Source organism: Lactuca sativa, chromosome 1 (genome assembly GCF_002870075.4).
Source record: "Lactuca sativa cultivar Salinas chromosome 1, Lsat_Salinas_v11, whole genome shotgun sequence".
In the NCBI taxonomy this organism is placed as follows: domain Eukaryota; kingdom Viridiplantae; phylum Streptophyta; class Magnoliopsida; order Asterales; family Asteraceae; genus Lactuca; species Lactuca sativa.
In genome coordinates, this window is record NC_056623.2 from 10,411,543 (window position 1) to 10,477,750 (window position 66,208).

Genomic DNA, 66,208 nt, shown 5'->3' on the forward strand with positions numbered 1-66,208 from the left:
TAATAAAAACATAAAAAGAAACTAAAGAGGGAATTGGAACAAACTCCCCTGGGATAGCAGTGGATAGGTTAGTCACTTTCATTTTCAGCTCCAACTTCAATTGACTTTAGACATGGTAACATCTCATCCATGCCTTGGGTGTCTCGTCTCGTGTGGGTCGCTCCAAATACGCGGAAAACAGTGTAAGATCTTCAGGAATTAATATGGAAAGAATAGATAGTCAAGTGGTACTCTAATCAGCATCAAATCAGCAGCCCCTTCGACATGAAACCAAACGACTCGTCGAGTATATACCAGACTCGTCGAGTTACTTCGGGAAATCTTCGGATTTTTTAGAATTAAGGGCGACTCGTCGAGTCAGTTTAGTGCACTCGACGAGTTGGTCACTAAATGAAAATAATAGCATTCTGCATCTGATCCAGCTTCCAATAAACTCTCTATACTTTCTATTCACTTCTAGACTCCCTTGCCAACATCTCTAAGGACCGGACTCAATACTTTAACTCTAACGCTCCTTTTTCTTGACTTTCTTTCTCACTTTGATTCTATAACTCTAAACCCTTTTTGAAGCTAGCACTCCTAATTCAATTCTGAAAAATTGTCAAAGCATCAAACATCAATTAAACATCAAAAGCAAGTTTTAAAAACATCAAACAAACCCAACAAACACAAAAATAAAAAGAAATTAAAAATTGTTCAATAAAAATGCATAGAAATCAATCCTCCTCCTCATCATCATCTAGCCCTGCTCCACTTCCTCCAGCACCACTTCGTCTTGCACTTATCACCTCTTCCCATGATGGAATATATGGAAAGTTACCACCATCTATGTGTGGAATGTTAAAGTGGTCAAAAAGTCGGATATGAGATTGGTTGCTAAAATTCAAGCCCCGTGCCATTTGATCCTGTAGTCGCCTCATCTCCACATTGTACCAATCCATTGGTACTTCGTCATTCTCAACCGGAATCACCGGCGGCTCATCCTCAACATCCCACTCTCTCCTCGAACGAACCCTCCTCCCCGGTGCTTCGGGACCAACAACTGGATCATCATTCGGGATGGCATAATGGCCACCACCATAATCTTCAATAATTCTCGCTCTCCGGAAAAGAATTGGATTGAACGGAGGTGTAGGGATCATCGTCATGAAATTCCACGCACCGCGGTTCATCAACCCGAATGAATTGGCTAACCGGGTGACAAACATCCCACCATTAATCCTAGAAGTTTTGCGATCCTTGACCGCACCCTCTGAGAGATATGAAGCTAGACACCAAGGAATGTTGCAAAAAACGCCGGGTGTAATGATGCTCCATAAATAGAAGACGTCAAGGTTGGAAACCTTGTCATCATCCTTTCGTTGATTGATGGTGGATGAAATGAGGCGGTGTGTTGGGGATCGAATGCTCCCTTCCTGTGCCGACTTTGGAATATAGACCTTGTTACCAATTGTATTCCACCAGCCCGTACTCGTAACTCCTTCGGGAAACACCATATGGGTTTGTGCCAAAAAGGCCCGAAAGATGGGTGTTGAGACCAAGGGCTAATCATAAACCCCTAATCGACAGGCAAGATCTGATGGGTTTTGGTCATAAGACATCCTATGTGCTCATACAAACCCTAAAGCTTGGATCTAGGTTTCTCTATTGTACATACTTTGAATCCAAGACTATAAACCCTAATTCTAGCATACAAGTAATCATATTAGATATTAGAATAAGTTTATAATGTTACCTTGATTGTTATGTAACAATAACAATCCCAATTCCTCCTTGAATTGACTTTGGAAAGCTGAGAGTCACAAGTGTCACTCCTCTAATGGCTTACAAACACTATAAGCAAGTGGAGAAGGTATAAAGAGAGAGGAGGGAGGTTAGAATTCGTCCTTAGATCCTCTTGGGAAGAAGTACACAAATTCTAAGGCCTTAGGGGTCTTTATATAGGGTTGGGATTAGGTTTTCAGTCCTTATCCTTATCTAGTTGCTTGTCCACCAAGCAACCATAAGATAACTCTTAGAAACCCTTATCCTAGTCGAATTCTAAGTGATTATCACCTCAAATTCGTTCACCATATATATAATATAATCCTTACCTTATTTTGTAACTATCACATAATTACAATTTAGCCCCTCTAGTTTAATTAATTACACTTGATCACAAAATTAATTCTTAATTAATTATTGAACAATATTAATTAAACAAATATGATTTCTCCTTTAATACATTATTCTTATAACATATTAATAAATCATAATAACCTCTCTCTCTATATTTATTTCTCCAATCAAGTTGCTTTGGTGAAGGAAACCCAAAAGGACCATGCACCATCGGGTCAAGTACATACCAAAATAGTTATGGACTTAGACACTAATCCAACAGTCTCCCACTTGGATAAGTCTAACAACTATTATGCGTATGACTTCGGATCCCGATCTGCAATCGTAGCTTTCCAAATCCGCTGTCAACTCTGATCATATCAAATATGCGTGTCCTTAGATAAGGGATCATATATTCCTCCATTCTAGATATCGTATGAGATATGATTTCAAATCATTCTCTTTGTACTACTTCTCGATTTCTGATTTATGACGACTGACCAATTGAACAAATCAAATTAGCCCTAGCCCGGCCGAGCATTTATGTTTGTCATCACTAAACCATCGAGGGGCCCAAAGATATCGCTTTTATCCTACTTTGGATAAAAGGAATGGATAAACTCTAATACAATGCTTGCTTGTACTCACGCACCGAATCACACACAACAATATGTTTTATAATACCAGGTTACTGGTGCGTTTACATATTATCAATGTGCAACCGATTTGCAAGATACAACTCACACATCTCGGTTTCAAGAATATAAGATGTTATCGTCTCACCAATCACTCGTGATACAATCCATGGAGTGATCCAAGTGAGCATGGGTCTAATCCAATGCTCAAATCACATTCATAAGCACTCATGAACGTTGCAGCAAACATTTGCTTATGTCTAATACTCTTTTAGACAATCCACACACCAATTCACAACAGTCTTCATTCATATCTACTTCCAACATATGAATGACTGTGGCCCGTTTGAATAATTCGATTATTCTTAATAAACTCAATTATTCTGGAAGTCAAAACATGCAAATGTGAAACACAAGAATAATACTAATCCCATATGGCCTCAACCCTTTGAGCATAAATAAAACACCTTTTATTTATCACCATATTGATTACTCATTATTTGTAGTTCCGGGTAATCAACTTCTTACTTGAATTACAACACTTGTCCCATGCTCCTAGCATGCACACAATGTTTACCTATGGTTCTTACTTTGTGAAATAGATCATATTGAACACATTTCCAATCATTCTCATTTCTCAACTCCAAATCCTTTTTCCATAAGTTAAAGAATATCAAATTCTTGCTACTTATAGAATATGCTAGATTCTAACATTCTATGCAACTTATCCTTTCGTAATGTCACTGCACCAAAGTCACAAAGACTATTGCCAATGATATTACAAAGTCCTCTATTGGAGATTATTACAAGACAATTCCATAGACGTGATGTCTCTCACTCAAAGTACATTCTTTGAACATCCTTTTGCATAGAAGTTTCTAATCTAATCATAGATTTCTCAATATTCAATTCCCAATATGGACACACTTCCATATGTTCCATATGACAACTCATTCTTAATAGAATCTTATCTATTCGTAATGATGTCGATATGGTCCATCCAATATGGAAACATTTCCATATTTTCCAATACTATACTTCCAACTACTCACAAGCGACCAATCCTCGTCGAACTTGGATTGTCCTTTGATAGTTGTTTAATTATTTTAGTCAAAACCAATTCTAGTCCCTTTTCCCTCTAAATGCGCTAGACATTTGGAAAAATTTAGAATGGTCAAACATTAAAGCATTCGCAATCGATCCTATACCCGAAGCGTATGGGACACGACGCATAATGTTTTATTTGCTATGTTCTCAAAATTCGAATTGTGAAGAGGAATGTCGTAATCATAATCGAAATTTTAAGAACACACTTTGTACCTTTGACTAAATTTTATTAACATTTCTCAACCTAAACCTTTAGATTTGAAATGAAGCATAATATTCTCTCCCTTAATTATAGCAAAACAACTCTTCAACTATTGCGACTTTGCAAAGTATGACTCATGTTTTCTATAATTAATATTGCTAACCTTGCAATACTTTCCTTAATAATCATACAATCATAACATTTATGCTCCCACTATCATGATGATTATTATAAAACATAACACTTATGCTCCCACTAGCTTCGACATGTATTCATAAACATCTTAACTTTCAGAAAACAATACTTATTGAATTTCTTAAGTTCATGTTTTTAATACTTAGTGCTTTGATAATCTTTTATCAAGGTTTCTTGAACTTATACACATTTTCCTTCGATAGTTCATATGTGTGTCTAAACAATTAAGACTAATTGCCAAACCTCACAATTCAAATTGTGGAAAAGGATACCGTAACCATAATCGAATTCGAGAATGCAATTTTACAATCACTATCTTCTTAAATCTTTCTTAGTGAAAGCATTTCCTCACAATCATTTTCATGAAGGAGGAAATCTTATGACACTTAGATTTGAGCGGTGTATGTGTTCCTATCCATGTGAATTTGTTAAAACTAAAGTTTACGACAAATTCAAACTCATATGGACCGAGCTTTCTTAATATTGATTTCTTGCCTTATGGTAGCATAGCTGTCCACCATGTCTTCCAAGTAGTTAAGCAGCTCACCTTTTCATATCAATGTACCTTTCATTGATTAAGGTGCTTTGCCTTTTATACGTTCAAAATGAGAACTCATAGAACTTACATGCATAATTAACTTAATTGGAACAACACGGAATCAAAATATTGTCAACACGATAGGTTGTAAACCTCAACTCGTGTGCTAGTGATGATCGTTAAGGTTTATTTGATTTGTTCTTGAACCTTTCAAGACCATTAAGGCTCCCACTGACTCCTTGACATATAAGATTCTTTTGTCAATAAACATTTCTTGACAAACAAATATTCAAGAGTTAGTGTAGCTTTTATCAAAACCACTTCATAAATTGGTCCTAGTCGGTCTTTGTCTTATTCAAGACATCACAACTTTCCACATTTGATGAATGTTGTAAACCTTTAATACTTTTCACTCATTGTCACAATCTTAACTTTAAGACTTGTTATTGAAACGAAGTATGATTGACTTATTGATTTAACCATTTCTTCAATTCTTGATTCCTTTTCTTAGACATACAATTGTACTAAGACTCACTTAGAGGATCAATTGAGATATGGTTCTTAATCATTAAGACCTATCATAAAGCATAAAAGGTACTCTCCCTTCTTCTTAGAATGGAGAAACTTTTATCTTTCTGCCTACTTGATTCTTCTTATTCGTTCTGCTATTGATCTAAACCCTTTAATCAATTCAGAATTACACTTAATCTTGTAAGTATAATCATATTTACTAAGCCTTTAGTAAATCATGACGAATATCTTTGTTACTCTTATGGTAGACTTGATCAATACGCAACTTTGTGTACTCGATCTCCTAGTCCTTCACTTGACTCTTTGTCAACGAATTAGTCTAATTTCCAAATACGAAATTTCTCATACATCATGCAAACAAGTTGCATGATTCCAAATTTCTATCCAATTGAAACTTTGGCGATGAGAAACTCTCCCTATTTGGTAAATTCTCGACTTTCCATAAATAAGAACCAAATCCATTATTGCTAATAATAGAAACATTTTAACATCAATTTTTCATACACGCCATTGCAAGTATAAATAAATAAAATTTAAAATCAAAATTTATTTTATTGCGGAAAAATTTGTCCTTACAATGCAATTCATTGAAAAACTATGCTAATACATCTTTCTTAGCAATCTAATTCTAACTCTAAGTAGTAGCTCAAGAATCTAATCTTTGAGAAATGCGATCGAAATCCATTCCTTCACGGTTAGATTCTGCTCACTTCTTCCTTTAAGCTTCCTTTCTTTTCTTCGATCCTATAAAACATCAATTGTAATCTTATCACATTATGTATTAAGAATCTAGAATAGAAGCTTAAAAGAGTTAGTTAATGGATTTTACCTAGATTAGAGCCATGCGTTTCGACTCTCCCATCTCTTAGATCTCTTAGGTAAATGGGGCTGCTTCGTCTCCAATGCCCCTTCTCTTGGCAATAAAAAAACAAATTGACTCTTTTGGAACAACACATGGAACTACTTCATACATTGCCTTTCTCATATGATCAAACTTTTCGATCATAACATGTCTTTCGTTGCCATTGTCTATATCCATAGAGGTCTCGAAGGCAGATTCACCAATCAACTTTGCTTTTCTATTGCGCCAAATCATTGCAGATTCAGCAGCAATAAGCATATAGGTGAGATCTATAAGGGTCACGTCGTAGTTCATCATATAGTACTCTCTTACAAACTCACTATATGAGTTGGGAAGTGACTGAAGAACCCAATCAACAGCCATTTCCTCACAAACAACGGATCCCAACATTCTTAACCTATCAATGTGTGACTTCATCCCTAGGATGTGTGCACACACCGGCTTTCCTTCTTTATGTTTACTTCCCAAAAGGGTTTGAGTGATCTTGAACTTTTCAAGCCTTTGAACTTGTGGGTTAGGGAGAATAATTGGAGGAGGAGGAGGAAGTGAAGCATGATCTCTTGTTCCTCGATCGAATCGTGGAATATCATCTTCATGTGGAAAGCTTGTTCCACGAGATTTGGGAAGACCATAGTTGTCGAACTTTGACATCTACAAAACGGGAGAAAAATGAATTTAAGTTATTTGGCAGATTGAGTCCTTAGTAAATCACCCAAATGAGATACTAAGGCTAGGACCCAACACAATATTCTACAACTCGGGAGAGGGATGCCGTAACCCTAATTGCAGAACATTTGAAGGTAAGTGAATGACGATTCACTAATTTCCACCACGAAAAACGAAAAAGAAATTTAAGTTTTAAATCTATGAAAACTCCTAGATCCTTTAAGATTCATTGAACTTCCAATGGCATGGTTAAATCTTGATATGCCCCTCTTGTTTGTGACTGGGATGTCGAGGATCACAAAGCGGGTGTGAATAACCATGCAAACTTACATGGTGCCCTCACATGTTACAGTCACCTATTCGATGTGCCGGTAAACCACACACGCTCCACCGAACTATGACAAACATTGAGTCACCCTTTTCTACCTTTGCTTAGACCCATTTAGTGTGCCGGTAAACCACACACGCTCCACTAACGTCTTCGCAAGGGCACAAAGTGTAATTTCATGGAATTGCATCAATTCACTTTTGCCTAAGTAACTAAGATTGGGAATTTTATGAAAACATTTAGTTACTTTATATTTCATTATACTTATAATGGAAGGTTTCGTCCTATCCTACCCGTTCGACTAACGACCCTCCACTAGTCAAGAGTGCGGTGGGTAAGAGTGGATACCCATTCAATCGCCATTTTATAGGCAATTTCCTTAAACACCCCTTATAGACCAGCTTCGTGAATGAGGCCTACTAACGGTAAGACTAACTTTTACTCATACATATATATAATGTTAGACTTTTAATGTTATATATATAGTATAGGGTGTATTTTAACACTTTTAAAATACTATATGGTTAAATTTAATAGTTATACTTTTAATTCAATTAAATTTTAAACCAAAAACTTTTATGGATTTATTAAACTTCTTTTAATTATACACCTTAATTAATTAACAAAACCATAAGGGTGTGATTTGAACTTTTTCAAAACTATACTAGGTTTTTAGAATTTAACATTCCTAATCAACTTTTAAATTCCAAAACTTGAGGGCAAGTTTTGAAACATTTCAAACCATAAGGGTTTAGAATTTAAATATGCATCAAAATTAAACCATTTAATCAAAATTTAAATTCCAAAACTTGAGGGAAAGTTTTGAAACCTTTTTCAAAACATTAGGGTTTCAACTATTTAAATTTCAAAACAACAAAACTTTTGGGGTTCAAATTTAAACTATAAAACCTAAAGGGCCAAATATGAAACTTTTCACAACAACAAGGATCAAATAACAAATAATTCAAATTAACATTTAATCACATAATTATCCATATTTGATGATTTCTTGCAAAATAATTTATCAATTTACTTAAAATAATTAATCAATTATCTTATAAGGAAACAATTATCTTATTAATTGATAAATATCTTCAATTAGATTAAAAATATAGTCAAATATATCATATAATCGGATTAATATTAATCTAACATGATTAGGTAATTATCCCAATGCAAAAACAGCAAGAAATCCCGAGATAAGCACTGTCTGACGCACCAACTCGCTGAGTCACCCTCTGGAACTCGCCGAGTAGGGCTGACTCGCCGAGTCCAAGAGTGACTCGCCGAGTCAGGTCGAACAGTGAGGCCAAAACACGATTTTCAGTACATCAAGCATCAATACAATAGAAACCAATCATGGCTCTGATACCACTGATGGGTTTTGGTCATAAGACATCCTATGTGCTCATACAAACCCTAAAGCTTGGATCTAGGTTTCTTTATTGTACATACTTTGAATCCAAGACTATAAACCCTAATTCTAGCATACAATTAATCATATTAGATATTAGAATAAGTTTATAATGTTACCTTGATTGTTATGTAACAATAACAATCCCAATTCCTCCTTGAATTGACTTTGGAAAGCTGAGAGTCACAAGTGTCACTCCTCTAATGGCTTACAAACACCATAAGCAAGTGGAGAAGGTATAAAGAGAGAGGACGGAGGTTAGAATTCGTCCTTAGATCCTCTAGGGAAGAAGTACACGAATTCTAAGGCCTTAGGGGTCTTTATATAGGGTTGGGATTAGGTTTTCAGTCCTTATCCTTATCTAGTTGCTTGTCCACCAAGCAACCATAAGATAACTCTTAGAAACCCTTATTGTAACAACACGGAATCTCAGGTATGGTTAAAATTATGTTTTTGGGGTGTTTTAAGATGGGACTCGGCGAGTTGGAGCCTAGACTCGCCGAGTAGGACCGCAGACCTTGTCGCGGGTTCGCGACTGGACTCGACGAGTCCAGATATGGACTCGGCGAGTCTGCGCTGTTTAGCGAAAACCCTAACCGTTCAGGTTTGGGACGTATAAAAGGGACTTATTGGCCGTCATTGTTCACTTTAGCCTTCTGAGAGAAACCCTAAATCGATTGTGTGCATCTGGAGCAAGGTTAAAGGCCATTGGTGATTTTGAAGGAGTTGTTGTGCAAGGAAGAGAAGGGCTTGGCTAAAGGAACTGCAAGAGAGTCACGTTCTGAGGATTGGGGACACAGAGAGTACATCATCCAGGTAAGAATTCGAGTATACTCTGCTATGGTGATGTGTTTAGAGGATTAGGGTTTATGGAACCCTTTTGTGGATAGATTGAATGTTACCCTAGTCCCCCAAACGATTGTAACCCTGTATTGGGACCTTTGGAGGTCCAGAATGTCCCATGCCTGTGCATTTCGGGAATTGATGAAGGTTTTGGATTGGAATCCTTATGCCTTAGGTCAATATGTAAATTATAAGTCTTGGGGTGTATCATGAGCACCGAAATGAGGACCTTACGTGATGGACCAGTCTAGGAAGGCCAGACCTATGAATGGTCGAAGCAGTTCTGACCTTAGGAAACAGTTTGAGCGGTTGCATGGCATGGACTCGCCGAGTCCGATGAACAGACTCGGCGAGTAGCTTGAAGAATAACTGGGACTCGTCGAGTTGTTCTTCAGACTCGGAGAGTTGAATCAGGGTGGCCCCGCGATTCTTCCAGGAGTAACTCGTCGGGTCAAGGAGAATACTCGACAAGTAGAAGGGGAATCTTAGAGGGTTGGAGGACGTCTAGACTCGCCGAGTCGCCATGGCACTCGCCGAGTCCGGTCGAGTTGACCGTTGACCGTTGACCAGAGTTGACCTATGTGTGACTTCTTAGGGTCAGTTAACTTAGAAGATAAAAGTGTTAATAAGAGATATATGATGTTATAGGGAGTTTGTAGCTCGACGGATCGAGCACGAGTGATTTCAGGATTTGCTAGCTTTCAGTATTCACGAGGTGAGTCTTCTCACTATACTATACCCGGAAGGGTTTGACTGTGTGACCGGAAGGTCGGATATGATATGTGATATACGTGCTATATGTGGTAAGTTAATTGTTATGCGTGCTATGTATGTTTATATGGGCCGGAAGGCAATATGTTATGGGCCGGAAGGCGATTATGTTATGGGCCGGAAGGCGTTGTGTTGTGGACCGGAAGGTCAGGGCCTGGAAAGGCGTATATGCGTAAGTTGTATATTGGGGAACTCACTAAGAATTTATGCTTACAGTTGTTACGTATGTTTTTCAGGTACTAGCGAGGACCGTGGGAAGGCGCCGGCGTGATGTGTACACACTGATTGATGTTTTGAGATCTTGGGAATTCTATGAATTGTATTTTGACATAACACTTGGAATAATTATGCTTTGTTTGAATGAAAATACTTTATTTTTGAAATGAAAATTTTGTTTGAAAATTTGCGTTGTTACAATTGGTATCAGAGCCTTGGTTTGAGGGATTCGGGTGCACCTTCGGGCGTAACTGAACTCAAACCGAGGATTTGAGGAAAACTTTTACAAATAAAGACATAAACTTTTATGAATGATTTTGTGGTAAACAAGAAAGAAGCAGTGTGTACGATCAGTCAGCGCCCGAACGGTAAAGATCCCCAAAATACCTTACAATATTATATGATATGAATTGTTATGCATGCTAGAAGACTAGGTATTCATGATAGGACTAGAGTGGCCTGAATTGTGATACCTTAGTCTAGGGAAGATTGCCGATATGAGATGCTTTGCTAGTGTACGAGTAGATAGTGCATAACAGAAGTAGAGTACTCACTATCCGGGGTTTGGGGAGGAAGACTTGGGATGAATGCTGATGCGGTGTGGTCGGTAGTATTGGGCCCGTACTACCGAAGACACCGGGTCAGTGGGAGACCCAAGTAAGAATCCCTGAATATCGGAGACTGAGTGGGGTTGCGTTATCGAGTGCGATTATACTCGATGGAGTCTCTGATAGTTTTATGTTGTATTTCAGAGACATCATGGTTAGGCCACGCCACGGAGCGAGTTCGAGCGGTGTGAGTGACGAGGAGATTCGACAGATGATTCACGAGGAGGTAGCTGCGGCGATCCGGGCTGAGATCCCGGAGATGTTTGGGTCTATTAAGACCACCCTTATGGAGACGTTTGAGGAGCGGTACGCCGCATTGACTGAAGCTGCAGCCGCTGCAGCTACCGCAGCTGTGGCCGCCGCCAGGCCACAGGGGGGTGACTCGTTGCTGTTCCGGGAGTTCAGCAACACGAAGCCACCTGAGTTCGATGGGACGCAGGATCCGATTGCTGCGATGAGGTGGATCGCGGATATAGAGGGGTGCTTCTACACTAGTTCATGCCCGGAGCACCTGAGGGTACGGTTCGCTTTGAACCAGCTCCGTCTGGGAGCGAAGAATTGGTGGAAGTTCGTGACGGCGAACTTCACTTTGGCAGAGATTACAGCAGTTACATGGGAGGGGTTTACTGCTATGTTCAGGGACGAGTACGTTCCCCCGGTGGAGAGGGAACGATTGGTTCAGGAGTTCTTAACCCTCAAGCAGGGTACTGATTCGGTTGCGGTGATCACGCGGAGGTTTCATGAGAGGGCGATGTTCTGCCCCGAGCTGGTGCCCACAGAGCAGGCTCGGATGAGCCGGTACTTGGGTGTTTTGAGGAGGGATATCCGGGAGTTTGTGTCGAACTCCACCTACCATACTTTTGTTGAGCTTCAGGCGAATGCCAGGAAGCGCGAGATCGAGTTGGAGACCCAGGCCAGGGAGGAGGCCGAGTCTCAGCGGGTGGACCGGCGACCGGCTCAGTCCCAGCCGGCAGCCAAGCGGATAAAGTCCGCCGATTCGAGGATAGGAGGTTCGAAGGGCCGCACTTCCGGAAAGTGTGGCAAGGGTCACGATGGGGCGTGTCGAGCTGGTGCTTGCTACAAGTGTGGCAAGGAGGGGCACATTGCTAGGGAGTGCCCCAAGGGGTTTATGGTCTGCTTTCATTGCAACCAGACAGGCCATCGGAAGGCCGAGTGCCCTCAGCTTCGTCAGGGATCTGCACCTACTGCCAGGGCTACTGAGACTCGACCGGTGAAGGTCGAGGCCCCGAGGGCTCGTGGGAGAGCCTTTCAGCTGACTGCGGAGGAGGTCCGCGCTGCGCCCGATATTGTGGCAGGTATGCTGTAATTCAGGTATTTATTTTAAAGTCGAGATGTTATGCTTATGTTATTATATGTGTAGGTACTTTCCTTGTGAACTCTGTGCCTGCTCTAGTGTTATTTGACTCGGGTGAGAGTAGGTCCTTTGTATCCTTAGCTTTTAGTCAGCATATCAGCGTTAGTCGTGAGTCGTTGAGCCGGCCTCTAAGAGTTTCTATAGCTGACGAGAGAGTGATTTGTGCCACGGAGGTTCTCCGGGGATGCGTGCTAGAGATTTTCGGGGTTGAGTTCCCAATTGACCTGATTCCTATTGCGATGGGTGATGTCTGTGTCATCGTGGGCATGGACTGGTTGAGCCGATTCGGCGCTGTCATCAACTGTGAGCGTCAGCTGGTGACTATACGAGACCGTAGTGGGGGAGTTCTTTCGGTGTACGACGAGGGTACCCGTTCGGGATCAGCTTTTTGTTCGGCCGCTAGGGCGAGGCAGTGTCTACAGCAGGGCAGTAAGGGTTTTGTGGCATATGTGATGGATACGCGGAAGGTTTCCGAGAGACCGAGGTCAGTGGAGGAGGTCCCAGTGGTGCGCGAGTTTCCATATGTTTTCCCCGAGGAGCTGCCGGGAGTACCTCCTGTGAGGCAAGCAAAGTTTGGTATCGATCTGGTTCCGGGGGCCGCGCCTATTGCTAAGGTGCCTTATCGTCTTGCAGCTCCAGAGATGCAAGAGTTGTCCTCGCAGCTCCAGGAGTTGCTGGGGAAGGGATTCATTCGGCCGAGCAGCTCGCCGTGGGGAGCACCTATTCTGTTCGTCAAGAAGAATGATGGTTCACACCGGATGTGCATTGATTACCGGGAGTTGAACAAGTTGACGGTCAAGAACCGTTACCCGTTGCCGAGGATCGATGATTTATTCGATCAGTTGCAGGGAGCATCTTGGTTTTCCAAGATTGATCTGAGGTCAGGGTACTATCAGGTGAGAGTACGGGATGAGGACGTCCAAAAGACAGCGTTTAGGACGCGATATGGGCATTATGAGTTCGTGGTGATGCCTTTCGGGCTCACCAATGCCCCGGCTGTGTTCATGGATCTCATGAACAGGGTATGCAGGCCGATGTTGGATCGGTCAGTGATTGTATTTATCGACGACATCCTAGTGTATTCGAGATCTAGAGAGCAGCATGAGGAGCATTTGAGGGAGGTCCTTGAGGTATTGAGGTCGGAGAAGCTTTATGCAAAATTCTCCAAATGTGACTTCTGGTTGCGGGAGGTCCAATTTCTAGGACATGTTGTTAATCAGGAAGGGATATTGGTCGATCCGGCCAAGGTTGAGGCTGTGATGAGTTGGGAGGTGCCGAAGTCACCCTCTGAGATCAGGAGTTTCCTTGGGTTGGCAGGGTACTATCGGAGATTTATTAAGGATTTCTCCTAGATCGCAATGCCGCTCACCAGATTAACCCGGAAGGGTGTTGTATTCTCATGGGGACCCGAGCAGCAGACTTCCTTTGAGACACTTCGCCAGAGGTTGTGTGAAGCCCCGGTATTAGCTCTCCCGGAAGGGATGGAAGATTTTGTAGTATATTGCGACGCATCGATTTCGGGACTGGGTGCAGTGTTGATGCAGAGGGGTCATGTGATAGCTTATGCGTCGAGGCAGCTGAAGCCTCATGAGGCGAGATATCCCACGCATGATTTAGAGTTGGGGGCAGTAGTGTTCGCTCTCAATATTTGGCGTCACTACCTGTATGGGGTTCGATGTACGATATACACGGACCATAAGAGCTTGAAGTATTTGATGGATCAGCCCAACCTAAATATGCGTCAGAGGAGGTGGTTGGATGTGGTCAAGGATTATGATTGTGAGATCCTGTACCACCCAGGCAAGGCTAATGTGGTAGCCGATGCATTGAGCCGCAGGGCGGAGAGCACTCCATTGCGAGATGTATGTTTGAGACTGACTGTGATGACTCCAGTATTGGATGCTATTCGTGAAGCACAGGCCGAGGCTGTGAGACCAGAGATGCAAAAGAAAGAGCGGGTCGTTATGTTAATTTCAGAGTTCGTTAAGGATGGACGAGGGCTTCTGACGTTTCAGGGTCGGATTTGGGTACCGTTCGCGGGCGATACGCGTATTACTTTGATAGAAGAGGCTCATAGATTGAAATTCTCGATCCATCCCGGTGCTACGAAGATGTATTTGGATTTGAGGAAAGAGTATTGGTGGCCCTGTATGAAGAGGGACGTGGCATGGTTCGTTGAGAGGTGCTTGACCTGCCGTAGGGTTAAGGCCGAGCACCAGAGAACGCATGGAAAGTTACAGCCATTGGAGATTCCTGAGTGGAAGTGGGAACAGATCACTATGGATTTCATCACCAAATTGCCGAGAACTGCCAGGGGGTTGATGCAATTTGGGTGATTGTGGATAGGTTGACGAAGAGTGCACACTTCCTTGCCATCAGCGAGAGTTCTTCAGCGGAGAAGTTGGCGAAGATATATGTGAGAGAAGTAGTATCTCGGCATGGAGTACCGACCTCGATTGTTTCAGACCGTGATGTGCGTTTCACTTCCAGGTTCTGGAAGAAATTCCATGAGGAGCTGGGTACTAAATTGCATTTTAGTACCGCATACCATCCCCAGACAGACGGTCAGAGCGAGCGGACGATTCAGACGCTGGAGGACATGCTTCGAGCATGTGCGTTAGACTTCGGGGGTAGCTGGGATGCGTATTTACCCTTGGCAGAGTTTTCCTACAACAACAGCCATCATTCGAGCATTGGTATGCCACCTTTTGAGCTGTTGTATGGTAGGAGGTGTCGGACCCCCATTTGCTGGGGAGAGGTGGGACAGAGAGTGATGGGCAGCACAGAGATCGTGCTTCAGACGACAGAGCAGATTCAGCAAGTTAGACAGAGGTTATTAACCACCCAGAGCCGACAGAAGAGTTATGCAGATAGGCGCCGATCCGAGCTTGAGTTTCAAGTCGACGACTTCGTTCTCCTGAAGGTCTCTCCTTGGAAAGGAGTGATTCGATTTAGGAAGAGGGGCAAGTTGGGGCCCCGGTATATTGGGCCATTTCGTGTGATTGCAAGGATAGGCCGGGTAGCCTATCGTTTGGAGTTGCCAGCGGAGTTGGGACAGATCCACGACACTTTTCATGTGTCACAATTGAGGAAGTGCATAGCCGATGAGTCGGCAGTGGTTCCATTAGAGGATATTCAGGTGGATGCGAGCCTGAATTATGCCGAGAGACCAGTGGCCATCAGGGATCGGAAGATCAAGGTTCTGAGGAGCAAGGAGGTACCTCTGGTGTTGGTTCAGTGGCAACACCGGAAAGGATCGGAAATGACTTGGGAGCCGGAACGTGAGATGCGGGAGCAGCATCTGGAACTATTTTCCGAGTGAGACTTCGAGGGCAAAGTCTAATCCTAGTGGGGGAGAATTGTAACAGCCAGGAATCTCAGGTATGGTTAAAATTATGTTTTTGGGGTGTTTTAAGAGGGGACTCGGCGAGTTGGAGCCTAGACTCGCCGAGTAGGACCGCAGACCTGGTCGCGGGTTCGCGACTGGACTCGACGAGTCCAGATATGGACTCGGCGAGTCTGCGCTGTTTAGCGAAAACCCTAACCGTTTAGGTTTGGGACGTATAAAAGGGACTTATTGGCCGTCATTGTTCACTTTAGCCTTCTGAGAGAAACCCTAAATCGATTGTGTGCATCTGGAGCAAGGTTAAAGGCATTGGTGATTTTGAAGGAGTTGTTGTGCAAGGAAGAGAAGGGCTTGGCTAAAGGAACTGCAAGAGAGTCACGTTCTGAGAATTGGGGACACAGAGAGTACATCATCCAGGTAAGAATTCGAGTATACTCTGCTATGGTGATGTGTTTAGAGGATTAGGGCTTATGGAACCCTTTTGTGGATAGATTGAATGTTACCCTAGTCCCCCAAACGATTGTAACCCTGTATTGGGACCTTTGGAGGTCCAGAATGTCCCATGCCTGTGCATTTCGGGAATTGATGAAGGTTTTGGATTGGAATCCTTATGCCTTAGGTCAATATGTAAATCATAAGTTTTGGGGTGTATCATGAGCACCGAAATGAGGACCTTACGTGATGGACCAGTCTAGGAAGGCCAGACCTATGAATGGTCGAAGCAGTTCTGACCTTAGGAAGCAATTTGAGCGGTTGCATGGCATGGACTCGCCGAGTCCGATGAACAGACTCGGCGAGTAGCTTGAAGAATAACTGGGACTCGTCGAGTTGTTCTTCAGACTCGGCGAGTTGAGTCGGGGTGGCCCCGCGATTCTTCCAGGAGTAACTCGTCGGGTCAAGGAGAATACTCGACAAGTAGAAGGGGAATCTTAGAGGGTTGGAGGACGTCTAGACTCGCCGAGTCGCCATGGCACTCGCCGAGTCCGGTCGAGTTGACCGTTGACCGTTGACCGTTGACCGTTGACCGTTGACCAGAGTTGACCTATGTGTGACTTCTTAGGGTCAGTTAACTTAGAAGATAAAAGTGTTAATAAGAGATATATGATGTTATAGGGAGTTTGTAGCTCGGCGGATCGAGCACGAGTGATTTCAGGATTTGCTAGCTTTCAGTATTCACGAGGTGAGTCTTCTCACTATACTATACCCGGAAGGGTTTGACTGTGTGACCGGAAGGTCGGATATGATATGTGATATACGTGCTATATGTGGTAAGTTAATTGTTATGCGTGTTATGTATGTTTATATGGGCCGGAAGGCAATATGTTATGGGCCGGAAGGCGATTATGTTATGGGCCGGAAGGCGTTGTGTTGTGGACCGGAAGGTCAGGGCCTGGAAAGGCGTATATGCGTAAGTTGTATATTGGGGAACTCACTAAGCATTTATGCTTACAGCTGTTACGTATGTGTTTCAGGTACTAGCGAGGACCGTGGGAAGGCGCCGGCGTGATGTGTACACACTGATTGATGTTTTGAGATCTTGGGAATTCTATGAATTGTATTTTGACATAACACTTGGAATAATTATGCTTTGTTTGAATGAAAATACTTTATTTTTGAAATGAAAAATTTGTTTGAAAATTTGCGTTGTTACACTTATCCTAGTCGAATTCTAAGTGATTATCACCTCAAATTCGTTCACCATATATATAAGATAATCCTTACCTTATTTTGTAACTATCACATAATTACAATTCAGCCCCTCTAGTTTAATTAATTACACTTGATCACAAAATTAATTCTTAATTAATTATTGACCAATATTAATTAAACAAATATGATTTCTCCTTTAATATATTATTCTTATAACATATTAATAAATCATAATAACCTCTCTCTCTCTTTATTTATTTCTCCAATCAAGTTGCTTTGGTGAAGGCAACCCAAAAGGACCATGCACCATCGGGTCAAGTACATACCAAAATAGTTATGGACTTAGACACTAATCCAACAAGATCCACCATAGAGCATTGATGAAACTCTCCCCCAAGGCAAAAACTAAAGCTGGAAGGGTGATAAGCATCTACTCCCCCGGTGAAAGATACAGTGGAGAAAAACTCCAAATAAATCGGCTCTTGAATACGGAAGACCCGGCTCCACCCGTCACAAACCATTGTTTCGCCTTCATGATGAAATTCCTTCAAAAAATAAGGAGCTAACTCCTCCTCATAGCGAACATTCTACAGCCAATCCCAATCTATCCGGTTGGGCACATAGACCTCTTTCTTCTTGATATCAGCCAGCTTCTTCTTCCATTTCCGCAATGTTGAAGCGGACTCGATTTGTGGGAAGTTTAGCCATGGAAAATCCCCTTGGTTGCCACTGGAACTTTGCCCCCTTCTGAACATGATTTCTGCAAAACAAATACACTAAACCCAGAAAACACAGAATATAATTAAAAAACATCTCGCATATGTTCCCCGACCCGACTCGTCGAGTCCAGGCTCGACTCGGCGAGTCGCGCGAACTGCACGAGTCAGTCGGTGGGTCGATGAAAATTAGACCATGAAACCTGGAAATTCCGTCAAGGGTTTTGTCTAGGCATACATTATTAAGGTATTAAGGCTAGAATAAGCATTCCAAACAACATAATTCGTGAAAAATCAAAACCCTAGAAACTACTTCTTTTCAAAAACGGGTTTTTTCATGCAATTGCTACCATAGATGGCTTTATAATCACGTTCTTAACAGAAATCAAGAAGAAATTTGTTACCTTTTTAGATTGAACTTGAGAAATTTGAAGAAAACTTGAAGAACAAAGATGAATGCTTGAGAGAAAGTTTGAGAGAGAGGCGCACGGCGAGTGTGTATGTGAAAAAAACTGATTCTTAGGGTTAAAACCCTAGTTACCGGTTGTAAAAGTAATTTCAAAAAAAAAATTTCTGTAAATAATACCGACTCGTCGAGTCGGGGTCAGACTCGGCGAGTCTGGTCGCGAAGTCAAACTTTTTCTGAAATCCATAGGAACTCGTCGAGTCATGGTCAGACTCGGCGAGTCTCTTGCAAAAAATTCATAATTTTCAAAATTTTGTTATTTATTTAAAATCATTTCACCCCACACTTCGCTCATGCATACTCTCAAGCAGACATGTCCGATGATTTGGAAGATTAAAATCTAAAAACGAAAGAAAAAATTCAAACAAAACTAAAAAGTAAAAGAAAGCAAACTCTAAATAACGGGTTGCCTCCCGCCAAGCGCTTCTTTTTAAGGAGTCATTAGCTAGACTCCTTCCTGTCTACGTTTCGTAATCTCCGAGCATCGGGAACGCACGCCTTACTTTTTGTGATTTGTACTTGGTCTTGTAAGCGTAAATCTTCTTCTTGTAATCTCTTTTCAATGCATCTCTTTTCCTTTTCACAGCATCATCCTCAGCTACTTGGGCTTCCCTTTTCCTCTTTTTCTTCTTTACCCCATTCTTTTTCACCTTCTCTTGTACCTCCTTCTCTTTAAATTTAATTACTTCATATTTCATGATGGTTCGTGCTTTAGGTTTAGTAGTGAATGGTTGATCAGCTTCCATCCTCCTTTCCTTTGTCTCTTCATCCTTTCCTGTGCTCAACCCATCTTCAAACGGAATCGTATCAAGACATGCTACATCGGCGTATTGAACTTTCCTTCCCTTTCCTCATTCTGCTGTTTGTTCTTCTAAAGAATCATGAATAATATCTAAATTCAAGGTATGTGAAGAACTAGTAACAAACAGATCTAAGTCGGCCAAGTCTTTGTCAAATTCGACTGGACTCGTCGAGTCCATTAAGGTAACTCGGCGAGTCTGATCGGGTTCCATCAATTCTTGGGTGTTTTCTGAGTTGGCTCCTTCCAGTAGCTTTTCTAACTCCTCCAAGTCCTTGTTAACATCCACATCTTCTTCAGAGTGCATCAAAAACTTGCTTGGATCTTCTTTTAGCATAAGTTCAAGCTCTTTTTGTAATATCTCATCATCCAATTGGATAATTGAGATTTCTTCATTCTTTTCCTCTTCTTGCTTGGCTTCTAGAATAGCTTTAAACATTATAGATTCATCACCCACCCTTAATGTCAATGTAGACTCACATATATCAATTAAAGCACACGCGATGTTCAAGAATGATCTCCCCAAAATAATTGGAATTTCGGGGTCTTCTTTCATATCAACTACCACAATGTCTATTGGGAAAATAAACTTGTCAACTTTTATTAGGAGATCCTCACAAACGCCTTGTAGATGAATTATCGTCTTGTCCGCCAAATGGATCTTCATATTCACCGGCCTTGGTTCTGGTAAATTCAACTTCTTAAAGAATGACAAAGGCATCAAATTGATGCTTTCCCCCGAATCAGCTAATGCTCGGGTGAAAACTTCATTACCAAATTGGCACGGAATCACCATATTTCCCGGATCACCCTTCTTTTCAGGTAGCTCACTCATCAATATTTCCGCGACTTCAGCCAAATCTTTCCTAGCAGCAAAAAGGCCCTTAAACAAGTTGAAGTACTTAGGTGTTTGTAGCATTGTTTCCACAAATGGCACATTAACTTGTAAAGCTTTAACATGCGTCATGAAGGTTCTGTATGCTTCTACTTTTTCTGCAAGCATGGCTTTGATTGGGTATGGTAGAGGAGGATTATAAGGCTTCAAAGAACTGACAGTTTTCTCCTTTACGCATGGACTCGTCGAGTCCATTGGGGTGACTCGGCGAGTCGGATCGGGTTTTGCTGGATCCGATTCTTCTACCTTTTCTGCTTTCTTCTTGGAGATTCTCAGTGCTTCTGTAAATGTTTCTTCACTGCTGGAGGTTATTACACTTACATTCTCCATTCTTGGATTGGGTTCGGTGTTACTCGGAAGTTGACCTGGTCTTCTATCATTCACTTGATGCGCAAGCTGCCCCAACTGTTTTTCAATGTTGAGAATTGATGCTTGCTGGTTCCTTAGCATGTTTCTGGTCTCGTGTATGGCAACATCGTGATCACTGTGTCTTTTCTCGGACGCGGCTATGAATCTAGTAAATAACTCTTCTAAATCGGCTTTCTTTTCTACCGGTTCTTCCTTTTGGTATAGTCCCCTCTCCTTCTGCTTGTATTTCTCCTCCTTTGCCTTCTTATACTCCTCGTATGGTAGCAAATCCTTCTTAGGTTTCCGCCAATTTTCATCATATCGATCACCACTTGAATAAAAGACTTGAGCTTTCTTATTTTCATTCTCATCCAAATCACAATCCTTTGTGAGATGGGGCCCTCTACAATTTTCGCATCCTACCCTAATAGCATGGATTGCTTGATCCATTTTTGTCATTCTTCGATCTAGGCTATCAAGCTTAGCTATCACCGCCGCCATGCTATCATTTGCCGCGTTTACTACCCCTCGACTTACTTCGTTTCTCGGATTGTGGTATTCTCTAGAGTGCTTAGAGAATTCTTCAATTAATTCTTTAATTACCGGGGGCGCCTTCTTTGTGAGCGGGCCTTGAGAATCAAGCAATTGCCTTGTGGTGACATTGACTCCATCATAGAAAATGGAGACCTCTTGTTGGCTATTAAGGTCATGGTGTGGGCAATTTCTAAGTAGGCTCTTGTACCTTTCCCAAGCTTCATAAAGAGATTCTCCGGGTTGATGCTCGAAGTTGGCAATGGCTTTCTTTAGCTTGGCTATCTTGGAAGGCGGGCAGAAATGGTCTATGAACTCTTCTTTCATCTTGGCCCATGTGGTGACCGATCCGGGAGGAAGTGACTTTAACCAATCTTTTGCAGCTCCTTTAAATGTGACAGGAAGCATGCGAAGAAGCTGGGTCTCGCGTGGGACATTCGGGACGTTGAAGTAATCGGCCACATCATTCACTTCGTCCAAGTGCTTGTAAGCGTCTTCGTGATCCTTCCCGTAAAAAGGAATCTCCTTGAGTTGGGCGAGAATATGGCCTTTTAGTTCGAAAGTAGCGGTCGCGGGAATTGCGGGTTGCACAAGTCCGGGCCCGGTGTCATCACGCATCCTTTTCTTCCACTCCCCCATGGGGACTTCATCAATGTTAGCCATTGTGATAGCTAACTCTTCTTCGGAATTGGTTTCGTGCTCGTAAGTATGCTCTTCTTCTTCCTTGGTCTCGTACTCGATATCTTCTTGGATTGGTTCTTCAATTGTCAATGAGGCACTGGATGCTCTTGATTTACTGCTCTTCTTCTTGCTGAAAATGGATTTTAAGTTTTTGAGTGGTGAGTTCTTTGAAGATGTGGTTTCTCCAACGGCTTTTCCTTTGCTTCTTCTTAGTGCGGATTCTGGGTCTTCCAAAGGAGGGACCAGAGGTGTATCAGATCCTCGGGTCATGAAACAACTGTAAACAAACAAAACAAAAGAAACAGAACGCGTAAAAAGAACAAAAACGAAATAAAAAATAAAGACTGAAACAACGATGTACTCGCCAAGTCGGCACGAGTGCACTCGGCGAGTTCAAGGCAAAAACAGAAAAGATATTTCTAGTTATTCTATAAACGAATTTTTTTATAAACTAATTCTACCTACTGAATTACTTTGTAAATAACTTTGTGTAAGATAAATCCCACACAAAGGATACTAGAATTTAATATTAATTTTAGAACCGTTCCCCGGCAACGGCGCCAAAAACTTGATGTGTGCAAACTCACTTAATTTTAAACCTACTTTTAATTATCAAATAACACACAAAAGGCAGTGAACCTATCAATTGTGGTATAGCTAAATAAGCAGGGTATCTATCACAGGGAACAGCAAATTAAATTAAAATCTAATTTTATCTAAGTTAATTAATAAGTAGGGGTGTTCTCTAGTTTTACAAGACTAAAAACTTACTAACTATTACTAATTTAAGACTAGAAAATAATGATTTAACTAGATTCAATAATTGGAAAGGAACTTCTGTTTAGTTCAACTTGGTTAACTCTATGGTTGATTTCAAGGTAATGGTGCAATGGATTAATTCTTTCGTTGGTTACCGATTCAAGTGATTAGATTCGTATTCACTACCCTAATCCTTAGCAAATAAACTAACTTAAACAGTGGCCAATTGTCTAATTTAATTATATTCACTAGATTAATTATTCGGGTTAAGTTAGACTTGCAATAGTTAACTAATTTATTCTTTTAATTAACTTCTTGTTTGATGGTCATCTTACAAGCTTGCACATGAATTTACTCAATTTTCTTATTAATTCTAGTTTCATATTCATTAATCCTAGACATATAGCATAATGATCACATAGCATATGAGGTCAATAATCAATAGATGTTCATGCTTATCAATTATCTTCCTATTAACAGAAAATTAATTATTATTCACACACAAGGTTCTTTAGCAAGCTAAAATAACAAAAATTCACCAACTTGGAATTAATCCTACCAATCAATCAAACCATATTGTCAACTTTGTATCCCCAAACAGAAGTCTAAAGGTTTTAGCTCATAATTGAAGTAAATAACAGCAAACAGACAAACTCAAGTTGCTTAACCATAATGATAAAACAAAAGAATAAATGGAATGATGAAATTTTGCCTCAATTACTCTCCGGATTGAATTCTAGCTTCCTTCGTCGTCCTCTAGGGTTTTTCTGGCTTCTCAATCGTAGCAAAGTACTTCTGAATCGTCCCCAGAACTCTCCTCAATTGATCTGTGGAATTATCTTTAAATATACGAATCGACTCGTCGAGTCAAGTGGTGACTCGTCGAGTCCCTCTCACATTCTCCGTATTGTGACAACTCTCTGGGATCCCGAGTCATTCTCTTCTCAATTTTTCGATTAGACTCGCCGAGTAGTCGATCTGACTCGCCGAGTAGGTGCCATTTTTAGTGTTTTTCTTCTTTATTTCATTCTCGATCTTCTAACTGTTTCTCCCACTTCCTTTCGCTTCCGAGCTTCATCTTTGGACTGAAAAACATAATTTAACACTTTTAAGTACCTTTTATCCATAATATGCGATAATTTAGCTAATAAATGAATAAAAATGTATACTTAATATGAACCAATTATGCACATATCAAGTCTCCAACTCAATCTCCCTCGTCCTGGAATTTGCCTGAAGCTCAGCAAATGTCCGATAAGACGAGTTCGTCACGAACTCTCGAATATCCCTCCTCAAAATGATCAAATACCAGCTCATGCATGCCTGCTTGGTCAACACATGCTCAGGGCAGAACAGTGCCCTCTCTCGAAACATCCGCGTAATCTCAGTCACCGACTCTGTCTTCTGCTTGAGAGATAGAAACTCCTAGGCCAACTGTTCCCTCTCCACCGGGGGAACATACTCATCTCGGAACATTACAGGAAACCTCTCCCAAGACACTGCAGCGTGCTCTGCAGGAGTAAAACTGGATGTCACAAACTTCCACCAGTCCTTCGCTCCTAAGCAAAGCTGGTTCAGCGCGAACCGTACCCTCATATGCTCTGGGCATGAACAAGTGTAGAAACACCCCCCGATATTAGAGCTCCATCTCATCACAGCAATCGGATCATGAGTCCTATCAAAATCTGGTGAATTCGTGTTGTTGAACTCTCGGTACAGCAACGAGTCACCTCCATATGGCCTGGCAGCAGCGACAGCTGCGAAGGCTGCAACAGCAGCCGCCTCAGAAACTGCAGCATATCTCTCGTCGAACGTCTCGATCAAAGTGGTCTTAATAGACCCAAACATCTCCGGAATAGCCTCTAGTATGGCTGCGGCCATCTCGTCGTGAATCATCATGCGAATCTCGTCATCGCTAAATCCACTACTCTCTAGGGTGTAGCGTGTACCTATCATGATGTCTCTGAAACACAACACAAAATCATTAAAGACTCGCTCGAGCATACTCACACTCGACTACTCATCCCTACTTGCTCCTTAGCATCCTAAGGATTCTTACTTGGATTGCATACAGACCGGGTGCTTTCATTAGTACGGGCCCAATACTACCTTCCACACCCCACCTGTAGTCACCCTAAGTCCTCCTCCTAGAATTCTAATTCACAAATACTCTATATCTCACGCATCACAGACTACTCTCTTAGTACACCCCTCTCAAACTCATCTACGTATCTCTTCCAAGATTATCTGCCGACTCAGAACTCAACACATACTCAAGAAAGTAACAGATAACACTGATCAAAAGCATCTCCTAGGCTAAGGCATCACAAATCAGGCTACTCTAGCCCAAGAATATGAATACCTAGCCTACTCTCTAGCATGCAATTCTAATAAAATATCTCATAACATAAAAGTAAGGGTATTTTGGGAAATCACCGTTAAGGCTCTGGCTGATTGTACACACCGCTCCAACTCATTTTCTCTTAAAACTCTTTCTTGTTTTAAAAAAATCATTTCTTTTGAAAAATTTTCTCAAATCCTCAGTTTGAGTCCAAACACACCCGGAGGTGCATCCGAATCCCTCAAACCAAGGCTTTGATACCAACTTGTAACAACGTAAATTTCATACCAAATTTTTTTCATTTTCAAACACAAATGAACACATGTCATATTACTCATAAATCTCAAATGTCAAACATAAACACATTTTTCAAAAATTGTTTATCACAGATCCAAAATCCTCCAAAAACATATCTTCAATGTGAGTGTGTGTACAATCAAGTCAGGGTCTTCCCACGATCCTCGGGAGTACCTGAAACACATAACACATAACACGGTAAGCATGAAGCTTAGTGACTTCCCCAAAATACCACATACATCGTGTTAGCCACTCGAGGCTAATTCAATACGACCCTCCAGTCAATGTGTTCCAGTGGAGACCCTCCAGTCCCACAAATCAAGTGGACCCTCCGGTCCTAGCTCAATAAGCTCATAATAATAATACTCAGCATAAATCACAAAGACATAATGCAGAATATCACAATACACAGATAATCACATAAGACATCTCAGTCACATAAAGATACCACTCATGGTAAGTATAGTGAGAAGACTCACCTCGTAAGCTAGCAAGTAAAAGTCTCGTACTCGGAAATCTCGAACTAGCCTCCGCCTAACACATTGAATAATTGTTTTTAATTAATACTCTACTCATACTCAAATACACCAAAGGTTGTTCTCTCTTTCTCTCTAACTCTTGGAATGGGGAAAACACCATTTTACCCTCCCCCCCCCCCCAATGGTCTCCATTACTTATGTTGACCAAACCCTAAAGTCAACATAAGTCAAACTCTAGTCAGTAGTCCAGGTTTGACCTAACTCGCCAGGTGCACTCATGTGACTTGTCAAGTCCACTTGTTCCTCATAAGTCTCGCAAAGGTCTAGCTCGTCGAGTTAACCCCTAACCCGTCGAGCTATCGCATGGTCGAGTTCATCAGGACAAACCCTAACCGACTCATCGAGTCAGCTCATGGACTCAGCGAGTCTCTTTGATCTGATTTCTCATTCAGACGTTTTAAGGCAGATCTATCACTCCAAACACTAGATCTACCATCCTAAGGCTCGATTGTCACATAAAGCTTCGATCTTTACGCTCATGAATGGTGGTTTTGCTCCCATCTACTAATACATGTTCTCACGAGGTGTTAAACACCATACTCCTCATATGGATGAATAAAGTTGGGACCTTTGGGCTCTAAGGACCTCACAAGGTCCAGATATGAGGTTTAAACCTTTGATAACTTAGTATGCTCTAAGTCCCAAAATAAAATGTGATAAAAACCCTAATTTCTCAACTCATGAGATCTAACCAAATAAGGGGGGGGGGGGGATTCAAGCTTTTTACCTTCCTCTTGAAGCTCTGGACGAAATGGTCTGAACCCCAACAGCTCCTTCTTGTTCCTTGCTGAACAAACTCCTCTTCCTCCTCAAAGATGCACTAAAATCCTTAAAGGTTAGCTTGGAAGCTCTCTTAGCTCACTACACTCGTTTAGGGTTTCACACAGAAATGTTAAGCAGCTGATGAGCCGCAAATAAGGCTATAAGTGCCCTTAAATAGGCCCCAAACTCGGGGATTTAGGATTTCACTTCACCGCATCTACTTGGCGAGTCGACTCTCTGACCCGTCGAGTAGATTATTAATCCTACGTGGCACAACACGACTCTACTCGACGAGTTGTAGTACCAACTCGTCGAGTTGCTCAATAGTCCTCAAAAATAAATAAATAAATAATATACCTGGAAGTCCGGATGTTACACTTTTAACTATTTACAAAATATTCTTTGAGTTTTTTAAGTGAAACTGAAATTTATATTTAAGTTGATCATTTATCTTATATTTAAATTAACAATTTAAGTATTTTATCCAAACTTTTCAAAAGTTGTAGCTTTAACTGATAATGGTTAAATACAACAACATATTAAATCTAATATATTAAGTATAATATGTTAAAAGTTAAGGACATAACTTTATAAGTAGAAGTAAATATACTATTTTAATATTGAAATTTAGTTTATTTATGATTACACTTTAAATTTGATATTTATTTAACCTTATTAATCAATGTATAATCATTATTAGAAAGAAATTGAAAAGTCATGGGAGTTTCAAGTGAATGTGGTGAAATGAAAAATAGTTGGGAGTTTCAAATGAATGTGGTGAAATGAAAAATAGTTTGGAGTTTCAAATGATGTGGTTAAAGGAAAGATGTTTCCTTTATAGTATACTATGATATGATATGATGATACAGATAAATTTGAAAGCTTAAAATCAAACATTTGATCAAATAACGATAATATTAGACATTTCAAAATAAATAATTTGAAACTGAATAGAGAGAAATTTGTGAAAGAGAAAACTGTACAAATGAGAAAAAGAATACAAATTATATATCTTTGATAATACCGGAATTTCATGAACAATTCCGCAAAAATTTAGGATAAAATAATTATTTTTATAAAACATAAAAACTTAGTTATTTTTAATTTTTATTAAACAACTTATTTATCTACATCTTTAATCTAAATCAACTTACTATGGGTGGCAAAAGCTTCACCCCTAGACTTGGTTCTTGATGCTTTAAAAAACTGTGATCTTATGGGTTTCTTTTTAAGTTAAAATGAGATCTATTAATTTGCTTTTGGTGGATTTATAGGTTGACATGATTGCCTTTGAATCCTTTTATAGACAAAATTGCAAGAATGGTCCCTGTGGTTAGGTCGAAATTGCCACTTTGGGCCAAACATGTTTCGACTAGCATTCATGGTCCAAAGGTTTTCATTTTCTTGCCACTTTGGTCCAATTTACTTTAAAATTTTTTGTAATGACGATTTTGCCCTTGGATTTTGTTTGTTCAGTTTATTTATTTATATAAATACTTTTATAATTTAAGAAAAATAAAAAAGAAAATACATATCTCTTTCTTTCTCTCTCTCTCTCTCACTCTCTCTCTCTCTCTCTCTCTCTCTTACGTGATTGTGTTCTTCCCCAAAATACACACATACACACACTGATGGAACTCCATTACTCCATCAACCATCTTGACGAAGCACAGGTTATTACCAAAGAAGACAAGTTCATCGCTACCAGTCGCCGCCTACAGCCACCGAATTGCCACCCACAACCACCAGTAAGGTAGTGTCACTGGAAACCACTCACAATTCCTCCCTTATGTTCTTGATTTCTTGTTGATCGCTATAAACCACCCTCTCGCCATCTCCCCATCTCTTTCCTTCATGCCTATCTCTCTTCCCTAATCAAACCTAAATTTCTATTTTGCCCTAGATTTCTTCACCTTCATCTATAAAATCAAACCCCAAATTTCTATTTTGAAAGCTCTTACCTCCCTGCTCTCCCTCTCGTTAAGTTCGTTGGAACAACAAGAAACGAAGTAGCAGAAGCCGATGGAGCAACCCCTGCCACCACCGACGCTGCTATTATGGAACCATCGTTGTTGATTGTTGCTGTGGAACGAATCAGCAGAAGCCGCCAGATCTTTCTTCATATTCTTCATATCCTTTATATTCGGTTTCGAATTCTGCAATATTGATAATCAGGGTTTCGTGTTGTTCTATTTCAGATTCAGGTTGTTCGGGTTCAGTGTTAGTGATGGTAGGGGAAAGGACGAAAGGTGTTAGGAAGACCGACGATTTTTCTGGAGAGTGAATTTTCCTTCGACGTAAGGTTCTGGGTTTTGAGAAGATGTTTGTAATTTGAAGAATTGATGATTTGGGTCGGTGATTGATTCATCTTTTTCTGCTTCAACTTGTAGGGTTTCTGACTTTGAGTTATTTTGTTCTTGTTCTTAGGGGAAAGGGATGAAGATGGAAGTGGGTTTTAATTTGGAGGAAAAATAGCAGAGACTCTGATGTGTTTTTGATGGAGAGCTTGTTGAGGAAGATGATGGAAGAGAGGGTATGTTGGCTGTTATCGAGAGAGAGAGAGAGAGAGAGAGAGAGAGAGAGATATTTTCTTTTATTTTTTTTATATTTTTTTAGTTATAAAATAATTAAATAACAAAGAGAAAAACAAAAAACAAATGGAAAAGGGCAAATCCGTCATTTTTAGATTTTTTAAACTGTTCTAGACCAAAACCGCAACAAAATGATAACTTTTGGACTATTGGTGCTAGTCCAAACCTGTTTGGCCCAAAGTAGCATTTTTGGACATACCACAAGGACCATTCTTGCAATTTTGTCCCTTTTATACAGGCAATCTACGTTATATGTAGACAAAACTGCAAATTTGGTCCTTGTGGTTTGCAAAAATCTTTGGATGGGGTCCAAAAAGTTTCCAGCTTGCACAGAATGTCCAAAATTAAAGTTTTTATGGGTTTTTAGTCCAAAAAAACTTGAAAAGACGATTATACCCTTATTTATTTACTTTTACATTTTTTTTACATTTTATTACAATTTCAATAATAATAATAATAAGAAAATGGGTAAATCTTTCTCTCTTACGTCTCTTTCTCCCTCCCTCCCTCCCTCCACTGATACATCTCTCTCTCTCTCTCTCTCTCTCTCTCTCTCTCTCTCTCTCTCTCTCTCTCTCTCTTGATTTTATCTCCTAGATCAGGAACAAACTAGAACTCAAGAACAATCATATCATATTCTTATTTCTCTCCTTTTTTTTCTTTTTTTTCAGAACCAATAATTCAAAATTTGAAGATTCAAAACTCAACTCATCATCAGGTCCTTTTTCAGACCCAGAAATGCATCCACTACGTGTATTGTTGAAAATTGATTCGTGTTCATCCCCAGAACTCGAGAGATGAAAATTGATCCTAGAAATAGGTTTATTCTTATTCTTGAAACGAAAGCACGAAGATGAAGGTTCTGTTCCTGAGTCCAGAAACAAACACATACACACACAATTGTAAAAATAATTTTTTTTGTTCTTTCTTCCTTGGATTGACTTTTGTAGAAATCATCTTTATTGTTCATTCTTCTGTAAATAAATAGAACCCAAGAATCGTTCGAACCCTGAAATTGTTAGCCCCGGAAATCGATGAACCCAGAACATGAAATCCCTTGAAAACCCTAAATTAATTCTCGAAAGAAATTTGATTCATCCAAGTTCTAAGTGATTTTACAAATGATATGGAGATGAATTATGTGAACATACCATGAATTATGTGGGTGGGGTTTTGCAGTTTTGATGATGGAATGCTATTTCCAAGTTGTAGATTGGTGTGTTGGAGAAGACGAATAGAGAGAGAGAGAGAGAGAGAGAGAGAGAGAGAGAGAGAGAGAGAGAGAGAGAGAGAGAGAACGTATGGGTGGGTGGAGGATAATACATTTTTTTTCTTTTATTTTTAAGTTAAAATGGTATTAGAATAATTGTAAAAAAAAAATAATAATAAAATAAAAAAAAATAAATAAAGGGTATAATCATCTTTTCAAGTGTTTTTGGACTAAAAACCCAGAAAAACCTTGATTTTGGACCTTCTATACAAGCTGGAAACATTTTGGACCCCATCCAAAGATTTGCAATCCACAAAGACCAAATTTGCAGTTTTGTCTTATATGTATCTAAAGAATCCCCTCTTACCCACACATGATCAACAAAGAACGCATATGGTAGTTTTTAATTTTTTATGTAAACAAAAATATGACTATATAAAAGTATCCGAGAAAAAAAAAACTACTTATTTACATCTTCAACTTGGTATTCATTATAACTGAAACCGATCCGAGGTTTACCCATGCTGAAATTTAGGACCCTTGCATTCATGTTGTATTGTATATGTCCCTCGTAAAGCAGTTTCCGAATGTAGTGTTCTATGTCTGAACCAATAAGTCGTAATGTGTATTCCGTCAATGGTGCTCCCTATTACAGCATCACAAACATTCAAAACTTAAATACAGAATTTTTCTTTTTTATGAAATATATTGACATAACTATGTAGTTTTTCCAAAGTATAGACTATAATAACACATTAATAGGTAAAAACAAGTGTTTAAATTAAAAATACGTTGGGAAATTAAGCATTACCTCATAGTGGTCAACAAGCTCCTGAAAGTACGAGTAAACCATGTTGCAGGTTTCCGGCGTCCAAACAAACTCATCCGTGGGATCAAGGATAAGGGTGAGCTTATCCATCTGTGTTTGATCGAAAGCACATGTCTCAGGGTCGATATATGCTGCAAAGATTCTCACGTGTCTTGTGGTGCTGCTCAGCCATTGACCACCGTACTCCCGCCCCATGTTCTTGCTTTGTACGTTCACTTGTGGCTCAACGGGCCTCGGCTGGGTGACGCCCTTCACCACCGGTTTCTCTTCTTTCACTTCTTCTTGTTGTATTGAAGTTGATTCTTGCACTTCTTGTTGTTGAGCACACACCGAGAAGCCATTTTTGCTTCGTTTTCTGGGGAATAAGGTTTCTGTTTTGTTCATGGGTTTCCACCCCACCATGGAAGCCATTGACGATAAAGCTGCTGCCATTGTTTTGGGTGTTTTGTTTTTGTTCAGAGTTCTTGATTATTCAATGGTTAAAATTTCATGTTTTGTTGAATTAGGTGTGGATAAGTTTTTTTGGTTTTTTGTTTCAAGGTATGTGAAGGAGTAGGCAACAAAGTTTTTGTGGTAGGCAATCGTTTAAGAATTTGCCGATGGTGTATTTCTCTATATCGGTATATCCATCTTTAAAAGTTTCTAAAATTTTGAATTTCCTGATATATCATAAACGGGCTTGGGCCCGATTCCAAAAGGGCTTTATGTATGTATGTCACAATCCGTTATTTATGTCCCGTCGGAGCGGATCCATGATACCACGTTACCACCTCGTTTTCAAATTTTAATATCTCAATTAAATGATTTAATTCAGGGGACCACGTATTACCATATGTATGTATACTTCGCTTTAGCTATCATGAATGGCATGAAAGGAGTATAGTCAATATACTATATGGCATCTAGGGCCCGTGTTGAGCATCTTCTTCTTTTCTTAGTTGAATTGGAAGCTAAACGTAATACTTGCTTTTCAGTAAAGGTGTGACAAAAGTCGTATAGGATTCTAAGATAATGATATAAAGAAACATTTGGCCGACTCAATTCTCCTACCAATATGTCGGGGTTCGGTTTCATGTTACAACAAGTGTCATAAGAAAAAAGTTAAACCAAATTTCTAAGTTCTAACAACAAGACAAATCCATCATCGACCGACTCAAAAGGTTGGCTACTTGACTACGTCAAATCAAAGAAAAAAAAAACACCGCGTGTACAGGATGATGTAAGCAGCAATTTTGTGGATAATGCTGAATTTGAAGTCGGTTTTGAACTTTAACAAAATTCGCACACGATGATGTAAGCACCAATTATGTCGATAATGTTGAATTTGAAGTCGGTTTTGAGATTTAACAAAATTGGCATGGTTGGTTTATCTAAAAATACCCAAATAAAAAGTCTCATAACTTTGAGATTATGTAAAACGTTTTTCAGCCATTAGGATCGTTTACGATGGCAATATGTTCTTTTTTTTTTTTAATAACGAAGTCTGTAAAGATTTGAACTTGAAACCCTTTTACCCACTATATATTTTGGAGCAGTTAAATCTCAAGCAATAGCCACTAGCCACGTTGAAGATTTTTTATTCTCAGTACTTTTATGTTTATTTCCGAAAGTGTCGCCACCGGTGTAAAAGTTCAATTTTTTTATTCTGGGTACTTTACATAATACTAACATGGTAACAAATTAACACGTGTTCATGAATTGTGAAGAATTATGTGTCACCTATAAAGGGCAAGGCAATAAACAATATAAAATTAGTTAATTTTCTTAAGCCTTGCCTCTTTTCCAAAAAGAAAAAAACAATATAAAGCGAGTTAATAAATTTCGATCGTATAGACCCCATACCTTTGAGAAAATCGTGTAATCTATAAATCCCTTTAGAGATGGGAGATTCAAAATCTCAAAGTAGCTTACTAGTTACAAACACGTACGTATTAATTTGTTAAGTTCTAATCATAAATAAAGGTATAATAAAACACAAGTACCTCTATCCAATCGTGTGAAAATACTGCATCCAAAAAGTTAACTTACCAAACCACAACACAACACAAGTACATATTCAATGAAACTCTAGGTTACTCGAAACAAGTTGGCTCTAACTACTTGGATTCATCCACCCGATTATTGCAATAAGTTAAATAGCCAATAGGGTAAACACAAATATCAACAAGTTGAAGCTACGTTCAAGCCTATAATTACCTGAAAAACAGACAAGTTGCCAAACCAAAAAAATAATATCATAAGTGCATTGCCTATATGGGTTAAAATAGTACATTGGTTATATTGGTAAAAAGAGTAAAGACACCAATCAAAACGAATCTCATAGACCCAAGTCAAAGCAATTAATTTATTGGTTAAGTTGATGATGAAACGCTAACTATTACTTCCTCAATCCAAAAAAATGTAACGTTTTCCCTTTTAAGTTGTCTAAAAAAATGCAACTAATTAAGTGGTCACTCAAACCACGCTCATGCACTTTGGGTACTTGGTACATGTTTTTTTTTTTAAATTATATTAACACCAAATCTTCTCTAATAAATGAAGGTTTTTTTGCCACTTTAAAATTTCTGAAGAGTTTTGTCACATGTAATTTTGTGGGAGTTTTAGAACTATTATTTTCCACTTGTCATTTTTTGAGAATTTCCATTTTTTTTAAATAAATTTCCATAAAATTCTAATGAGTTTTATAAAGAAAGAGAACCATTCTATTTAATTTGATAATAAATTCTTATAAATGTTCTAAAGAATATTTGATTTCTTTTATAAATGTTTCAAAAGATTACATTATGTTATGTAAAAATATTATTTTATAAAATATTTAATGTTTAATTATTGATATTAAATTTTTATTTTTAATAAACCCGTGTAGTACACGGATCTCACACCTAGTCTACTCTAATAAATAAAAATCTTTTTGCTACATGTCACACTTTCATTGATTTGGCCACTTGTCATTTTGTGGTTATTTTCAATTAAATTTTTTCCACATGACATTTTGTGGTTTTTTTCATTTCATTAATTGACTTTCCTTTTAATTTAAAAATTTGTAAATCAAAATCTCATTAGTTTCCTTTGTTTATTTATCTAAATTATGTGTTTAAATTTAAAAAAGAAAAAAAAAACACATTAATTTTAATAATTCAATATTTTTAAATTTTCTTATAAATTCAAACTTTTGAATGTTTAGAATTTCATATTTAATTATTTTTAAATGAACCCAAGTAATACATGAGTTTTACACTTAGTATTCTATAATAATAGTTGGTTTGACATTAAAATTTGGGAAGTTATTAAATAAATCCGAATGCATATGGTAATTAATGGATACAGTCATACCTTGATTTGAACGATCATCTGACAAACTTGGAGGGGGAGCAGGGGGTGATTTGTTCCCAAATCCAAGTCCAAGGTCCTTACAGTCCATTCCGAGTGAACCTAACCAAAAAAAAAACAAGAATTCGGTTACACACTACTACATTTGTTCAATTGGACAAAAATCATAATTTTTTGTTCCACCCAAAAAGGTGGGACACGGACTCACTTTCGATCTCATGTCTATGCAAAAGACATGAATGGCCTCCTAATCCTCATCAACGAAAATATCCCTAGAAATCTTGTCCAGTCTCTTGTAACAAATGCAACCTAAGGTTGTCTTTGTTGCATTCGACATAATTGGACTGGACAAAGACAGTTTTTAGGGTTATTTTTGGGGACGAGGATTAGGAGGGCATTCACGTCTTTTTGTACAGACACGATATCGAGAGCGAATCACTATCCCATCTTTATTTCGTCAGAAAAAAATTTACAATTTGTGTCTCATTGACATCAGTCTCAGTTCTAGTCCAATGCACACAAAATACTGTATTGTTTTCAGGAGTAGAATGTGGACTTACATTCTTTAAAGCAAGGAGAAAAGGTTAAGTTGAGAAGATTATGATAACCCTCGTCACATTCGCATTTATGGGTGAAGAGAGATGTTGTCTCACATTTTCCTCCTCCACAATCGGTCCACCTACACACTAGAAAAACAAGCACCAATCACAATACATATAAACCAAAAGTCTAAATGGGTAAACAGAACTTTATAAAGTTTTAATGGTTGTGTACCATCAAAGATTGATTCATTTCCTCGGTTCTCCTTTTCTTGCACAGGAGATGGAGCTTTCGAACATGAATAATTCATTGTGCCTGAAATATGTATTACCAGTCACATACAAATTGTAAAATTTTATTGACCAAAAGAAATATAATCAAGGGGTATATGGTAACAGCTAAATACATAGTTCAATACAATGACAAAATATGGGACCACTCGGATTAAAATCAAATAGCATTAATAACTTTTAATGGTGTAATGACTTTTACTTCTATTTTTTTTATTTTATGATATCCATTTATATTTTTATCTTGATATATTTTATCTCTTACAAAATTGTAAAAATCATCTCTAAATTACTGCCCACCCATTTATTCTGTGTTTTTAGGTAATATTTTTCTTATCACATATTCCTACACTCACGTGTATTGTGACAGTTAAGCAATATATGAGAGAGAGAGAGAGAGAGAGAGAGAGAGAGAGAGAGAGAGAGAGATGGGGTGATTCTTATTTTACGTTTACAAAATTAAAGAACATAATTCAAGAAGTTTTAGACTTACAATTTGGGATGACACAAGGGAGAAATTTCAAAGAGTTGTCATCATCAGTAACAGCCATTTGCTTCCACCCAGGTGAGCATTCACATTCAAATGGGATAGTGCTGTTACCCGAAGGCTTGCAGGTTCCCTGACCACATTTCACATCATTGCATGCATCTTCTGTGAAAATTTACATCCAAAAAAGATGAAAAACTTAAGAGCTTTTTCAAGTAAATCCTAAATTTCACCAAAAAAACATGGATATAAATCCTAAATCCTTCATGAAAAAGAATATAGCTAGGCAGCATGTCATGGTTTTGCAATTGCATATCTCTACAAAAAGAATTATCAATAGCATACTTGGAATCCTTATATGAATTACATCGCTTTGTCCACTTTTCATATAAGATACAAATTAAATTCAAAACTGAAGTAGTTTAATGAATCAATACATGAAAAGAAGCTCATCTACTTGTGAACTAAAGCATTAAACTTCAACTATTGGCCATTTAGATTGTTAGATAACACCTCAACTGAACACAAAAAAGATGTAATTGATATAGTCGCAGGAATCAAGGTTCTAATACCCCAAATCCTATTTTATTTTTAGTTAATTAAGAGATTAGAGATTTTGGGAAGTAGGTCAAGTTTGAGAGCCAAAAGGTGATAATACATAAATATTTTTATGTAAATAGCTTCAAGAGCTTACTGACGTTATAAATGTTTCAATTCAAAATAAACTAATTATCATCAATATCTTAGGGTTAAGACATTTCGAGTATGAAATTAGAAAAACAGAAAGAACAAATGAAGCATATAATTTATTCCGCACAATATAAAAAAACCCTGAAATTTGAAAGGTTTTAATTAGTACAAACCAAAGATCGGAGAGAGAAGCGGAGCAAGAATATCGCCGACGCTTGTGGCGATACACCATGGCTGCAAAATAAGAAAGATGCAAAGGAAAGTAGCGATTGAAACAATCATTTTCAAAATTGTAACAAAAACTTTGATGGAGAAGAAGAATTACTTGAAGAGAAGCTCAGGCAGTTGGGTGCAATTAATAGATTGCTGTTGGAAGTCGTTGAAGTTGGACTTTGAATTCAGTTAGCGGCTATCGCCATTATTACCGATATTAGATGGTTGGATTATTTCATATTACCAACGAAAGATACAAGTAAATATGACATGACGTCATTTCTTAACCATCACATAAATGGATATTTACCATTTACTTATTAATACAATTTATATAAATAAAATTTAATTTAGGTTACAAAATACTTTTTTTGTTTAAATATTTATTATTAAAAGAAAATTTAGTTTTCAGATTTTAAAATGAAATAGATAGTTTCATATGTATTAAAACAAATGCTCATCAACGGACATACAACGAAAAATCCAAAGTAAAATAGTCATGCATCTTTTCAACAAAAGGAATGCGCTATTATTTGTAAATTTGAAAGTAATTAATGAAATGCGGAGATATTATGGGTATGTTGGCAGCCAGTTTTGAGAATTTTTATTATAAGGTTTTACCTTTTAATTAAAAAAATAAATAAATAAATAAATAAATAAAACGTAAAATTAAATAAAAAATTTAGCTTTTAGCTTCAAATAGTTTTTGAGAGTTATATTCCATTTAGTTTTGTCAAACACATCCTTACTTATTTCTTCATAATCATTACAAATATATTCTACATATATTTCACAACTACACTCTTCATTTCGACATGTCACATACATCTTGATTCAATGTTAATTAAGTAACTGCTTTATTAAATATAAAAAAAGATGTTACCAAACTTCCTTTGATAGTTAGGTATTATTTATAGCGTTTTTTGTAAATCCATAACACTTAATACATGTGTGTCAAATGGAGATTCATGGTTTATTTAAAATATTGTTACAATAAACGCGTGGTTCATTTAATAAATTGGTATAACAAATGCATGGCTTATTTAATAAATATATACCTAGCAACCAATGTATACATAAGAGAAAATTTATGAATCGAATAACTAATTGATTTGGTAGATAATTTGATTCCAGTCAATAACGACGTTATATGTGAATTCTTAGGAATACTGCCGAAAACAAAAATGTAAACTAAGGAGGCTCAAAGCATTTACTAATATTATAAATAATACAATACTACTAGTAAATGCTTTGAACCTCCTTAGATATCTTTTTTTTTTGACTTTCAATATTAGTAAATGCTTTGAACCTCCTTAGTATTATAAATAACACAATACTAGTAAATGCTTATTTATAATACTAGTAAACGTTTTGAACCTCCTTAGCTTACATTTTTGTTTTCGGAAGTATTCCCAATAATTCACATATAACCTCGTCATTGACCAGAATCAAACTATCTACCAAATCAATTAGTTATCCTATTCATAAATTTTCTCTTATTGTGTATCGTTTTGGCAAGCATGGCCTAATGCTAAACCAACATCTTCTTATAGAGTTTTCTTGATCCATATTTACATTAAAATGTCATAAGACGTGAGGCCTATATAGGTTTGATATTAAATATCACTTCTTAAATAACTACCATCTCTATCAAGATATTCAAAGTTAATTCAAAATATATCAAAGAAAAAAATTAATAATATTGTGTTCAAATTGGTAAAAAGATTGATGATGATGAGTAACATTCTCAAATTATAATGTTCGAACATTAAATTAATATTGAAAATTACGCATAAATATTCATTTAGATATCGTTTTTTTTTTTTTTTTGACTTTCAATGGACCATACCCTTCATTGCTCATTTAATTATCAACGCATAATGAGTGAGATGACAAACGGGTAATAAGCTGCGTCATTAAACCTTTTTGTATGGTAAAGCTAATTCTTTTAAAGACTACATCCGAAGATCTAGGGGATATAAGATTACTATAGATGATCTGTTGTACTCTATTAAGAAGTTGTACCGCATCCGTTGTACTCTATTAAGAAGCCTTTTTGATATCGTTTCAATTGAAATGAAACTAAATGTAACACCCAGGATTTTGAAAGCCAAGAAAGTAAAGGAAACCCTAAATTTAAGAGGGACTCGACGAGTCCAAGGAAGGACTCGGCGAGTCGGAGCGGGATCCGGGTCGATAAGAAAGTGACCAACTCGACGAGTCGGCCAAGTGGACTCGGCGAGTCTGGTCTGTGCGAGGAAAACCCTAAATCCGGGGCTTGGAGCCTATTTAAGCATCTCAATCTTCTTCCTAGGGCTCCTTTACAGCCTCTCACACCTAGAACGCCGCACCTTAAGCCTCCATTGTGTTCATTCAAGCTTTTAACCATTTTTGAGTGGTTTTAAGGAAGAAGAAGGAGTGGGAATCTTTGAAGCATCAAGGAGTGGTCTTGGATCCGAAGTTTGGGGAGCATTTTAGAGCATTGGAAGGTATTAAGTCGTTTCTCTCCTCCAGATTTTCCTTGGTTATGAGTTTTGGGGCTTTTAAGCCATGTTTAAGACCAATCTTGAGCTTGAGGTCCAGATCTGAGGTTGCTACCTCAGATCCATGCTTGTTTTGGTATGGAATCCCATAAAGTATCAGCCATTGGGTGGAAATTGGAGTCTCTTGGTCCTAAACCCTAGCTATGGGTGTATTTTGCCTAGATCTCCCTCTCTACACGTAAAGTTTGCAACTTTACGTGGGAAATAGCCTTGGGGAGGGTAGATCTACAGTTTGGAGCTCATGCATGACTCGGAAGTCCTCTGCATGTAAGTGGATCTTAGTGGACTCGACGAGTCCTTCGAGTGGACTCGGCGAGTAAATTGAAGATGAGGAGGAACTCGACGAGTGGGATGAGCAGCTCGTCGAGTCGGATGAAGATAGGCATGAACTCGGCGAGTTGGATGAACAACTCGGCGAGTTGGATGAAGATTGCCGTGTGCTCGGCGAGTCTGTTCTTAGACTTGGCGAGTCAGGTCGAGTGGTCCCAAACCCTTCGAGTTAAGACTCGAGTCAGCGAGTCGAGCCATGACTCAGTGAGTTGGACAGGATAGGAATCGGGAATCAGTAGACTCGGCGAGTCAGGGGCTGACTCGGCGAGTAGAGTCGCGAGTGGAAGGACTCTGGACTTATGAACTCGGCGAGTCAGTAGGGTGACTCGGCGAGTAGGGTTGACCTGGAAGGTTAACTTTGACCAGGACATTGACTTTGACCAGAGTTGACTTGGTTGACCTTTGGAGGTCAGTTAGACTAAGTGTGAGGTTGTTATTGGTAGCTCGGGGAGCTAGCGGAGCAGCAGTTCGGAGTTAGCGGTCAGGTAGCGGTCAAAGGGGTTAGCAGCAGCAGTTCAGCAGTATCAGGTGAGTTTCCCTTTGTATGAATGGGTCTACGGCCACAATGCCGGCCCATGTAGTTATGAGTAGAAGACCCGGGGGTTAGCCCTAGGCACAGTATGCTAGTATGATATTTGGACGAGGTCCAATGACAGAGGGCGGGTGCCCAAGGAGCGGTTTATGTGATAGTTTATACTTGTTGTTTGTGTGATACTTGTATGTGCCTGGTAGGGAGGTGAGTGAGGGCGAGGTCCCGTATCTCACCAATAGCAGAGTGTGGATGGTGTTCCACATCTCAGTAGCAGCAGAGCAGGGGCGAGGCCTAAGTTAGGAAAGGAGTGAGGGTGGGTTGGGCCCGTACCTCACTATCAGCAGGAGTATGGACGAGGTTCCATGACTCATCAGTAGCAGGACTCGGGCGGGGCCTAGAGATAGGCGAGGCCTTAGAGTAAGAGCTGTTAGTATATGTTTAGCTTATGTAATGTTATGTGATATTATATGTTAGTGGGCGAGGCCTAAGTGAAACAGATCTGTATCCGAGCGGGGCTCGAAGCCAGGCGGGGCCTGGAGCGGCGGGGTCGTTATAGCGGGCGAGGCCCGAAGTAGAGGGCGAGGCCCAGGATAGCGGGCGTGGCCCAGTATGTGTTGTATGTGATTTTGCATGGTATGTGGTAAGGTGGGGAACTCACTAAGCTTTGTGCTTACGGTTTTCAGTTTTGCTTTCAGGTACTTCCGGTAGCGGAGGGAGGAGCTCGGGGTGATCGCATGGCACACACCATAGAGTAGTCAGCCTGGGAATGTTTACTCTGATAATAAACATGTGTTTTGGAAACTTATACTCAGATTATGTTTTGGAATGATGTTTTGTTTAAAGTAATGTTTTATTAAAAAGAAATTTTTGGTCTTAAATTTTGGGATGTTTCACTAAAAATGACAAACAAAATATAGTTTCGATATATATTGTGTAAATGTACAAAATGTGTTTCTAAATTTATTAGGTATTTAATGCATGTAAAGGTTTCATAAGTTGATACTAAAATTCTTATTGCATGGCAATGACCTAATCGGGATCCCCTAAAGCTTAATTCACAGTTTTAGGTTCTATGAATAAAAGAAAGGAATCAAAGCACAAAGGATACGGATTTCGGATCCAATGATTCTTTGGTTTCGGTTTCATATAATTTGGTCTAAGAAATGTCTTCTCATGGGTCACTACTACATAACCAAAAATAAACTACGGCACATATAATATGGGTTATAGAGTAATTCGTATTATATAATATTAGATGGCTTAGAAAAGATTTAGTATACGGTTTTATGAGAAAAACAACTGTACTCTATGTGGTGTAGTACATGAAAAGGGAAATAGAATACGCTGGAACATGCTTTGTCATTTATAGCTGTATTTTATATATAACCTGATAAATACTCTTATATTTAAAATCTAATACCTAATTTAGGCACCGTTATAGTTGGTCCACATCCATATTCATCTTTCTTTCAAAAAAAACATATGAAAAATCGACCTCTGTTTTTCATATCTTTGCTTTGAGGTTTTGGAGACGGTGGCATTCATTCCGATTTCTGAAGCATACATAGTGATGATCTTCATCTGAAGACAAACTGTCCAAGTTTCTTCCGACCTTGGTATCAGGTATCTTTTTAACAACTATGCTCTGTTCCTCCTTCTTGCTTTCTGTCATCTGTTAAGTCAATTTCCAACCATATGATTTTGCAGTATATGCATTAAATAGTTTGATTGGTTCTATTTGATCAAAACAGATTATATTTTTTTCTTGAACGACATTAAATTGAAAAAAACAAACCCCCCAAATCATAATTCCATCATCTCTTTTCTCGTTTCAGCTTCCTTGTTCCTTGTTCTTGCCTTCGCTAGTTGCAATATAAACATAATCACCCCCAGTTGACTCTGGCCCCCATCCATTCCCTGCATCCACAATTACTAAGTTTCACCGGCGATTTCAATTTCCCCTCAAATCCAACTGTAAACCCTACCTCAATTTGGATTGAACATCTTCAATTGTCGATCATGGACGTTGACTCTTGGATGTTGCTTATATTCTATATCCAAACATTCGATCTTCAATCCCGATCACCTGGTAAACATCAAGATTGAATTCATGGTTTCTTGTAAAGATCAAAACAAGAAATCTCACCAGAAGTAAGTGTTGACGCTGCCTTCTTGACATCCTCTCTGCTAGACCGATGTCTTCTTTATTTTCTGTAATTTTCTCGATCCATCAGGCTGCCTTTCTCTTCTCTACATCGGACGTGACTCGTTGCTGAGAAACCACAAGCAAAAGATAATAAGAACTGGATCGTTATTAGTTTTTTCTTATATTTAATGTTGTTTTCTCTAATAAAACTCATTTATTTGTTTTAATATTATCCACGTCATGCATTAATTGATAATTAATACTTATCAAACTTTTTTTAGTTTATTAAAAAAAAATAGATAGTTAGTAAATTAAGCATTCTTGAATGGAATCAGTTTTTATATGTAAAACCATTATTTATTTTATTTGTTAAAATTATAATTTCATTATATAAATAATAATTATTATTAATATAATTAAAAATCTTGGGTGCTATATTTTCTGTTAAAAATCCCACAAAATACACCTAATATTGTCCCAAAAATTTATTATTATAGATTAAATGGCATATATGTTCTTAGTTTTGTTATTTGAATTTGGTTATAATTTATTCTTGTTTTGTTTTAATCTTGTAGGGTAGTTACCCATCAACAAACTTTAGAACGATATTCTTCAAGTTATTTTCTCCGACTACAAGGTATAGTTACTTCTAGATGCTTAAAGAATTATTGTTGGTTTAGCTTTAAATACTTAATTTATTAATAAATGTTCAAATATGATACAAGTTATTTAAAAACTTATTAGGAGTGATAACTTCCAACTGCATTTGTTGTATATTTATCGTGCATGTATTTTGATAATAACTAAAATTCTTGAATTATAGATGGATCGTGATACTTGGATGTATGGATTACAACGTCATGACAAAGAAGACCTAATTAGGTTGAAAGATTTCCTTAAAGCTGTTGAGGGTCATCGAGTAAAAAAAGGAGAAAGTCAAATTTGGTGTCCTTGTATCTCTACGTTACATGTACCCATTCGAGAGATATATGGGTTTTCTTAAGGGGTATGTAAGGAATCATCATCGACCCGAAGCCAGTGATGTTGAAGGATATGCTTCAGAGGAGGTTATTGAATTTTGTAAAAATTATCTACAAGGTGTCCTAAGTATTGGAATACCACGATCACGACATGAAGGTAGACTTGAAGGGGTTGGTATAATTGGGTTGAAAGTTGTTATTCCTGATCGAAATGAATTCCATCTAGCACATTTTACAGTCTTACAACACATGACAGTTGTTGCTGCATACATAAATGAGCACATGGAAACATTAAGAGCGACCCAGAATAGAAGGACACAAAAATGGTTCGCTAACAAGCATTTGGGAACATTTCCACAATGGTTCAAAAACAAGGTGAAAGATGTTGGATTAGGTTTCAAGTTCATAACTATAAATGAGATGTACTTGATCCGATAGTAGCATGGTCCTTTTGGGTTGCCTTCACACTGGTGACTAGACAGGATGATTGTTGAGGAAAGAGGCTGATTTATTATTAAGAATAATAAATTAGGGCATAAATATTATTTATTAATATATTACATGAATAATATATTATTAATTTGGAATCATATTATTAATTAGTATTTACTCATATATTAATTTGGAATTAATATTAAAGGAACTGATTAAAAGTACAGGGGTTGTTTTGTAATTATTTGATAGTTGAGGCTTTGGGCCATTGGATCACCCTTGTTAGGGCTAGGCTGAAAATCCTAGAAGGATCTAGGTGTTTTCGTCCAAGGCCTAATGCAAGGAGGTCCATAGACTTGCTTAGGCCCTAAGCTAAGGGATTAGGGTTTCCACCCTGAAACCCTAGTTGACCTCAAGTATAAATAGACCCCCTAGGCTTAAGAATTCTCCCCACCCCTTGAGAAACCCTAGAAGAGTCGATTTCTAGAGCTAGTTACATTCTTTCCTCTCTCTCATATTCATCCTTTCACTCTTGTGTGTTTGTGAGCCATTAGAGGCACTACATTTGTGGTACTTGTTCTCAAGAGCAAAGGAACTTCAAGATTTAGTTGTTATTACTATATAGCAACAAAGGTATGTATTCTAATCCTTTTTTTTGTGATTTTCGAAATATTAGATGCATGCTAGGGTTTCTTTTTGTGTTCATTTGTTATAGGCCTAATACTGAAAACATAGATCCAAATTAGGGTTGCATGCACACATAAGATTGTTTGTATAAAACCCAACAAAAGAAAGTTTAGGCACAACCAATGTTGATCCATTAGTGAACCTATTGGGGTATGGTCCACAAATTTTTAGGACGATATGTGGTTTAGGAATAGATTACTTTAATGGAATCAATGAGGATCTATGGTGTCCAATAAAGATTGGACCATATCGAGAAAATGTTGTTGAAGCAGTCGGAACGGCAGCTCAAAACGAAAATGTTACAATTGATCAATTAAAGAAAGAAACGAATGGAAAGAGCTGTATTCATGAACTGTGAGGAGCTTTACCTCCAGTCGCTTACAACTATATATGTGGTTGTAAAACAGAAAAAGGAGATTTGGAACACTCTGAAAAATGAATTTCAAGGCAACGAACGAACCAAAAAAATCTTAGTGACTCATTGTTTGTCTGAATTGTCTGAATTCAATAACTAAGAGATGGAGTCAATTGAAGCATATTATGATTGATTCAACGATCTGATTTACAAATGCTCAAGTTACAATGTTGTCTGTACAATTTTAGAGTTCAACATCACATTCATTTTAGGCTTGAGGAAGGAATGGAAAAACATTAGTATTATGATCAAAATTCAAGTGAATTTTGATTCATGCTCTCTATGAAACATTTACAGCATCTTGAAAGCACATGAAGTTGAAGTGAAAGAAATCATATATGAGAAGGACAAAACTAGTTTTGGTGGTCCTTTAGCTTTGTTTCTAAAACCAACATTAATGATGCTTGTTCTGATGTCGAAGACGGTGAAGATGGATAAGGGTTGATTATGAATTATGATGATGAGGTTGTGGCTTACCATTCCAATAATAATGCCAAAACGTTTTACAAGAAGCCTATAACGCTCGCGTTTCCAGGCTAGGCATTTTCGTTGATGTAATAGTCTAGGTTAACCCATATAACTCTTTTAAAGTATTAATGATGAAATATTTGAGTATTATGTGAATTATGTGAATCATGTGTTTATTTTCTTAATTATTATAATTTAATGAATTAAGAATAAAATAAGCGTCAAAATTAAAGTATGAGCTAAGCCCGATATCTTTGCATAAAGATGTAGTGGTCGAAACGAGGTTTCCGAATATATAAAGAATGCCGAAATCCGAGTTATAACGAATAAGTTATGACCTGTCGAAGTTTCGCGACAGAATTGACAACTCTAGATGACGTAAAAAGTGAAATTTACGTTAGTGCAATATTTAGCCTTATTTATCTAAACGAAATTCGTAGAGTTTGTTAAACCGAGAGCATGCATAAAAAGAACGCCCAAATCTGACTTCGTATGAGGAAGTTATGATTTTCTGAAGTTTCAACTTGGCAGTATGCAGCCTGAATCCTTGATTTGAGATCGAGCGGTTTATATCCGAAACAATCTAAATGGGAATTGAAGATCTCGTTGTTAGTAGCGAAACGATGAAAAGTTAGGCGAGAACGGACGTCGGACGAATAAGTTATGATTTTATAACGAAGTTTTCCTGTCCGGGCATGGATATAAATAATAAAAATAAAGTCAAAATTAGCCGACGGGGTCCAAACGAAAGTTGTAGAGCGTAGTCTCACCTACGCATGGATATAAAGAACGTCGAAAACGGAGCTTGTATGCAAAAGTTACGCAATTTAAAAGTTTGACCAGTCAAATTACACCGAGCGTAATTTGAGTACGCCCAGCGTACTCAGAAGGGTGCAAGTTGTCTGACCAATACTCGAGTGCCACCAATTGACGCATGCAGTGACGTCAAAGTACGCCCAACGTAACCAAGTTACGCCCAGCGTAATCCCAGACCCCCAACTTATAAATAGAAACCGAGATCAGCCATTTTCTCTTGTTCAAACTCTTTCTTCTCTCTAGTTTTTGCCTCGATTTGTGTGCCAATCATATCCCGAAGCCCCGGTATCATTCCCGAGCCCCGAAGCAAGATCCGAAGTCCCGAGGATCCCGAAGAGCGTTATTCCCGAGCCGAAGCCCTGCCCGCGAGGAGCCCGGTTTTTGTGAAAATCTTCCAGATCTACGAAGAAACACTACTTCTGCAAGCCGTAGTGTTGTCCAATCATCTTTTGATCAAGTGAGTGTGTAGTTACTTTCTTCCAACACATTATTATGAAGTATTTTATATAAAATACGTGCTATGTGTATATATTTTGTTGTTATATGTGTGAATATATATCCACTCTCTTCTAGCTCATAGATCTGATTTATTCTCTATGAAATACGTGTTATGTGTGTGTGCCTCATCTGTTATGTGGAATATGTATTGATTAAATCATGCTATATAGGTTTTAAACTATGTATAAAAATGTATATTTTTATCTACTAATATGTTGGGTAGAACTTGGATAGATAGCTGGTGTGTAATAAACAGATGAGAGGCCTCGATGTTGTTTTGATTTAGTCATCTAGCGGAGTTTAGATGACGACCACGGACTTTTCTAGACAGTCTTGTGGAACACTAGCAGGCTCGCCACCTGTAGGTGTTAATGAACTTGGGTGTTCATTCGCTGTACTTCATCCCCCTCATGGTTGCCTTATTTGACTTATATTGCTGAGGAACCCCCGAAGCATATGTTGTCGCCCCAATGAAATATTCTTAGACTAGGTCCCTTGTGTTAGTTGTTTTAGGGACATAAAGTGAGAATAACGGGAATGGGTAATTGGGTTATTGTTGGTTGATGAAAATAAAGTTAATTACTTATTGTGGGTTGAAAACCCTATATGCTCACCAGGCTCCCAAGCCTGACCCACTCAGTTTATTTGTATTACAGGAAGTGGCGCAAGGGCATAAGATGGATGAATCATCAAGTTGTTTTTTTTACAAGTTTTTATATGTATATATTTGTTGAATGACTTGTTGTAACGACCCAAAAATCACGACTAAAAATTTCGTTAAAAACATTACTAAATCATATTTATAAAATTTGTATCATAAGTCATAACATAATTTTCGAGTATTAATTCAAAACATATTATCATTATCAGAGTCAAACATCCCCAGGTTAACTGACTATGGTGTGTGCACTGCAATCTTCCCGAGCTCCTCCTTTGAAAAACTGAGTACCTGAAACCAAAACTGAAAACCGTTAGCACGAAGCTTAGTGAGCTCCCCCAATCTACCACATACCATGCAATAACATATAAAGCACATACTGGGCCTTTCCCACTGCATCGGATCGAGGTCCGGACTAAATGGGGCCTTACCCCCTGCATCGGACCGAAGTCTGGAAACTGACTGGGACCTTGTCCCCTGCATCGGACCGAAGTCCGGACTAATTGGGGCCTTGCCCCCTGCATCGGACCGAAGTCCAGAAGCTAACTGGGACCTTGTCCCCTGCATCGAACCGAAGTCCGGACTAACTGGGGCCTTACCCCCTGCATCGGACCGAAGTCTGGGCTAACTGACTGGGACCTTGTCCCCTGCATCGGACCGAAGTCCGGACTAACTGGGGCCTTGCCCCCTGCATCGGACCGAAGTCCGGGCTAACTGACTGGGACCTTGTCCCCTGCATCGGACCGAAGTCCGGACTAACTGGGGCCTTGCCCCCTGCATCGGACCGAAGTCCGGGCTAACTGAACAGAACATAGCATAAACATATCAACTAGCATGAACACACATATATACAGCATACTACATCGGTCCGTAGCCCGGAACACATAACACATAAATCCTGTTTGAGCCACGAAGACATCAAACATACTAACTACTGCATCAGATCAAAATCCGGAAACTACTGCTAGCTAAACGGGCCGGCATTGTGGCCTTAGACCCGTTCCTACATGGAAGGAAACTCACCTGAGTCTGCTGAACTGATGCTGCTAATCCTTCTGACTGCTACTTGACCTCTGACTCCGAACTGCTGCTCCACTAGCTCCTCGAGCTACCAATGACCATATAACACTTAGTCCAACTGACCTCCAAAGGTCAACTAGGTCAACTCTAGTCAAGGTCAAAATCCGGGTCAAAGTCAACCTTCCAGGTCAACCCTACTCGCCGAGTCCACCTAATAACTCGTTGAGTTCAAATGCTCAGGGTCTTTCTATTCGCGACTCGACTCGCCGAGTCAGTCCATGACTCGCCGAGTCAACTATTCCCGAGTCCTGACCTGTCCAACTCGCTGAGTCTCCACCCGACTCACTGATTCGAGTTTCAACTTGAAGGGTTTAGGGTTTCGCGACCTGACTCGCCGAGTCCAAGAATAGACTCGCCGAGTCCAAGACAATCTTCAACCAACTCATCGAGTTGTTCTTCCGACTCGCCGAGTTCATGCCTAACTTCATCCGACTCGACGAGCTGTTCATCCCACTCGTCGAGTTCCTTCTCATCTTCAAGCTACTCGCCGAGTCCACTCGAAGGACTCGCTGAGTCTATTCAGTCCTTAATCCATGCAGTGACTTTTCGAGCCAAACAGGGCTTCCAACTTATAGATCCATACTTCTAAGGCCTATCCCCTACGTAAAGTGGCAAACTTTACGTGTAGATTAAGAGATCTAGGCTCAAAACACATTAAACTAGGGTTTATGGCAAACATACTTCTTCAACATACCAAGGGATGATACTTTAGGGGATTCTAGACCAAAACAAGCATGGATCTGAAGTAGCAACCTCAGATCTGGACCTCTAACTCGAAATGGTTACATATCATACCAAAATGTCCAAAACTCACACATAAGAATAGATCTAGGTGCAAAAGGGAGTCCAAGCAACAGCTTATTACCTCCAATTGGTCTGAAATGTCTTCTCTATCCCGGATCTACAGTCCCTTCTTGCACCTCCAAGGCCTTTCTTCCTTCTCCAAGCTTCAAAAGCTTCACTATGGGTAAATCTTGCTCCAAAGCGATTATGGCGGCTAGGGTTTAGTGATATGTGCTAGAGAGGCAGTAAAGGAACCCTAGGGGAGAGAATGAGACGTTTAAATAAGCTCCAAGTCCCGGATTTAGGGTTTTCCTTGCTCATACCAGACTCGCCGAGTCACCTTGGCCGACTCACCGAGTTGGTCGCTTACACCTCAACCCGGATCCCGCTCGGACTCGCCAAGTCCCTCCTTGGACTCGCCGAGTCTCCCCTTAAAATTGGGGTTTTCTTTCTTTTCTTGGCTTTCCAAACTTTGGGTGTTACACTTGTAATGTTATCGTTTATGCTTTATGGTCCGTATCGGAACATGACATCCCGAGTTTTGATTATATAATGAAAATACATTTCTTGATGAAATGCTTTGGTAAATATTATTTTATCATACTTTGTTTTTAGGAACAAATTCCGCAACTCTTTCAAATCAAAAGGATTTACTCTGAAATTATTTTAAAAACATAAATGAAAATCGGTCTTCTATGGCCGAGATTTTGGGGATGTCACAAAGCCTATCAAGGGAAACTTAAAAAGTAACACATTCAAGAAGGCAACTTCAACATCTAATCCTGTTGTCGAGAATAAGAAAGATGGAAATTTAAGTGAGAAGAAGTTAGTTGGTAAATCTAGTTATGACTGTACTTATTGTAATGGCAAAAACCATTTAGCAAGAGGTTGCATGTTGAAGAAAAAGGAGGAGAAGCAGGAGAAAGTTAAAGATGAAGCTTACTATGCCTTAAAAATCAAAGAACTAAGGGAAAATCAAAGAATCTTTCACTAGTTGTGAAGGGTATGGATGAGGATGAAAGAACGTATTAGATCTGGTCATCTGGATCAGATGGTGAAGAAATGTGCCATCTAACACATGGTGTTATGTTCGCAATGCACACTGGTGTTGATGTTGATGAGAAGCATGGTGATGAGAAGTTTATGTGTGGAGATTTTGGTTCAGATAGCGAAGATAGGAGTGAAGATGGAGGAGAGAGAATGTCGAAGGACAATGTTTCATGGCAACCACTTCAAAGTCTCCAATGACTAAGAAGGTGCGTGATCTCTTAACCTCTCTTAATAATCCTTCGAATTCTTATGATTCAATTTTATCTTACATAAATGATGCTTGTTCTTACATTAATGATTTGTTGATTTCTATAAGTAGTGATGTGGAACATATCAAGGCTGAGTTGTACGATGCTAAAAATAGAATCGAAGAGAAAAACTCTACAATAAAGAGTTTAAGTTTCAAATTGAATAATGGTATATTAGATCCTGATTTGGTAAGGTTAGATAATATTTTGTTAACTAAACAGAGAAAAAATTACTATAATACTAACAAAAGACTTTATGGTAAACTCACATTGCTATATCATTCATCCGAAATTTTTAAGGAACAACATGGTAAACTTTTACCTTTTATCAAATTTAAGAAGGAATTATTTGATGAAATTACATTTGATTGTGACAGTAGAATTTCAAAATTTGATCAAGTACCAAACGATTCATATGCATACCGTGTTGTTAATATTGCTGAATATTTGGATGCTGATGAATTCGTTAATATTGTTAATGGTACTTTGAGTAAGAATGAACAAATGAAAATTATGAACAAAATTCAACCTTTGACACAATGTTCTCAAGAAAATTTTGTTGATATCGAAGATAGTTCTAACAATATCAGTGAAACTGAAGAAGATGAATGTGTTGGTTGTTTGAATTTATCTGTTATTAAAATTGCTTCATTAGCTAAAAGTGAAGAGACTATTGATTCAATGTCGAAGCTTAATTTTGGTTCATCTTCAACAACTGATAATAAAGTTTGATAAGAGAAAATTGATATCGAAGATATCACAAATAATGAAAGTGATTTTGATGATTTTTTAATGTGTGATGAACTACTTGTTAATGCGATGTACCGGACATATATTGCGGAAGAATCCCTGAACCGATACTGTTTATGCAATGTTAGTGATGATTCTTAGGAGTAGTCCTTAGCCATATAAGAAAATGTGATGTTGACTATGATCATTAGAATAGATCCTTAGAGATAAATATAAAGAAGATAACAAGGATGGGTAATCGGTTTCACCGTTTGATAATTAAACACATTAACTATATTATTGTGGGTTGAAAATACTATGTACTCACCAGGTTTCCCAACCTGACCCACTTAGTTTCTTTGTATTACAGGTAACGATACGAAGGTATTTTATGTTTGGATCTTATGAGAGATTAAAGGGAATGTAGACCAATAGATATTGTAAGGCTAATAATGATTACATTTATGCTTATTTTTCTTGTATTGGTTATGATATTCCAAAGTTTTTAATAATCAATGAAAAACATTTTTTTCGAAAAATACTTTTATGGGACAAATTCTGCATTTATAATTATTTTTTAAAATAAGCATATATAAAAAGGTCTTTTCTTACAGGGAAAATGGGGATGTCACACTTTTAGTCCCATTTTGGTGGCGAGCTTGGAGTTGAGGTGGCTTTAGCTCATTCTAAGCACTTTGGGTTGTTAGTTGAACCATTTACATCTGGAAAGTTGGTACCTTGTACATGTTCTTTGAGTCATGCAAGTGGTGTCGGCATTTTAGGTCATTTAGATGTTTAAAATTTAGATCTAGTTCGTTGGAAGTGTTTAAATGGATAAAGTTGGAACTTTATCCATTAATGCATGGTTTGGGACCAGATCTGGAAGTTCGAGGGATTGACTTAATGGATAAAGTCATATTACCTTTTGAAATAAGATTGGCGCAGTGCACCATCTTAAACGCAACGTGCTTTTAGGTTTTTATCAGTCGCACTTGTTTTAACACAATGATCTAGACTATTTTGTCCTTTAGTGGGTGTGGGACCCCAAAAGAAAGTGTGGCGTGATTTTTGACCAGATATTGACCTATTGATCGTTGACTTGGGCCATTGGCAATTGACTTTTGACCCGTTTGACTTTTGGGTCAAACTTGAAGGCTTTAAGTTATAGACTGGGGTTTAGCTTGTGTTTGGTTTAGGCAATTCGGGTAGGTGATTCTTCGGACTTCGAGTAGTCGGATTCAACTCAAGGATGCATGTGGGTTTTCTCACTATCTTATATAGGGCATGGGGTGTTAGTGTATGTTTTTTGTCTTTGTAACTCATGCTTATTTGTTTATATATTTGGCGGTGCCTATTATTTGGACGAGGTCCAATTATGTTTGGCGGGGCCTATTATCTGGACGGGATCCAATCATGCTAGGCGGGGCCCATTATCTGGACGAGGTCCAATTCTGTACCCCCCCCTGTGGGGGGGGGGGATTATCTGGACGGGGTCCAATTATTATGCGTGAGGCCCATTTTTATGTGTTATATATGGTACCTCGGGAAATTCACTAAGATTTGTGCCTACAGTTTTAAGTTTAAATGTTGCAGGTCTTTTTGACTGTACAGGGAAAAGCATCAGATATGCTTTTATGATTTTGAGATTTTCCGCACTTATGATTTATTACTCTAATTTATGTTATCAAATAACTAAATGTTACATTTTTATAATTCAATGGTGTGGTTTTCTTTGTTTTAAATAAATATATTTTGAAATGTAAGACGTTATAAAAAAACATTTTTTGTTCTTTTTTTTTTCACAAATGTATAAATCACTAAATCTTATTTGTTATACACAACTACCAACTCGATAATATATGTCCTACATACTCAAACCTTGTTTCTTCCACGATCTAAGCATAATTGATCAATATTTTTCTTTATCCCCTTTAATCTCATCTTTTTTTTTTAATAATTTACATTTTCTTTCAATTTGGAGTCAGATCATGGGTTTTCTAACCCAATTTTGATATGAATTTATTAACAGATTTCCCACTTTACACCACCGCTACCGATGTTGCTGCAACTTCATCTTCACCTCTCTTTCTCTATAATTTTGTATTCTTTTGTGTAATTTTCGCAGTTTGTAAAACATAAATGAGCATATTTTGGAGCTTAAGATACATTTTGAAGCATCGGCCTAGGATCTCAAGTATGCATCCACAGGTAGGGATTTTTGTCTTGTTAGATTTTCTCATAACAAATCTGTTTTTTTGTTTTTATATTATCTCTGATCAAACCATCAATATACTATACCAAGCTATAATCATCTTTCACTTTTATAGTTTGCGGTTACAAAAATGTGTGGAAATGGTGGGAAAGAGCATATTACTGGGTGGCTTAATTTCAGACCTTTCCGAGGTATTCTAATTATTTTTGAAAAAAAAAATCTTCTAAATAACTAATAACATTGTTCAAATTTAGATTACAAACAACAATGACAAATGGATCTGCATTATAAATTTAGGTTATGAAATCATATGTGAATTGGATCTAGCAAGTCAAAATGTTTATAGTATGTGTAGCTCAGTATTTTAGTTTATATCTATTTTCTCACTTTTGGGTTGTTTGTATGGAGACTAACCGGATGGAACCTACATCTCAAAATCTCAATTAGTCATATTAGTTAGTAAATCCGATTTGATTCCACTACGGTTGGAAAGTGATAGTGTAACACTCGTGTTTCTAGCCTAGGCATTTATATTGAGTTAATAGTCTAGGTTAACCTTTGTAACTCATTTTGAAGAAATGAAAAGGAATTATGTGAATATTATGTGAATTATGTGTTTTATGCTTAATTATTAGGGCTTAATTAATTAAGAATAAAAATAAGCGTCAAAATTAAAGTGTGAGATAAGCCCGATATCTTTACATAAAGTTGTAGTGGTCGAAACAAGGATTTCGGGGATATAAAGAATACCAAAATCCGAGTTATAACGAAGAAGTTATAACCTGTCGAAGTTTCGCGACAAAACCGGCACGGTGATGAATGTCGTAAAAAGTGAGTTTTTGATAAACTACTTTTTAGCCTTAGTAATCTAAACGAAAGTCGTAGCATTCGTTAAACCGAGAAGTTCGATAAAAAGAACGCCCAAATCTGACTTCGTATGAGGAAGTTATGATTTTTCGAAGTTTCAGCGTAGCAGTATACAACTAAAAACTCGAATTTTAGATCGAGCGATTTTTAGCCGACACAACCTAAACGAGAATTGAAGGTCTCGTCATTAGGAGCACAACCGTAAAAAGTCTGACGAAAACGGACGTCGGATGAAGAAGTTATGAATTTTTAACGGATTTCCTGTCCCGGTGTGTTAAAAATAATAATATAAAATTTAAATTCAAAATTAGCCGACAAAGTCTAAACGGAAGTTGTAGATCGTAATTTTAGCTACGCGTGCATATAAAGAACGTCAAAAACGGAGCTTGTATGCGAAAGTTATGGATTTTAGAAGTTTTGGCGTGAAAACCGAGAAATTTCGCATAGTCACACTTTGCCACGTCACCCTCGCCTCGCATGCGCCACGTGTCCTGCTGAGTCACCAGGATGCTGAGTCACGAAGCTGCTGAGTCATCCGAGCACATGGCCCTATCCGAAGTGGTCCAGTGAAGATCCGACGCGTGCCTTCTCCCTCGTGTCCGAGCCCTCGCAGAAGCCACGAGCTTCCCTCATCGGATCCGGACTTCGGTCCAATCACAGGCCGCCAACAGCTCCTTCGCACGTGCAGCCCTCATGCAAGCCTCCCCCTCTGCGAGCCTTCTCAGCCGTCGGATCAGAAGACTCCTGACCGTCCGATCAGAAGCTTCCCCCTATAAATAGAAGGCTGCGAGCCTTCTCGGATATTTTTAAGAAATTGCCACTTTTAACCCCTAAACCCATATTTTCTTCATTTTAACATCCCGCAAAGCCCCGGTATCGATTGTAAAGCCCGGAATACCCCACAAAGTGCCCGAGAAGCCCGCAAAATTTATCTTTTCGGTTTCGAAGCCCGACTTTTACAAAGCCCGGTTTCTCAATAAAACTCCCAGTTTATTAGAAACGATCGTTTTTGGAAACGAATTGCTGCCCGATTATCATCAAATCAAGTGAGTGTATAGTCACTTTCATTTTACACATAGATATGAAGTATTTACCTTATAATACGTGCTATGTGTAAATATATTAATTATTTATTTGAGGTGATTGTTGTGTTGATGTTTTATACAAGTTTTAAATTGTATAAGTATTTTTATCTACAAATATATTGGGTAGAACATGGGTAGATTGTGATGTGTGATAAAATAAAATTGATGAGAGGCCTCGATGTGTTTTGAGATCCAGTCATCTAGCGGAGTTTGGATGACGACCACGGACTTTCTAGACAGTCCAGTGGGAAACATTAGCAGGTCCGCAACCTGTAGGTGTTAATGAACTAAGAGTGTTCATTCGCTGTACTCCATTCCCCTCATGGTTGCCTTTAGGACATGTATGGATGAGGAAACCCCTTAGCAGTAGTGTCCATCCCGATGATATTCTTTAGGCTAGGTCCCTTGTGATAAGTGTTTAGGGACATAAAGTGAGGATAACGGGAACAGGTAATCAGGGTTATTGTTGATTGATGAACTTAGTAAGTTTATTATTATTGTGGGTTGAAAACCCTATATGCTCACCAGGCTCCCAAGCCTGACCCACTCAGCTTTTTATGTTACAGGTAGTGGACCCCGAGCATAGTCGAAGGACAACGAGAGATTTTTGGATTATAGGCCAGTAGTTGTAAATAACTGTTGAAAGGCTTATAATGTCTTGTTTATGCTTTTGATCTGTATCGGAACATGACATCCCGAGGTTTTGATATATATATGGAAAACATATACCTTCTTAATGAAGGGTTTTGATAAACTTTTATCATATTTTGTTTGGGGACCAATTCCGCAACATCTTTTAAAAAGATTTCTCTGATTTTATTTTAAAAAGCATAAATTAAATCGGTCTTTTCTGGCCGAGAAATTAGGGGGTGTCACAGTTTGTATCAGAGCATTAGTTTAAGCGAACTAAGAAATTGTAGAATTTCTAGACTTGAACTTAGAATGCTAAGTGATGATTGTGAGATGAGTGTCTACCATATTTTAGAAACGAGCACTAGTTTATTTTAAGGAAGATGCCTAAAATGCCCTTATGTGCTAAATGCTATGTGTTTGCCATGTGTGCCATTATTTGTTCGGATCTATGGTCTGTTACCGACCGGATCTGGAAACCTTATGTGTGTAGGATTCTAAGCGTATGATTATGAGATTAGAACTAACATGTAAACGTTTCGGAGTGATAAGGGAATTGACATGTCTAACAAGGATAAAGACCTAAATTCGCCTTATTCGTTATATAGATTGTAATGGTGTAATGCCTGTGTTTCTGGGCTTGCCATTTGTAGCAATATAATAGTCTAGGTTAACCTTTGTAACCCGTTTTGAAATAATAAGATTGTATTATTTGAGTATTATGTGTTTTGTGCTTAATTGCTTAATTATGTGGTTTGATTAATTAAGAATAAAAATAAGCGTCAAAATTTAAGTGTAAAATAAACTTAATATCTTTGATTTATGTTGTAGTAGTTCAAACGAGGTTTCCGAATATATATAAAACGCCCAAATCTGACTTCGTATGAGGAAGTTATGATTTATCGAAGTTCCGGCTTAGCGGTATACAGCCTGAAATACTCGATTTGAGATCGAGCGGTTTTTAGCCGAAGCAATCTAAATGAGAATCGAAGATCTCATTATTGGTATCGAAGCGATAAAAAGTTAGGCGAGAACGGACGTCAAACGAAGAAGTTATGAATTTATAACGAAAGTTTCTGTCGCGGCCTATTAAAAATAATTAATAAAAATAAATTCAAAATTAGCCGACAGAGTCTAAACGAAAGTCGTAGAGCGTGGTCTCACCTTTCCGTGGATATAAAGAACGTCGAAAACGGAGTTCGTATGAAGAAGTTATGAATTTCCGAAGTTTATTAATCATTTTGTATTTAAATTTAATTATAAATCGGAAGCCTTATCCGAAGACGAGTCACCGGTGTGATCCGGAGTACGCCCTGCGTACGAGGGTACGCTACTGCGTACTCAGCATAGTGTCGACACTTCGGATGACGCATGCAGTGACGATTTCAGAAGCAGTACGCGCTGCGTACTGCAGTACGCCCCGCGTACTCCGAGGCTCCAGCCTCTATAAAAGGGATCCGAAGGCAGCCGAGAGTTTTGTTCATTTCTTCTCTTCTCTCTCCCGTTTTGCATCGTTTTGCGTGCCAGAAATACCCCGAAGCCCCGGTATCATACTCTAGTCCTGAAGCAAGTCCCGAGATCCCGAAGATCCCGAGAAGTGCGGTTCCCGAGTCGAAGCTCTGCCCGCGAAAAGTTCGATTTTTGTGAAGATCTTCCAGATCTGCTGAGGATTACTACTTCTATAAGCCGTAGTGCTGTCGGATCATCTTCTGATCAAGTGAGTGTATACTACCTTTCATAAACACGATAATAATACAAGTATGGTTCGAGTGTATTAAGTATATTGTTGTTTATAGGTGTGAGTGTGTAGTTATTTTCTTCCAAATACAATAATATAAAATACGTGCTATGTGTATATATTTGGTTGTGTTATGTGTGAATGTGTATTCACTCTCTTCTATCTTATAGATCTAATTATTTCTCTATGAGATATGTGTTATGTGTGTGTGTGCCTCATCTGTTATGTGATATATGTGTTGACTAAAGCATGCTATATAGGTTTTTAAACTATGTATACAAATGTATATTTTTATCTACTAATATGTTGGGTAGAACATGGGTAGATAGTTGGTGTGTAATAAACAGATGAGAGGCCTCGTTGTTGTTTGATTTAGTCATCTAGCGGAGTTTAGATGACGACCACATACTTTTCTAGATAGTCTTGTGGAAACATTAGCAGGTTCGCCACCTATAGGTGTTAATGAACTTGGGTGTTCATTCGCTGTACTCCATCCCCCTCATGGTTGCCTTATTTGACTTATATTGCTGAGGTACCACCGAAGCATGTGTTGTCGCCCCGATGAAATATTCTTAGACTAGGTCCCTTATGTTAGTTGTTTTAGGGACATTAAAGTGAGAATAACGGGAATGGGTAATTGGGTTATTGTTGGTTGGTGAAAATTAAATATGATATTTATTGTGGGTTGAAAACCCTATATGCTCACCAGGCTCCCAAGCCTGACCCACTCAGTTTTAAGTTGTATTACAGGAAGTGGCGGAAGGGCATGAGATGGATGAACCATCAAGTTGTTTTGTTTACAAGTCTGCATATGTTTATATTTGTTATATGACTTATAATGTATTCGTTTATGCTTATTGGTCTGTATCGGAACATGACACCCCGAGTTTTGATTATAATGAAAATACATTTCTTTTATGAAATGCTTCAGTAAACATTGTTTTATCATGTTTTGTTTTTGGGAACAAATTCCGCAACTCTTTCAAATCAAAAGGATTTACTCTGAAAATATTTAAAAGCATAAATGAAAATCGGTCTTTTCTGGCCGAGATTTTGGGGATGTCACAAATGGCCATAACTCGTAGTGGAGCTGCAAATGCAAACGGAAACAAGGATCAACAACCTCAACCTCAAGTAGTTGAGCAAGTACATGTTGTAGGAGCTGCACCTGAGCCAATGACGATGGCTGAGGTACAAGCAATGATGCAAATGATGTTAGATCGCCAAATGGAAGAGACAAGGCGATTACTATAACAACATAGGGAAGAGACTACGATGCCTATTGAACAGCCCATATTGAATGAAGGGCAATCAGTAGGAGGGAACTACAGTGGGACTCTTGGTCAAGCCAACCCACCGATAGTTAGACAAAACAACCAGGATGGAGGAGCTGATGGACGCGGATGCAAATACAAAGATTTCATGGCATCCAAACCGCCGTGTCTATCTGGAAGTCCGACACCGGTGGAAGTCATGAATTGGATCTCCGAAATGGAGACGATGTTTGAAAGTTGCGAGTGCAACAACAAACAAAAGACCGCACTTGCGATTCCTCTGTTAAAGTCTGGTGTGTTGAGCTGGTGGAAGTTACTAGCTGATTCGATGCCCAAGGGTGAAGCTAGTAAGATGTCGTGGGAAGAATTTGTGGTACAACTGAAATTGCAGTACTGCTCTGCGCAGGATCTTCTGGAAATCAACAATGAGTTTCAGAATTTAAAGAAAGGAAAGATGAGCGTTACTGATTACGCTGCTAGATTTATGGAAAAGATGAAGCTAGTTCCTCATCTAGTTCCAACTGAACTCTCTAAGGTCAACAAGTTTGCCCTTAGATTACCAGCGGACTTTGGTCCGATGGTTAAGCAAGCAACCACTTTAAAAGCCGCCATCTGGGCTGCTAAGAATGTCGAGGTTAAGATCAAAGAGAAGGGTATAGAGAGGGCAGAAGTTGGTGAAAAGAGAAAATTTGAAGGAACTTCGGGTTCCAACAAGAAAAGCAAAATTTCTAATTCCAAGAAGTTTGGAGGAGGAGGAGGTGAAGTGAAATGGTGTGAGAAGTGAAAGAGAAAGCACTCTGGGAGATGTAGTGAGGAGGTGACTTGCTTCAAATGTGGAAAGACTGGGCATTATGCCAACGTGTGTCCGTCCGACAAGAGGGTATGTTTTGAGTGCCATGAAGTAGGGCATGTTCTTAAAGACTGTCCAAAGAGGAAGGATGCCGCAAAGCCCAATCTACCACCAAAGCCGAAGGCGAGAGCCTTTCAGATGAAAATTGAAGCTGCAAAAGAAGAAGTCGATGTTGCTTCAGGTACCTTTCTCGTAAACGAATTGCCTGCCCAAATTTTGTTTGATTCTGGAGCCAATTACTCCTTTATATCTCATGAATTTGGTAGAAAGCTAGCTTTGCCTGTAGATAGGCTAGTTAATGCCTTATTAGTCGAGATTGCTAGTGGCAAGTTTGTACTTGTTAGCCATCATATGAAAAACATCCTCATTGACTTGGATGGGAATAAGTTCCAAGAGGAATTATTGCCTATCGAGTTAAATGGATTCGACATAGTTTTAGGAATGGATTGGCTTAGAGCCAACGATGCAGAAATACTATGTAGAAAGAAGATAGTAAAAGTAAACCCGCCAGGGAAAGAGTCGTTTATGGTGTATGGAGACAAACGCAGAGTAAACTCTGGAATCATTTCCCTAATGAAAGCCAGAAAGTGTTTGGCCAAGGGATGTACATCATATCTAACGTTCGTGATCGATGCCAAGATGGAAAAAAAGGAGGTTCAGAATATTCCGGTGGTGTGTGATTATCCGGAAGTCTTTCCCGGATTACCCCCTGATCGACAAGTAGAATTTCGTATCGACTTGTTACCAGGAACGACGCCGATAGCGAAAGCACCTTATCGATTAGCACCAACTTAAATGAAAGAACTTATGACATAACTTCAGGAGTTATTGGACAAAGGTTTCATTCGACCTAGTTCATCACCCTGGGGAGCTCCTGTGTTATTTGTAAAGAAGAAAGACGGAAGCATGAGAATGTGCATCGATTACATAGAGCTAAACAAAGTGACGATAAAGAACAAGTACCCGTTGCCAAGGATCGATGACTTGTTCGACCAGTTGCAGGGTTCGAGCTATTTCTCGAAGATCGATCTTAGGTCGGGATACCATCAACTAAAGGTGAGAGAGCAGGATATCGAAAGACTGCTTTTAGAACGAGATATGGACACTATGAATTTTTGGTTATGTCGTTCGGACTAACCAATGCCCCAGCAGCTTTCATGGATTTGATGAATAGGGTTTGTAAACCATTCTTAGACAAATCCGTGATAGTATTCATAGACGATATCTTGATTTATTCGAAAAGCAAGCATGAGCATGAAAAGCATCTACGTGAAGTGCTAGAAGTCCTGAAAAAGGAGAAGTTGTATGCAAAGTTCTCGAAGTGTGAATTTTGGATTCAAGAAGTCCAATTTTTAGGTCATGTGGTTAACCAAGAAGGAATAATGGTTGACCTAGTAAAGATTGAAGCTGTGATGAAGTGGGAACAACCAAAAAGTCCTACGGAGATTCGAAGCTTTTTAGGATTAGCTAGATATTACCGAAGGTTTATCCAAGGCTTTTCTTCGATTGCTACTCCATTAACAGCTTTGAACCACAAAGGAGCTACTTATGCCTGGAATGAGAAGCATAAGGAAGCCTTTGAGAAGTTGGAGAAGAGATTGTGTGAAGCACCGATTCTTTCGTTGCCTGAAGGAGTTGATGACTTCACAGTTTATAGCGATGCGTCTGGAGTGGGGTTAGGTTGTGTTCTGACCCAAAGGGATAAAGTGATAGCATATGCATCGAGGCAATTGAAGGAACATGAAAAGAACTACCCCACTCATGATCTGGAGTTGGCAGCGGTAGTATTCGCCCTAAAGATATGGAGGCATTATCTTTATGGCACAAAGTGTAAACTTTTCACTGATCATAAGAGTCTCCAATATCTCTTTAATCAGAAGGAATTGAACATGAGGCAACGACGTTGGATAGAGTTACTCAAGGACTACGACTGTGAGATACTTTACCACCCTGGTAAAGCAAATGTGGTTGCTGATGCTCTTAGCCAGAAGGTAAACCTTGAAAAGAAAAGGCCAAGAGCGTTGAGAATTGAAGTTGTCTCGACAATTGTGGAAAGTATAAAGAAAGCTCAAGAGGAAGCTTTAGAGAAAAATTACCGAAAGGAAGAACGTTTGGGCAAAACGTTAGTGTTCGGTAGAAACAACCAAAGGTTGAAGGTATTCCAAGATAGAATTTAGGTACCTAAGACGGGCGAAATAAGAGATCTTCTGATGGAAAAGCTCACAAGACCATGTACTCGATTCATCCCGGCAGTACAAAAATATACAGGGATCTAAAACCCTATTATTGGTGGCCGACGATGAAGCTCGATGTTGCTAAGTATGTGGCCGAGTGTGTAACTTGTGCTAGGGTTAAGGCACAACATCAAAAACCATATGGGAGTTTAGAACCTTTACCCGTACCCATGGGTAAATGGGAAGACATCACCATGGATTTTGTGACTAAACTGCCAAGAACAAGGAACGGTCACGACATGATTTGGGTGGTCGTTGATTGCTTCACTAAGAGTGCGCATTTCATAGCACCCAAAGAGAAGTGGTCTATGGTTAAACTTGCGAATTCTTACGTGAAGGAAATTATGAGGCTTCACGGTGTTCCGTTAACGATTGTGTCCGATCGTGATAGCCGTTTTACCTCGAGATTTTGGAGGAGTCTACAAGAGGAATTGGGTACCAAGTTATGTTTGAGTACAACTTACCATCTGCAAACCGATGGTCAAAGCGAGATAACGATTCAAGCATTGGAGGATATGCTGAGAGCATGTACCCTAGAATTCCAAGGTAACTTGGATGAACACTTACCTTTAGTAGAATTCTCCTATAATAATAGTTTCCACTCAAGCATTAAGATGGCACCTTATCACGCTTTGTATGGGGAAAAGTGTCGAACGCCATCATGTTGGCTGGAAGCTGGGGAAAAGCAGTTTATGGGACCTGAAATAGTCCATGAGACTACTGAAAAGCTGAAAGTGATAAGGGAAAGGATGTTAGCTGCTCAAGATCGACAAAAGAGTTATGCTGACAAGAAAAGACAACCGATATCCTTCGATGTTGGAGATTTGGTTTTACGTAAAGTCTCTCCATGGAAGGGACTTATAAGATTTGGTAAGAGAGGGAAGTTGAGTCCAAGGTTTGTTGGAGCATTTAAAGTTCTTCAGAGAATCGGGAATCAAGCTTACAAGCTAGAGTTACCGGAAGAACTTGAGGGTATTCATAACACCTTTCATGTGTGTTATTTGAGAAAGTTCATAGGAGATGTGCCCGACATAATTCCGATTTCTGAGTTAAGGTTGGATGAAAACAAGAGGTTGATCGAGGAACTTGAGGCAATCGTTGACCGTAAGACTATGAAGTTACGACGCAAGATGGTCGATTTAGTGCTTGTGCACTGGAAACATACGAATAGACCAAATCTCACTTGGGAAACGGAGAGTGACATGATGAGTCGCTACCCGCAGTTGTTTGGTGATATGTGATTCCGGGGATGGAATCATCCTAAGGGGGAGAGAATTCTAACACTCGTGTTTCTATCCTAGGCATTTATATTGAGTTAATAGTCTAGGTTAACCTTTGTAACTCATTTTGAAGAAATGAAAAGGAATTATGTGAATATTATGTGAATTATGTGTTTTATGCTTAATTATTAGGGCTTAACTAATTAAGAATAAAAATAAGTGTCAAAATTAAAGTGTGAGATAAGCCCGATATCTTTACATAAAGTTGTAGTGGTCGAAACAAGGATTTCGGGGATATAAAGAATACCAAAATCCGAGTTATAACGAAGAAGTTATGACCTGTCGAAGTTTCGCGACAAAACCGGCACGGTGCTGAATGTCGTAAAAAGTGAGTTTTTGATAAACTACTTTTTAGCCTTAGTAATCTAAACGAAAGTCGTAGTATTCGTTAAACCGAGAAGTTCGATAAAAACAACACCCAAATCTGACTTCGTATGAGGAAGTTATGATTTTTCGAAGTTTCAGCGTAGCAGTATACAACTAAAAACTCGAATTTTAGATCGAGCGATTTTTAGCCGACACAACCTAAATGAGAATTGAAGGTCTCGTCATTAGGAGCACAACCGTAAAAGTCTAACGAAAACGGACGTCGGATGAAGAAGTTATGAATTTTTAACGGATTTCCTGTCCCGATCTGTTAAAAATAATAATATAAAATTTAAAGTCAAAATTAGCCGATGAAGTCTAAACGGAAGTTGTAGATCGTAATTTTAGCTACGCATGCATATAAAGAACGTCAAAAACGGAGCTCGTATGCGAAAGTTATGGATTTTAGAAGTTTTGGCGTGAAAACCGAGAAATTTCGCATAGTCACACTTTGCCACGTCACCCTCGCCTCGCATGCGCCACGTGTCCTGCTGAGTCACCAAGCTGCTGAGTCACGAAGCTGCTGAGTCATCCGAGCACATGGCCCTATCCGAAGTGGTCTAGTGAAGATCAACCATGACTAGATCTAGTGGATAATCAACCTATTACGAATTCTACTTCATGCACAAGCTTGGAAAAAGGTTCACGAAGAGCTCAAAAGGTGCTCTAATGGGGTTTTAAGCATACAAACAGAATGGAGTAGAGATATACCTCAGAGAACTCTGAAATAGCACCAAGATATCTGGTCTCCTTCTCCTCTCCTTGCTCCACTCTCCTTCTCCCAAAAACTTCAAGGAACCACTCTAATCACTTCAATCTCACAAGAAACGAGTTAGGGTTTGATGTTGGGCGCTCTGAGGGTGAAAGGGGGCGAGCTTGGGCTGCACAAGCTAGCTTAAATAGGGGGCAAACCCTTGGAATTAGGGTTTCATCAGACAACGGTGACTCGTCGAGTCCGGAATATGGACTCGCCGAGTCGCCAACTTAAACACGCTCCGGATCCCGTCTCTACTCGGCGAGTCGGACCTACAACTCGCCGAGTCCAAGGCTAAAAATGAAAAATACAAAGATAAATTTAACGTACCAGAAACCAGGTGCTACAAATCTCCCCCACTTATTTTAGACAACATCCTCGAAGTCTGCTGCTCGATCCTAAAACAGCTCGGGGTAATGCTCCATCATTTCTTCCACCGGCTCCCAAGTCCACTCGGACCCCTTTCGGTGCTGCCACTGCACCTTCACTAACTCCACCATCTTGTTCCTTAGATCCTTCGACTTCCGGTCGAGGATTGCGACTGGGCGCTCAATGTAATTCAGGCTGTCATCAACCTGTATGTCCTCTAATGGCACCACCGCAGAATCATCCACGAGACACTTCCGCGGCTGGGAGACATGGAAAGTGCTGTGGATCTGGCTGAGCTCGGCTGGCAGATCCAGCCTATATGCCACCTTGCCCACCCGGGCTACAACCCTGAATGGACCAATGTATCTCGGGCCCAACTTGCCCCGCTTCCTTAATTGAATGACGCCTTTCCAAGGCGACACTTTTAGGAGAACCATATCCCCGACATGGAACTCCAGGTCTGATCGACGCTTGTGGGCATAACTTTTCTGCCGAATCTGCGCAAGCTGAAGCCTGCTCCGAACCTGCTGGATTCTCTCGGTCGTCTTGAGCACCACTTCGGTGCTCCCCATGACCCTCTGGCCAACTTCACCCCAGCATATCGGGGTCTTGCACCTCTGACCGTAAAACATCTCGAATGGAAGACGGTCAATACTCGCGTGGTAGCTGTTGTTGTACGAGAACTCAACCAAGGGAAGATAGGTATCCCAGCTACCACCGAAGTCGAGCACACAAGCCTGCAACATATCCTCCAAAGTCTGGATGGTCCACTCACTCTGACCATCCGTCTGCGGGTGAAAGGCGGTGCTAAAGTGTAGACGAGTGCCCAACTCATCATGAAACTTCTTCCAAAACCTGGAAGTGAACCGCACATCTCGATCCGATATCACTGACACTGGCACCCCGTGCCATGCCACTATCTCCCTGATGTAGATATCGGCCAACTTTTCGGTCGAGATACTCTCCTGAATCGGAATAAAATGGGCGCTCTTGGTCAATTGATCCACGATGACCCAAATCGAACCCACTCCTCGTGCCGTCCGGGGAAGCTTTGTGATAAAATCCATCGTAATATCCTCCCATTTCCATAACGGGATATCCAACGGCTGCATCTTGCCGTGCGGTCTCTGATGCTCAGCCTTGACCTTCCTGCAGGTCAAACACCGCTCAACGTACCATGCCACGTCCCGCTTCATGCAGGCCACCAATAGTCTAGACGAAGATCCCTATACATCTTCGTCGCCCCTGGATGAATAGAGAATCGGGATTTGTGCGCCTCCTCCATCAAGATCTGGCGCACGCTTCCAAGATATGGCACCCATACCCTGCGGTGTATTGTCAATAACCCCCGACTATCATAATCGAAGGAGGTGACTTGACCCACTATCCGCTCACTCTTCCGATGTTCCTCCTTCATAGCCTTCTGTTGAGCCTCCTGAATCTGCTCCAACAGGGG

At 39.2% G+C, this 66,208-nt stretch overlaps 2 protein-coding genes and 3 long non-coding RNA genes across 6 annotated transcripts; 2 read left to right on the forward strand and 3 right to left on the reverse strand.

The window, feature by feature from the left end:
* The first annotated feature begins 16,052 nt into the window (after positions 1-16,052).
* LOC128127063 (uncharacterized) lies at positions 16,053-17,380 on the forward strand. Its single transcript, XR_008225124.1, has 3 exons — positions 16,053-16,151; positions 16,848-16,914; positions 17,207-17,380. It is a non-coding gene; the product is annotated as an uncharacterized LOC128127063 (long non-coding RNA).
* Positions 17,381-30,711: 13,331 nt separating this feature from the next.
* LOC111911837 (NAD(P)H-quinone oxidoreductase subunit M, chloroplastic) lies at positions 30,712-31,732 on the reverse strand. The gene is made up of 2 exons (XM_023907582.3): positions 31,131-31,732; positions 30,712-30,965 (listed from the first exon to the last, which is right to left on the reverse strand). The coding sequence occupies exons 1-2, from the start codon at positions 31,578-31,580 to the stop codon at positions 30,780-30,782; spliced, it is 636 nt and encodes a 211-aa protein (XP_023763350.1). The 5' UTR covers positions 31,581-31,732; the 3' UTR covers positions 30,712-30,779.
* A 1,347-nt stretch (positions 31,733-33,079) lies between these two features.
* Positions 33,080-36,804, reverse strand: LOC111911828 (uncharacterized). Of its 2 annotated transcripts, none has more exons than XM_042897799.1 (6): positions 36,659-36,804; positions 35,802-35,957; positions 35,253-35,333; positions 35,039-35,164; positions 34,482-34,580; positions 33,080-33,344 (listed from the first exon to the last, which is right to left on the reverse strand). In XM_042897799.1, the coding sequence occupies exons 1-6, from the start codon at positions 36,765-36,767 to the stop codon at positions 33,280-33,282; spliced, it is 636 nt and encodes a 211-aa protein (XP_042753733.1). In that variant the 5' UTR covers positions 36,768-36,804; the 3' UTR covers positions 33,080-33,279. The 2 variants fall into 2 exon arrangements, with proteins under 2 accessions (XP_042753733.1, XP_023763343.1); XM_023907575.2 differs by having other exon boundaries at positions 35,802-35,960.
* Positions 36,805-40,705: 3,901 nt separating this feature from the next.
* LOC122195805 (uncharacterized) lies at positions 40,706-47,570 on the forward strand. The gene is made up of 3 exons (XR_006186621.2): positions 40,706-41,726; positions 42,825-42,886; positions 43,073-47,570. It is a non-coding gene; the product is annotated as an uncharacterized LOC122195805 (long non-coding RNA).
* On the reverse strand, positions 41,446-42,406 carry LOC111912018 (uncharacterized). Its single transcript, XR_002857039.3, has 3 exons — positions 42,250-42,406; positions 42,089-42,189; positions 41,446-42,020 (listed from the first exon to the last, which is right to left on the reverse strand). It is a non-coding gene; the product is annotated as an uncharacterized LOC111912018 (long non-coding RNA).
* Positions 47,571-66,208: the final 18,638 nt, after the last annotated feature.

Excerpts from the sequence above, each read along its gene's own strand:
- LOC111911837 (XM_023907582.3), bottom strand. The coding sequence starts at position 31,580 with ATGGCAGCAGCTTTATCGTCAATGGCTTCCATGGTGGGGTGGAAACCC. Across the intron at positions 30,966-31,130 it reads AGCTTGTTGACCACTATGAG|GGAGCACCATTGACGGAATA; the intron begins GTAATGCTTAAT and ends ATGCTGTAATAG.
- LOC111911828 (XM_023907575.2), bottom strand. The coding sequence starts at position 36,767 with ATGATTGTTTCAATCGCTACTTTCCTTTGCATCTTTCTTATTTTGCAG. Across the intron at positions 35,961-36,658 it reads GCTTCTCTCTCCGATCTTTG|AAGATGCATGCAATGATGTG; the intron begins GTTTGTACTAAT and ends AAATTTTCACAG. Across the intron at positions 33,345-34,481 it reads AGATGATCGTTCAAATCAAG|GTAATTATAGGCTTGAACGT; the intron begins GTATGACTGTAT and ends TCTGTTTTTCAG.